The 72,089-nt window shown below is 40.4% G+C and overlaps 1 protein-coding gene and 1 pseudogene across 2 annotated transcripts; both read right to left on the reverse strand.

Moving 5' to 3' along the window:
- Nucleotides 1-2,899: 2,899 nt before the first annotated feature.
- On the reverse strand, nt 2,900-29,680 carry ERICH2 (glutamate rich 2; the record flags this gene model as incomplete). Its single annotated transcript, XM_080689380.1, has 7 exons — nt 2,900-3,006; nt 3,367-3,537; nt 3,613-3,684; nt 8,393-8,450; nt 14,975-15,156; nt 17,956-18,046; nt 29,627-29,680. The coding sequence occupies 7 exons, from the start codon at nt 29,678-29,680 to the stop codon at nt 2,900-2,902; spliced, it is 735 nt and encodes a 244-aa protein (XP_080545506.1).
- LOC308258924 (mitochondrial pyruvate carrier 2-like) lies at nt 12,198-13,561 on the reverse strand (annotated as a pseudogene). The gene is made up of 2 exons: nt 12,872-13,561; nt 12,198-12,568 (listed from the first exon to the last, which is right to left on the reverse strand). The product of its transcript is annotated as a mitochondrial pyruvate carrier 2-like (transcript).
- Nucleotides 29,681-72,089: the final 42,409 nt, after the last annotated feature.

Here is a 72,089-nt window from a genome sequence, read left to right on the forward strand (position 1 = left end):
CTGCCATTATGCAGCCCTTTAATCTTTGCAGCTCTTTCTCTATACTCACTGGTTCATTTCCATTTTACAATCTACACTTACTTTCTGGACTAAGAATGTACCTTTGGGCCTGTGCACTTTGTGTTACCTCTCAGACTGCCTTCCACATCCTCTAGCCTCTGGGAACTAACTCCCACCCGGCCGGCATTCTTAGCGTGGCCTCCCCTCCCTCTGCAAGCTCCAGGTGCGAGCACTGGGCTAGGTGCCCACCCGAGTGCTTCCACAGCCTTGGGCTTCCCCAGTGGCCGTGTAATCAGCCCATTTCCCCACAACAGTGCTGCTTAAGAGCAGAGACTGGATTTCCCCCCTATGATATAACTAGTAGGCCTTCAGTCAATATTTACTGACTAAAAAACGTTCAGTGGGTTCCCGTCAAGTCTATGGAGTGGGCATTCTTACACACTCTCATCTAGATAGATACTTGGGTTCTTCAACATCGCTGGAATATATAAAGGTCACTGACAAAGGAACAGGCTTGAAAATTGTTCGTGTAGCCACAATTTGTTGGTCAACGCATCAGTTTCTAGAGTTAGCTATATGTGAGGCATGAAACACTGATTTCAAAATTCAATAGATCTAGCTGAGCATGGTTGCACATACCTTTGCAATCCTGGTATTTAGGAGGCGGAGACAGGAGGATCCCACATTTGGGGCCAGCCTTAGAAACTTAGTGAGACCTCGTTTCAAAATAAAATATAAAATGAGCTGGGGGTGTGGCTAAGGGGTAGAAAGCCCCTGGGTTCAATCCTCAGTACCAAAAACCAAAATATTCAATACATTTCTCAAACTAGAACTTAACATAGCATCTCTGAGTTTCTATTTCCTCATCTGACTTCCAACACTCTAGCTAACATTTAACTTTATATATCCTCAATCACCCCAAATCCAATTTATGTAATTGACTGGGATAATAGCATACTCTGTAAGATTATTTTCAGAAGCTGATAGGTTAAATAATCTAAAAGTATTCTGTAGATACTTTTATCATCACTACATGAGACACACATGGCTCATGTCAAGCTCTGCCAACACTCCACGTGTCACCGATCAAGGTGTGCACTCGGGATGAAGAACATGGATGGAGATCCCGGGTGAGTAGACCTTGCAGTTCTTAGATTTGATCATGACATGGCTGGTGATGTTATGGCTTTAAATTCAGTTCTTTCCTCTGAACTATGCTACCATTCCCTTACAAAAAATCCCTAAAATCTCACTGCAACTTACTTAGTCTTTAATATAAGTTGTAGAGTATTTAGTGAACTGCTTTTGGGACAGGGGCTGCTCCATAATCAAGTTAGCATCGTCAGATTGACATCCAGTGGTTTTCCTATGGTGGGAAGGAATATTCAGCCTCAATGAAAGGGAACGTAGGTCATTCCCAAGATGTGTGTCTGGTGGGCCTCTGGTACTATTTGGTTATTTATGCACCAGGCCTTGAGAATTTACTGCAAACTAAGAAGGCCGACTAGAGGACTGTGTCTACCTGTCTTCATTCCTTTCAGTCACACCTAGGCATTGATGCAGCAGGATTTCCTCTGGTCATCCTTCTTGAATGTTGAGGAAATGTCTAAAGAATAAGCTACGCCACAAGCATTTTGAATCTGCCGCAGCACTGTGCTAACATAAAAAGTCAAGCCGGGCGCGGTGGCACACGCTTGTAATCTCAGCATTTGAGAGGCTGAGACAGGAGGATCTAGGGTTGCAGACAGCCTCAGCTACTTAGTGAGGCTCTTTGCAACTTAGTGAGACCCTATTTCAAAATAAAGAATAAAAAATAGGGCTAGGGGTGTAGTTCAAAGGTAGAATGCCCTTGAGTTCCATCCCCAGTACCGCAAAAAAATAAAATAAAAGTCAAATCATATTGACGCATTTGTGAACAAATTACCTAAGAATATTTTTCTTATTTTTTACCTGTTACCTTACAACCTAATTTGAAAGTGGCCGGGATTCTTTAAGGAATACAGACTCAGCAAACTCAAATAGACTGATACATAAGAAGCATAAAACCTTGTAAATGTTTCACAAAGGGACATAAACCTTTAACTCTTGCCTCATCGATCCATTTGATGTATGCACAGATGTGTACACACACACATATGCTGTCATTTGCCAGGCATGGGTCCAGTTGCTGGGCGTGCAACACTGAAAAAGACAAAGTCCTGCTTCCAGAAGGCTGCATTCTCTGCCAGGTGGAGGGAGAGGAAAAGGACAAGTAATTACATATCAGAGACTGATGTGTTTTAAAGGACTGGCGACTTCCAAGTGCCTGATGTGGCAGTCATCACAGGGACTGACAGTGTGACTGCTGGAGCAGGTCTGGGCTCTACGTGGCGTGTGAAACGTAGGGCGAACTGCTCACCCTCTCTGTCCTCAGTTTCCTCATCTGAAGGGTAGACTAATAATACCATTCACTCACGGGGTGTTAAGTAAATTAGCCAGGTACAATGGTGTAAACCCTGTATCTCAGTACTTCAGAGGCTGAGACAGGAGGATTGCAGGTTCAAGGCCAGCCTCAGCAACTTAGCGAGACTCTGTTTCAAGACAAACAAACAAACAGGCTGGGAGAGGGGAGCTCAGAGGTAGAGCACCCCTGGGTTTAGTCTCTAGTATAAAAAATGATCAATTGATTTAAATTAACGTGTGTAAAGTAATTTGAACCATACCTGACACGTACAATTTCCTCTCGGAGTAATTTCCAACGAGCTAAGGCCTAAACCTTAGGAAGGTGCTCAAGCTAATGATATGAACAACTTCAAAGGACTCTGCGCCAAGAAGAACAAGTGGATGAGGCTGTGCCCCTTCTTTATAACTGCATCGTATGTAGTAATGAAAATACACAAAGTTGGGCCGCTGGGCAACGTCACGACCCGGCCTCGCACTCCTCGGAGCTATCCTCGCTGCTGTCTCCCTCGCTCTCGCAGCTACTGTCTTCGCTGTCTTCTTCCTCCTCAACATTCTGAGCTTTCTCTGCCACGGACAGGGAGGGAGATGCTTAAAATGTTTCTTTCATATTTGTACGCTTCAAAAAAATCATAATTCTCTTTGCCCCTTCCTCTACCAAGAAGTAGGTATTTTGGGGGACAGAAGGATTAAGCTGACACAGTAGAACAAAGAAGTATGTTCCCTCTGGCATGAAGATTTCATGGGTTTAGAGTGAACTTAAAATGTAGGTCTGTAAAAGTCATTTTTATGACTGTCAATGAAATTCTTAAACAGAATAAGAAGGACTGAGGCTTTTGGTAACTTAGAGGGTGTTGGCCTTCCTTGGAAGTTTGGGATGACCCCTGTAACACATGGGGGTGGTCAGCATGTTCTACTTTTGAGTACCCAATGCCAGGTACCCCGTGAGCCTCCTTTGCTTGGGCAGCTCCCCCCTCCCCATAGAGAGAAGGGGGTTGCCTTTACTACTCACAAAGGACAAGCTGGTTTTACTAAACCACACGAGACAGCCATTTGGCTGTTTCTTAACCATTTCTGAAGATTCATTTTGATGATCTCCTGGGATAACGAGTTTTTAAAGACTGACTGCTCATAATTCTATGAGAAAGAAGAAATTTCAATATATAAAATTACCTATCAGCAACATTTCTTCAATAAGAGTCAAAAACTCCTTGGCCTCAGGATTTTCTGGTTCGTAGATTAAGACTGAAAATGTACAACAGAATATGTGTTATTAATGTTCCAAGTGTTTGGCAAACAGGATTCTTAGAATAAGATTGAAACTGTCAATCAAAGCAGGTGAAAATATGCAAAGCAATCAACGTCATTTATACCACAGATGTATCCAAGTGCAAATGCAGAGAACCCTCCATTTGTATTCGGTGCTCTGCAAGAGAAATGATGCTCAGATTTTCTACCTTCTACCAAAGGTTGCAATCTCCTCCACCTCAACCTGGCTTCTCCTATAGAAGTATTGCATGAATAGGATATTCCAGAGAGGGTACAAATTCTACAAATGTGGAGGCTTTAGTAATGAGGAGGCTGTGTGTCTAGAGGTCTATGAATCCCCCATCTCATCCCTCCAATGTCTACGTGACATCCTTTACTAAAGGTCTCGTCTAGCAGAAAGGAAGGGGGTTTTCTCTGTGTAGCCTCTTCCATGGTAGACACGCCATTTAAAATAACATCTTTCAAAGCCAGGAACCAGCCGGGCGTGGTGGCGCACGCTTGTAATCCCCACGCTTGGGAGGCGGAGACAGGAGGATCGCGCAGGTTTGAAGCCGGCCGTGCTGGCTTAAGAGACCCTGTTTCCAAAAAGAAAATAGGTCTGGGAGTGTAGCCCAGAGATAAAAAAAAAAGCCAGGAACCATGCATGTGGTACATGCTTGTAATCCCAGCAGTGGGGAGGCTGAGATAGGAGGACTGTGGTTCGTGAATAGCCTCAGCTACTTAGTGAGGCCTTCTGCAACTTAGTGAGACCCTGTTTCACAATAAAGAATAAAAAACAGGGCTGGAGGTGTAACTCAAAGGTAGAATGGCCCTAGGTCCCATCCCCAGTACTGCAATAAATAAATAAATAAATAAATAAATAAATAAATAAAAACATCTTTCAAACAGGGAGAACTATGTTGCTTCTTTCTCATCCTCCTGACTTTCCCCTGGCCCACAAGCCAGTTGTCACCTCCTCAGCAGTGTCCTCCCTATTCATCTAGTATCACTTCTTCCTTTGTGCTGAGCCTTTATGTGACTATGTCATCTTTCCTTTGGACCAAGCTGGTACACATTTTTTTTAGGCTTTCTGGTATTCTAACAATTTCCAAAAATTCAGGGTTTCACCTCAGAGCTCTCTAGACTATTTTTCAGATCTCTTGTTACAGTTCCCTCTCTACCTTCTTCCTACCAGCCTTGAGGAGTATACCTAGTTCTTTCTTTTTATCCATTCAGTCAAATTGACTCATGCAATATCTTGGTGGCCCCCAGGGGGCGCCGAAACACCAAGCCTGCTATTCATCTGGCTAAAAGTAAAAGAGCCAAGGGTGGGTCCAGGCACCATTGACTCTGAAGACCCTGCCCATGACTTTCATCCTGACAGGCCAAGCCAGTGGCTTTATTTCCTAGTCCATTAGCATAATTAATGATTTATTGCCAGACTGGATTAGCACGACTGTGTGCCTGCTCAGTAGCTGCTGTTAAGGATCTAGGTATTTTATGCATCATTATGTATACATGCAAGTTTTCTAATAAAACTACCTTTTTATACACTTGAACTAATGCTTATTACTACTATAAATATTACTTGGAGGCTAAGTTTCTTACTAGAGCAAGGTTTCTCCAACTTCTTTAGATACTAGTTTCTTTTTTTTCTTTTTTCTTTTTCTTGAGTGGGTACTTGATATTGAACCCAGGGGCATTCTACCTCTGAGCTACACTCGCAGCCCTATTTTATTTTTTATGTTGAAATTGGGTCTCACTAAGTTGCTGAGGGCCTCCAACCCATGACTCTCCTGTTTGAGCCTCTCAAGCACTGGGATTACAGGCATGCTCCACCATGCTTGGTTTAGACATTAGTTTCTTGATGTATATTTGTGATGCCAGGTTAAAAGAAATCAATTACATAAAGCTTACACTAAGGAACAATCACAGGATTTTACAGAACCATTCATATGTTCAAAACTATTTTTTGACAGTGAAATCATTTGGATGGAACACCTATTAAGAAGCCCTGAATGGCCAGGTGTGGTGGCGCACGCTTGTAATCCCCACGCTTGGGAGACTGAGACAGGAGGATCACACAGGTTCGAAGCCAGCCTCAGCTACTTAGTGAGGCTCTCAGCAACTTAGTGAGACGCTGTTTCTAAATAAAGTATAAAAAAATAGGGCTGGGGGTATAGCCTGGAGGTAGAATGCCTCTGGGTTCCATCCCCAGTACTGCAAAATAAAATAAAATAAAATAAAATAAAAACCATTTTCCCAGTCTGTTCCATTGCCTGGCAGAAAGTGGTATTGAGCAGAGATAGAAGTTCTGCAAGAGGCAGCAGAATAATGGTTGAGGAAGGACTAAGACCCTTTAAAAACTATGTATGGAAAGAGATAAAATTCAAACTTGTGCCAACACATAAAATTTCTTGGGGGAACCCAATACAAAATTTTAGAAGGCCCTCAGTAACTTGGTGAGACACTTTTTCAAAATAAACAGTAAAAGGGGCTGGGCATGTAGCTCAGAGGTAGAATGCCCCTTGGTCTCACCGAGTTACTGAGGGCCTTGCTGAGTTGCTGAGGCTGTCCTCCAACCCGTGATCCTGTCTCAGCCTCTGAGTATTGGGATTGGGATTACAGGTATGCCCTACGACAGTAGACCCGTGGGCTCCTTTCTCTTTGCCTTCCTTCTAAAATTTTGTAGTCCTGCTTGTTTCAGTTCCTTTCTGCAAAAAGAGGACTGGATATTGTCTTCTCTGAGGATTACTTTGGATTGGAAAGTCTGTTTGTGAGCCACACAAAAGTGGTTTTTAATCTAAATATTTTATTTGATGTAATTTAAAAGATCACAAGTGCTTGGGAGGATTAAGAGAGGAAAATTGTTGACCGCATATAAAAAATAGGTAGTGTTGAAGGATTCAAGGAGCCTGTTTAAAAATTAGCCAGTGACTTGAGAAGTACTATGTCCATAGCAGGGACTCTGGGGTAAGTGAGGGTACACAAGACATTTTTGCTTCAAGGACTACAATAGACTTAACTGAGATCCATATGCTAGTTAATATTTTGAATCCTGCTATCAATAAAATAGTAGTTATAATTGTGGACAGTAATTACAGAGCTGCCAATTCATGTTTTAAAATAACTATGACTAGCTGGGCATGGTGGTGCACACCTGTAATTCCAGTACTCGGAAGGTTGACACAGGAGGATCACAGGTTCAAGGGCCAGCCTCAGCAACTTAGCAAGATTCTGTTTCAAAATAAAAATAAAATAGAGCTGGGAGTGTAGTTTGGAGGTAAAATGCGTGTGGATTCAACCAGAAATAAAAAAATAAAGCGACTATGACAAATATACTAAAAGAAAAGATGGGCAAAATTTTTGAAAAGACCGTGGTTATCAATAGCACTATTATGATGTGCCGATAAAAAGATATTTAAAAAAGCTGAACGTGGTAGCACACACTAGTAATCTCAGTATTTGGGAGGCTGAGACAGGAAGACTGCAGTTCACCGCCAGCCTCAGCTACTTAGTGAGGCCCTCCACAACCTAGTGAGACTCTGTTTCAAAATAAAGAATAAAAAATAGGGCTGGGGGTATGGCTTGGAGGTAGAAGTTCCTGGGTTCAAGCCCCAGTTTCACACAAAAAATGTAAAAAATACTCAGGTCAATAGAAAATACACAAACTGAAGTATAGAAATACAAATAAAAAAAAAGAGTTGAGCAAAAGATAAGTGTAGGTACCATGAAAAGAGTGTAATTTATGTGTAATTAGAGGCCCATGAAGAGGAGAGGGAGTGAATAGTGCAAAAGTGGTATTTAAAAAGGTAACAGCCAAGAAAATTTTAAAGCTGATGAAAACACCAATCACAGAGTTAAGAAACTCGGCAAACCTATTTTTGAACCTCAACTATTTTTGAACAAGTCAAATCACCAAAAACCACAGGTAGAAAGATAAGGCAGATCATAATCCTTGTTACTCAAAAGCTTCTAGGGCTTTCTACCTCATTCAGGAAAAGCCAAGGTCCCTGGATGGAGAAGCAGCCCCAGAGCCCCAGCCCTTACCCTCTCTGACTCGCTCCTAGCACACCTCCCTGCCCTTCAGCTGAAACTGGTGGTCTTGTGCTGGCGTCAGGTGCCTCTCACCTCAGCACACCTGCCCAGCCCATGCCTCCTCCATGGGCTACTTTCTGGGCCATTCTGTTGAAAACCCTCTCCTAGGAACTTCTATTCCCTCTGTCCTACTTTATTTTTCCCCAGAGAACCTATCATTCATGACACACTGTTTAACTAATTATCTGTGCAACCCTAGACATTAATGTGGGACCGTCATCTGTCCTGCAGGCTGCTGCATTTTCAGTGTCTAGGACAGTGCTCGGCACGTGCAGGGTCTCAAAGGGGTATGGAATAAATGCAGGTTAAGTTAGGTTTGACTTTCCCACTATCTGACTTCTAACATCATTGACCCTTGTCACGAGGGTGAGGATCCAGACTTATTTTCCATTGTTTATCAGTCTGTTGGTCTACATTAGTTTATTTCACTAAAAGTTACTCTGGAAGTCTTAGTCCTTGAGTTACTCAAGCTAATCTATTATGAAGAAACCACTGAGACATTAGCAGGGAATATAGTGGACTTAGGATAATCAAACCATCTTGCATATGATGGGAATTATTTTTAGACAAAGGGAAGACTGGAAAATGTGAAAGCATTTTTACTTACTCATCTGACATAATTTTTTTGCCAAATGGTAGTCTCGGCCCATTTCTGCTCTCAGGAACTGGAAAACATTAAATTCTTTAGATAAGTGGTTTTGGAGAGAATTTAAATGTCAACGATAAACTTTCTAGAAAATATTTCATTAGTGATTAATTACTTTGCTTTTAACATTATACATGCTTTTGTAGGGGTGAGTATAGAATTAATTAACCAGGATACTTAAGGGCCTCTGATGGCAAGGCAGCTTGGAATAAGCCTCCCTCCCACCTGGGCTCTGCTGCAGCCAAAGTGCATACCAATTACTGAACAGTCTGAAGATAATGTTGGTTGATTCAACTGGCACAGATAGTAATGACATTAATCACTATATTTTAATATTCCCTCGGTTCAGTACAGGTTTCACCTGCAAACGTGGTCTGCAATATATGACAGTACTTAGTTGAAAAAATAATTGTGTACATACAACTATGTACTGTTTTCCATCTAGTTGTGCTTAACACTATTTTTATTGTATTTTTTGCTATAAAGTAATGCATATTTTAATGTAGGAAACTTAAAAGCAAAAGATATTTTGTTCCTAATAAAAAATAGCTATATCTACCATCTAGAGATGTTTAATGTCTTCATGTATATTCATTTACTTTTTTTCTATAAAAGAACACATATCTATTTAGAAAAATAAGTACTATTTAGTTACTTTTAAATACATACATACAGGGGAATAACAGACTTCACAGTGCTTTGGTGTTTCAGTAACAGTAGATTCAAATTTCAGTTTTGTTTGTTAGGTATTTTTTCGAGTGTTAAATGGTCAGTGGGAGGGATCTGTCTTCCAGTAATCATGTGAAAAATGTGTTCTTGAATTACACAACATTTCATAGTTAAGGTTCTCTCTGTGGAACTCAGGCAACAAACACAAAGGAGAAAAGCAGCCTATCTGATTGCTTATAAACTTTTTTCACAAAATCAAATTAAAACCTCTGGCTAATTTGAAAAAAAAATACATACATACATTGCAACCATTTTATCCCATGACATTAAATATTATTATTGTTTGTTCGTTTTTGGTGCTGGGGATTGAGCCCTAGGTCTCATGCATGCTAAGCTTGTGCCTTACCCGTGAGTTACACCCTCAGACCAGCATTACATGTTCTTTTACAATTTTTATTCACTCAGGGTACAGTTTGCTATGCCAATCTTCTGTTATTAGCTATTTAGACTGCTTCCAATGAAAACCTCTGCACTTTGGTGGTTGTTCCTGCTTGTGTGTGGCATATTCTGACAAGGGCATTGAGTTACTTTAGAGGCACATCTCACACATTTCCATATTGTGTTAAGTATCCAGGTGGCATTTGAAGGCGTAGGTCTCTACCACACTTAATCTTAAGTTTCACCTCTGAGGATTTAAAAAATTACTTTATTAGTACATTGCAATTATCCATCATAGTGAGGACCACTGTGATAAAAACATAAATGCACACAACTCCTGGTACCCACCTGCTCCCCTCTCTGCTCTCCACACACGTTAATAAAATTGGTAGTAATACCTTCACATGTTGCCAATGTATTTTTTTTTTTGGTACTGGTGATGGAACCCGGAGCATTCTAACTCCTAGTGACACACCCAGCCCTATTTTTTTTTTTAATTCTTTATTTTGAAACAGGGTCTCACTGAGTTGTAAAGGGCCTCACTAAGTATCTGAGGCTGGCTTCGAACCTGCGCGATCCTCCTGTCTCAGCCTCCTGAATGCTGGGATTACAAGAGTGCGCCACCACGCCCAGCTTTGCCAATGCATTTTTGAACTGTTTCCTTCAGTCCTCCCTCTTGCCCTCCCTAACCCTCCCCACACAAAGCCCTTCCACTACTCTACAGGTCTTTCTCCTCCTCCTCCTCATTATTATTGTTATTATTATTATTATTATTATTATTATTATTTTGTGTGGTGCTTGAGATCAAATCAATAGCTTTGCATATGATAGGTAAATGCTCTACCACTGGGCTACATTCCCAGCCTCTCTCTGCATTATTTAAAGTTCTTTTTTTATATTTTATTATTGTGGTACTGGGGATGGAACCCAGGGGCATTCTACCTCTGAGTGACACCCCCAGCCCTATTTTTTATTCTTTATTTTGAAACCGGGTCTCACTGAGTTGTAGAGGGCCTAAGTAGCTGAGGCTGTCTGCAAACCGCGATCCTCCTGTCTCAGACTCCCAAATACTGGGATTACAAGCGTACACCACCACACCTGGCTTTATTTAAATTTCTTTGTTTCCATTTTTTCTAGCTTCCATATATGCAAGAAAACATACAAGCCTTGTCTTTATGAGACTAACTGATCTCACTTAGCAGAATATTCTCTAGTTCCACCCAATCTCCTGCAAATGACACAATAGCCAACCTGACCAAAGGAGAGAAATGATCCAAATTAATAAGAGATGACAAAGGAGACATCACCACAGACAAGTGGCAATCCAGAAGATCATCAGAACTATTTTGAAAACTTCTATTCTAATGAATCAGAAAATCTAGAAGAAATTTACAAATTTATTGATATATACAACCTAACTAAATTGAACCAAGAGAATATAAAAAACCTGAACAGACCAATAATAAGAAATGAGATTGGAGCAGTAATAAAAAGCCTTCCAACAAAGAGAAGCCCGGGACTTAATGGATTACCAACTGAATCTTACAAAACCTTTAAAGAACTAAGCTCAATGCTCCTAAAATTATTTCATGAGATAGAAAGAGATGGAATACAGCCAGGCGTGGTGGCGCACACTTGTAATCCCAGCATTTGGAAAGGTGTAACAGGAGGATCGTGGTTCACAGACAGCCTCAGCTACTTAGTGAGGTCTTTTGCAACCCAGTGAGACCCTGTTTCAAAATAAAGAATAAAAAAATAGGGCTAGGGGTGTATCTCAGAAGTAAAATGCCCCTGGGTTCCATCCCCAGTACCGCAAAGAGAAAGGGGGGAAGGGTGGGGAGAGAGAGAGAGAGAGAGAGAGAGAGAGAGAGAGAGAGAAGGAGGAGGATATACTCCCAGACTCATTTTATGAAGCCAGTATCACCTTGGTTATAAAACCAAATAAAGATACCTCAAGGGAAGAAAATTACAGATCAATATCCTTGACGAACACAGATGCAAAAAAAATTTAATAAGATAAAAATTTGTATTCAAAACCAAATAATTAAAGTAGTGCACCATGACCAAATTTGTTTCATTCCAGGGATGCAAGGTTGGCTCAACATATGCAAGTCAAAAAATGTAATCCATCACCCAGAGGGAATGGCAAAAACCACATGATCATCTCAGTAGATACAGAAAAAGCATTTGACAAAATCACATACCTATTCATGCTAAAAACATGGAAGAAATTAGGTTTAGAGGGAACTTATTTCAACACTATAAACGCAATATATGATAAACTCAAAGTCAATATCATACTAAGTGGAGAAAAAGTATTTCTTCAAAAATCAGGAACAAGACAAGGATACCCACTGTTACCACTCCTACTCAATATAGTACTTGAAGTTCTAGCCAAAGCAATAAGGTAAGGAAATTAAAGAGATACAAAGAGGGAAAGAAGAACTGAAATGATCTCTCTTTTTAAGTGACTTGATCTGTGTGTTTGTGTAGCACTAGGCAATGAACCCAGGGGTGTTCTGCTGCTGACCTATACCCCAGTCCTTGTAATTTATATTTTGAGACAGGATATAAGTTGCCCAAGCCAGCCTCAAACTTGCCATCCTCCTGGTGGCTGGGATTACAGGCATGCATGCGCCATGGCACCCGATTTTTTGGTGTTGTTGCTGTAAAAGTTTGCTTTTATTTTTTTCCCTGTGGAATCAAGATAGCTTGACAGGATATAGTAATTTGATTTTTTATTTTAATTATTATTTCTTCAGTTCTTTTTCTTTTATTTATGTCTATTATTTTTCTAGTTTCTAGCATTGTGAAACCTAGCTTCCACTTTGAGTTATTATTTTTTTATTATTTTTTGTGCCTTCTAAATTTTAGCACAGTTAGCATTTCTTTGACAATAACCAAATTACAGGTTAGGTCCCAGCAGTGATGTTCAGGTGATCCAGAACTTCTTTACTTGATTGCTTTAGCTTTTAATTCTTGTTTATATTTCCAAATACAAAAGAGCTGAGAAGCCGGGCATGGTGGCGCACGCTTGTAATCCCTGCGCTTGGGAGGCGGAGACAGGAGGATCACACAGGTTTGAAGCCAGCCTTGCTGGCTTAAGAGACCCTGTTTCAAAAAAAAAAAAAGAGAGAGTGAGAGTGAGAGTGAGAGTGAGAGCGAGAGCGAAAGAGAGAGAGAGAGAGAGAGAGAGAGAGAGAGAGAGAGAGAGAGAGAGAGAGAGCGCGAAAGAGAGCGAGAGAGAGAGAGAGCGAGAGAGAGAGAGAGAGAGAGAGCGAGAGAGAGCGAGAGAGAGAGAGAGAGAGAGCGAGAGAGAGCTGCTCCCCCCACAAAGAAATTTACAGCAAACAGATGCCAGTATTTTAGTATAATTACAAGTGAGTATCTTGACCAAATAAACCCTGTAGCCAGCAAAACAGCACATTGAGCTGTGCTGAGTTTTTCTGCGGATCTAGACATGTCAGCCAATCCAGCACTGACCAATCCCCATTTCATAAATGGAACCCAAGACAAAAGCTGTTCTAGGGCCTTCTGGGTTGTTGTATAGCAGCCTTAATTTTTGGGGCAGCATCAGCTCCATTTTATCAAGGAGAGAATTGTAGGTGGTCCACAGGCCTCGGGCTGACATCTTGGCCCATGGGGATTGTGCAGAGCTGGGTGGGAGGGTCATGGGTCCTGGTCTCTGGCTGGCAACCAAGGGCAGCTCGTCACTTTCCCCTGCCACAGAACCTCACTTGCACCTCTGCCCTACCCTTCCTGTGGCTCTTGAACCTGATTTTTAATTTTTATTTATTTTTAATTTTTTATTGGTGCATCCGGTCATACATCTTAATGGCATACAAAATGGAGACATACATGTACATGCACCTGATTAAAAATTTTTTTTATGTTAATAGGACTCTTCTAGAAATTTTTCTATAAGTCAATTTCATAAGAATTCTCATTTATTTTACATATTACTGTTATGTCAGCTCATGGAGAATTCTTACATTTTAAAGTCTATTCTTGTTTAAGGTGAAGACATTTTATTCTTCATTCCTATTTGTGGTTTTCTTCCATTTTAGTTTTGATATCCATTGGTTTTTCTGTGAATTCTTTTTCAACTATGTAGCTGTGAATATAGTGATTTGGTTTTTAATTATTTCTTCAGTTCTTTTTTATTTATGTCTATTATTTTTCTAGTTTCTAGCATTAGTACTTAGTTCACTAGTCATTCTTCTTTGAGTCATCCTCTTCTTCCTCCTCATCAGAACGTTTAAAACTCTCCCAAGTTCTTGTTAGAGTTTAAAGTTTAGGGTAGTGGTTATCACTCTTTCTTTTTTGTGGTGGTACTGGGGTTTGAACAAGGAGCATTCTACCTCATTCTACCCCTAGCCCTACTTTATTTTTATTTTGAAACAGAATCTCATGAAGTTACTACAGGCTGATGGACTCACACCTGTGATCCCCTTGTCTCAGCCTTCCAAGTGCTGGGATTACATGTACCACCATGCTTAGCTAGAATAATAACTTTTAGTTTTAGGTAATTTTAATTATGTTTGCTATTAATGCCTAGTTTTATTGATCATGATCAGAGAATATAATATATAGCCATTGTTTATATTTTAAAATTCTTGTTTACCAGTTGAATTCTTACACTCCTCTCTTCAAGTTTCTGAGATTCCACTCCTGTCTCTTTCTCTAGAAATCTTCCTCTTATCCCTTGTTTCCCCTACTTCTTTTCTCAATTAGTCTCTTAAATCTCTCAAGAGAACTTCATTAATATGTTTACTAGCACAATTTTCACTTTGTTTTAATTATTTCTATGTGTACCTGTTCTCAAGGATGGGACATGTCTATTTCATTTCTATATCCTCAGAAACTAGTATGGTGCCCATTATTAGAATACATTTCTTCAAGCAGTCCTTGAAGGATTTTATACTAAAACTTCTCTTACTCCTGCCTCTGCTTCACTAGAATCTTCCAGAATCTTCTTTTACCTCTAATATGGTGATAGTGAAGAGTTAAGTAACCAGGTAAATATTTGTGCAAGGATTTTTTTTTTTTTTACTAAGTTTTAAATCTGAGTGTATGTGTGTGTGTGTGTTTCACCTCTAATATGGTGACAGTGAAGAGATAAGTAGCCAGGTAAATCCTGGGGCATTCTACCTACCAGCTATACCCTCATCCATTTTTATTTTTTGTTTTGAAACAGAGTTTTACTAGGTTCCTGAGAGTCTTGTGAGATTGCTAAGGCTGTCCTTGAACCTGCAATCCTCCCATCTCAGCCTCCAATGTACTGGAATTACAGATGTGTGCCATCACACCCAGCTTAAATCTTAAATTAGTAAATAAATACTATTTATTAAATCTACTTAACAATAAGGCTATATACTATTTAGTTATTTCAGTATTTTGAAGTTTCTTGAACTATAATACACAAGTAAAACGTACTTCTGCCATTAACTCTAACGGAGCTCGCGTCTCCTTTCTAGGATTACTGTCCTCATCTTCATCATTGGTGCTGTCTTCGCCACCATCATCTGTTGATTCTGACAACTTGTCATCAATATCCTGGAGACAGTATTCATTGTTTTTCTCCTGCTTTGCAGTAACTGCATCTTTGCTCCCGCCACCTAAAACAAAATATGTATAATTTAAACAATAAATAATGAAAAGTCTAGAAGCTAAATGTTGCCAGATTCTGTACTACAGATACTAACTCATTCGTGTGTGTGTGTGTGTGTGTGTGTGTGTGTGTGTGTGTGACTACGGATTGAACTCGGGGATATTCTACCTCTGAGCTACACCACACAGAGCCCTATTTTTATTTTAATTTTGAACAGGATCCTTTTAAGTTGCTAAAAGCCCCACTAAGTTGCTGTCCTTGGACCTGCAATTCTGCTGACTCATCCTCCTAAGTACTGGGATTACGGCATATGCCACCATGCTAGCCTCTCAAATTGTTTTAATGTCTTAGAGAGATGGTACTATTTTTATTCCTACTTATGGATAAAGATCTTGAGTCTTTCACAGTTTCAGACTAAACTTGAATTACACCCACCCCTTTCATGTAGCCATGAGTTATTCTAAATAATGTGTAAACATTTATGTTAGAAGAAAATGAAGAAATCCAGGAGAGCTCCAGGGAAGACAAAGTTAAGAAAGCACAGACGAAATTAAATAAACTCCTGATCCTAAGCCAAATATGCTCCCCTAGAAAGGGACATGAAGCTCGTCCAAGAGTATGACTGCCAGTCAGCCACACCACCTTACCTGTCTCTGCCTCATGTCCAGTCTCCATAGGCTTGTGACCACCCTGATCTTCCATTGTGTACCAGTCTGCACACTGACTCACCACACTGATGTCTTCAGGGGAAGGTCATAATAAGGAATTAAGGACATCCTATGATGTCACAGGAATGTCTCATTCAGCCCACAATCAGCATCATGGAGAGAAGTTTCCTGATCCCTAGGATCTAAAGTAGTTCTCTTCCCCCAGGGTAATTTATTCAGTGTTAGCACCCCTTACAAGCTGAAAATTATTTTACATGTTTGGGTTATTAGTTTTAAATTTTTATTTTAAATCTATACATAAAATTGCACATATTTATGGGGTACCATGTGATGTTTCTATACATGTATATGTTGTATAATGTTTAAATCAGGTTAAATATATCTCTTCAAACATTTCATTTTTCCTCATTTATTTGTTTGTTTACTTATTTATTTATTGGTACTGGGGATTGAACCCAGAGACTTTCTACCTCTGAGCGATATCTCCAGCACCTTTTATTTTTATTTTGAAACAGGGTCTTACTAAGTTGCTGAGGCTGGCTTTGAAACCTGTGATCCTCATGTCTTAGCCTCCCAAGTACTGGGATTACAGGAGTGTACCACCATGCCTGGTTCAAACATCATTTCTTTATGGTGAAAACATTTAAACTCCTTTCTTCTAGCTTTTTGAAATCTGTAGTGCATTATTACAATCTATAGTCATTCTACTGTACTTAGAGCTCCAGTTCCATTTATGTTGTCGCAAATAACAGGCTTTCATTTATTTTTATGACTTAATAGTATTCACTTGTGTATATGTGCAACATTGGATTGCTATCTGGCCATAAAAATCCATTCATCAGTTGATGGACACTTACTGCCACTAGAAAGTGAACTTCATAACTGGGTATTGTGCTGCATGCCTATAATCCCAGTACTTGAAAAGCTGAGACAGGAGGATTGCAGGTTCCAGGACAGCCTCAGCATGTAGTGAGACTCTCATCAACCTAGGGAGACCCTGTTTCAAACAAAACAAAACAAAACAAAAAGGGCATATAGCTCAAAGTGTACCAGTATTGGGAATGGCTTAGGAAGATTTGAGAAAGCTCTGATTATTAATAGATATATTTCAGAAATAATTGTGTCAAAATGGCAGACCTGGAGAAAGGCTTGGTTTTGGTCAGGAAGCAAACAGCTATTGAAACTTAGATTGACTTAGCTAAAAGTAATTAGCAAGTCAATAGGACAGGAGAGCTAGGGCTTACTCTGTCTAAAGACAGATCTACATGATTAGATAAGCTAGCTAGGATGGGAGGAGGGGTTGACCTTTGTGAAAGGAGACACCTTGCCACACCTTGCTGGGGGAGGAACCTTACAGGGATGTTCACTATATCAGAATTACGCAAACAAGATGGAGGTCATGGGTATAAAAAGTCTGGTTCATGTGCTGTATCTTTGGGGGCGGTGAATTGGCTCAGACCATCCACCCCCCGCCATTCTGGCATGGGGCTGTAACTAACTTCTGTATTTCTATCTTTTTAATAAACTTCTATAAATCTTCAGCAAGTGTCTGAGCTATGTATACTTATCCTTAGCTCAGGACAAGAACTGATGGTTTTTCTGTTTTTCTGTTTTTTTGGCTTTGTTGTGGTTTGAGGGAATTGTGTCTGGGACCCTAACAGGGGTCCCTGGGAACAGTTTCCCCAAAACCATAATATTCCCACACTAAAACATTGCCCACCACAACACAAAGGTAAAATACCCCTGGGTTCAATCCCCAGTACAACATGTACACATAAAAAAAGAAAGTGAGCTTCATAAGAATAAGGATTTTGCCTTTTATATACTTTATTTTTGGACAACTATTGTATCTATAACTTCTAAACTAGTGCCTGGCACTCTAGCTTGCCACCATTGTTAAGTGAATGGAACTTGTTAACAATCTAGGATTTAATGCCCTTTAATTATCATCTTATATAATGTTTACCTATGGATCCCATTTTGGCTGCATATCATAATTTAACAGTACATGAATTTGAAAAACTACTGTGTCCCATGCTCTGTCTTAGACCTATAGTACTGTCAACTCCCAAAGGCCATAAAAAGAGGGCTAAATTAAAAGCCACCATTACTCAATCCACTAAGACAAATGCTATTACCTGTGATTTCTTTTAAGAAGGAAGATGACCACAGGTCAGACTGTAGATTTGTTGAAATATCATTATTTTTAATGCTCTTTGAAGATGCTTTCTTTTTGATATTTTTAAAAGAGACTTTAGTATCAATCTTTTTTGAAGAGACTTCCTTCCTAAGTATTCAAGTAGATAGTAAAAATAGTTTTCTGTAGGTCACAATTTGCTTTGTTATTTGCACTCATAAACACAAAAACACTGCATTTAATATAAAGAGACAACATAAGCTACCAATATACTTAAATAGTTAAAAGGTAGTTTCTTCTTGTGGAGAAACATAATTTTTTATTGATGATTAAAATTCTAAATTCTATTTCTACCTGGCACTAGCTATTGTGTAACAATTCTTAGAATACTTTCAAAGTTCTTTAACATAAAGCATATAGGGATCAGTTATATAAATGTCTTTGGTACATCATTGTGACATGGTGGCATAAAATTAAGAAAATTAGTTCTGATTACTCTTTTAAATATTTATAAAAACATTTGCCAGAGTTAAATATTATATTTATGAAGAGTCCAAGACTAATATAAGATAGTATTTTTCACTATAGAGTTGAATTAAAAATGGATTCTCTTTTAGTTATTTCTTTTAGTTTTTAAGCCTAAAGCCTCATGCCAATAAAGAATGTATTCAGATAAGAGATTCTTATGTGCTATATGCTACTCACAAAGACTGATCCATGCTAGTGAAAAAAAATGTTCTCTTTTGAGGTCTTAAGAATCTTCTAATACCTTTCTAAATTAAAAAAAAATCAACTTCTAGTTTGCATAGAAAGACATGAAAAGATGTAAAATACTTTTTTTTACCCAAAGTTTTGGTGGCTCTGTTTTTTCCCTGTTGGAATGTGAGCAGAACATGAGCAGTTAAGTGAGTGATCTTGGGCTGATTTAGCAAGTAGGTTGACCAGCTTGTTACAGTCCTTACCATGAAAGGGAGTGGAACCTTTACTTTCTCAGTATACTCTAAATCAAAACCCTTCTCTGAAAATGAAAATGCACTGCAAAGACAGTTTATATGTGCTTTGCCTTTTCCCCCTTGATTTTCTAGTTATGTAAGAAAGCATCCAAGAAGAAACTCTACATACAAAAGTTGAAAACTCACTGAAACATTCCAGTTGCACCATGGTGAAGTTTTTCTTTCTTTCTTTCTTTCTTTCTTTCTTTCTTTCTTTCTTTCTTTCTTTTTTTTTTTTTTTTTGGTACTGGGGGTGGAACTCAGAGGCTTTCTACCTCCTCCGGGCTATACTCCCAGACCTTTTTAAAAAATATTTTATTTGGCAACAGGGTCTCACTAAGTTGCTGAGAGCCTCACTAAGTAGCTGAGGCTGGCTTTGAACCTGCACGATCCTCCTGTCTCAGCCTCCCAAGTGTGGGGATTACAAGCACGCCCAGCTCATGGTGAAGTTTCTATCATGCCAAAGGTGAGTACTAGAATTTGTGTAATAAGGGCTTTGATATCATTTTTATTCCCTGAATGACAGCGTCATTTAGTCTAAGATACTATCTCTATAAGATATATTATTGTTTTATGCACTACTTAAAAAGAAAAAATAGCACTGAATGTAATGTAAGAAGCTATCGATTATAAAAGATGTCAAAACATGAAAACAGTCTCCCTAAGAATCTATAAAATATGGTAATTATATATTCATTGCATTATATTCCTAACTAGGGGGATTTAACTGGTATAGTCCTGGGTATTTGAATAATTAGAAATGCCTTTAATAATTTTAATGAAACACACATGGAGGTAATATTTCATGACCTGAAGGTAAATGGAATATTACTATTAGGAAGCAGTGATCCTGCCAAAAACAACAGAAACAAACAAACAAACAACATACACACACACATACACACACATATATACACACACACACCCTACATGAGAATTGACTGAGTCATGATTTTGACAGTAAAGTACAGATTCCTTTTCTGCTTCCTATAGTGTTTCTCATACACACTGTCAAAGAATCAGAGGCTGGAAGTTCAACCTTCTCTTCAACTAAAATCTACTGACTTTGACTTGAGAAAGTGGTGACATTCACAGTAATAAGGGCCCTAATTATTTAAGAAAATAGCTAATTAGTATAGTTTAAAAAGATTAGTTTTTGCTGTGCGTGGTGATGCACGCTTGTCATCCCAGTGCTTGGGAAGCTGAGACAGGAGGATCACAGATTCGCTGCCAGTCTCAGCTACTTAGTGAGGCCTTACACAACTTAGTGAGACCCTATTTCAAAATAGACAATAACTGGGAGGTAGACTGCCTCTGGGTTAAATCCCCTTTACTGCAAAAACAAAAAAATTAATGAAAAAAAAAAGATTAGTTTTCATTAGCTTAAATAATGCTACCACCTAGGAAAGATGGAAATATTTTCCTTTATGCAATAATATCCTTCAGAAATGGAAGATATATAATTTAGTACTTATTTAAGTTACATACAGAGTTAGATTAGATATTCAACTGGAATATACTTATATTGGAAGATAGATATCCTAGGTTTTAAGATTTTTCCTTACTATATAAAGAGTGTGGGGCATATTTAGAAAATTTCTCCATGTATCTATTGGAATCAATACTTTTTTCAGAAGACTTTTAGGCTTTGTCTTAAAATGACCAGTAGTGGTCACACATAAACCCAAAAAAGAAATTAACTAACACTTACTTTTCTGAGCTTGTCTTAGCTACACTTAGAGAGACTTGTGTTGAAGTATAAAGTTTGCTGGCCAGTCTTGGTTTGCGTTCAAAGAGGCATTTACTTAAAGTGCAGAAATGAGGATAAAAATGGTTGGTTACTCATTTCAGAAAAGATGAGAAAATACATGACTGTGTAACAAAACCCTACCAATAGCAAGTTCTTCAGCTTTAAAGAGGCCCATGCTGTGGATTTGTTTTAGCCATTTTCCCTATGGCTGTAACTGCAGTGAAGAATGTGAAGATTAAGGCAAAGATCTGGTGGAAAAATAAACTTCTAGTGTTTCCTAACTCCACCTAGACAGGACAGTTTTGCAAATCCTACTTGCCATTCAGAGGACAGAGCCAGCGGTGGGTAGACAGTGGAAGAGAGCCAGGCATGGTGGTGCACGCTTGTAATCCCCGCGCTTGGGAGGCCGCGGCAGGAGGATCACACAGGTTCGAAGCCAGCCTCAGCTACTTAGTGAGGCTCTCAGCAACTTAGTGAGACCCTGTTTCCAAATAAAAATATAAAATAGGTCTGGGAGTATAGCCCGGAGGAGAAAACCTCTGGATTCCACCCCTAGTACCACCAAAAAAAAAAAAAAAAAAAAAAAGAAGAGAAGCTACACTGAAAAAATTCATCAATTTTACAGATCAGTCACGGCCTTCTCCAAGCAAAGCCTCACTCCCAATTGATTATTTACTACTTGATCCATTTTTTCAGAGACTAGCCCCTTCAACTCTGAGTAAAGTACCCCAGTGTCAAAGCTGCACACCCACAGAACTTACTGGCAACCTTGACCACCCTTGCTTTCCTCTGAGAATGAACTCAAGGGAACATGATCATTTGTCCTTGCATAAAGTAGTTTGATGGTCAAATGCAATTATTAGTGAGATCAAGAAGACACGTGGTTACTCTGCTTTTTTGTTGCATATGATTGGTCCCTGGGTTTCATAGCCTCAGGGTGTGGCTGACCCCACCCTCTCCATTCCACTGCTGGTCACAGTCTATGATTATCAGGGCTCATGGATGAAGTTGAAATTTACTTTCACCAATGATCTATTAATTTCTAGTTTTATGGCTAAAAATTATTTCTCATATTTCCTGCAAAGACAACTACATATTTTTTATTTTAAAATTTAGATATGTTTTAATATGTAATAGGATATATTTTCTCTATATATTTTATGTAAAATATAATTTTCGAATTATATTTTCATATGTAATAGAATATAATATTTACATGTAGAGTAATTTTTTTGTGTGGTACTGGGGATGGAACCCTGGGCCACTGTACCTTCGAGCTACACCCCTAGCCCTATTTTTTAGTCTTTTTATTTTTGAAACAGGGTCTCACTGAGTTGCAAAGGGCCTCGCTAAGTAGCTGAGGCCGTTGAGTAATGTATTTAACAGGGCTTTTTTTTCTGACTGTGACTCTGAATTAAAATAAATATAATTCTTCTGTCATTGATCTGCTATAAATTACTTTCTCTTTAATATAAAAAGTATTAGGCTGGGCGTGGTGGCGTACGCTTGTAATCCTAGCATTTGGGAGGTGGAGCATGGAGGATCACGGTTCGAGGACAGCCTCAGCTACTTAGTGAGGCCCTCTGCAACTCAGTGAGACCCTATTTCAAATAATAAAAATAAAAAGACTAAAAAATAGGGCTGGGGGTGTAGCTCAGAGGTAGAATGGCCCTATGTTTTGTCCGTGGTACTGCAAAAAAAAAAAGTTTTATATGTGTTTAATACATAAAATTTACAACAAAAGCCAGAGTAATTTTTAGCTCTGACAGTATGAAAACTAAAATATATGTTGCACAAAATAAAAATTTCCCAGTCAAAATTATCTTCAATTTTTGCAGTGCTGAAGTTCTAACAAAGAGCAGGCTTACTCTACCACTGAGCTACATCCCAAGTCCCCAAGAGCTATACACCCAGCCCCAATAACATGAATTTGGATAGAAAATGGCATAATGGCACCTACCAATTTATCAATAATCTCTATGAATATGTTTTATGATCAATCTTCAAACTTTAATTTTTCAGAATAGGTTTTTGTTTGAAGGTTGGGAGATGACAATATCAAGAAGGATTTTAATAAATTATTAGAACCAGTTCTCTGAATTGAGCTGGCACTAATATTAGTTATTAAATTGATACTGTACTGTGGTTTTTAATACTAGTTCCTTCAACTCATTGAGGTGATTTATTTTTTATTTTTTATTTTTTTTTGGTGGTGCTAGGGATTGAACCCAGGGACATTCTACCTCAAAGCTACACCCCCCCCCACCCCTATGTTTATTCTTTATTTTGAAACAGGGTCTCACTAAGTTGCAGAGAGCCTCATTAAGTAGCGGAGGCTGGCTGTGAGTCCTGCTCCTCTTGTCTCAGCCTTCCAAGTAATGGGATTACAAGCGTGCGCCACCATGCCCGGCAAGGTGATTATTTAGTAGTAATGATTCATGTATAGTAGATAAAGAATCTGTTTCATTTGAATGTAAATATTTACTTAAAGAGGTATCCTGAAAGCAATAAGAAAGTATATAGAAAAATGGGAATGAGCAATGGAAATTATACAAGCAAAATACAGAAATACATAATGTTTAAAGATTAAAAAGTACAAGTGAATGCTATCTATACCTCTACATTTTTTTTATCAAAATCCATATTTCATTTTAAATATTCTTATATTTAAGTAAGGATTTCTTTGACTGGTGCCAAAGCCAAAGTACTAATCCAAGCATTTCTGGCTTTTCACACTTAATTAGGTGACAAATGGTTGGCTTATCTAGTTCTCATTGCTTAAAAGGCCTGTGATGGTTCAGCTGTATAACCAAAGGCATCTTCTTACTCTGACACTGCTTCTTTTGGCTCAATGTTCACTTTTTCTGAAAGAGAAGAAAACACTCTTCGAATTTTTTTCAGTAGTGATGTCCGTAATATAAATTTTGAATGGGAAATATTTAGGATTTTTTGAACCATAGACAATAAAAGATTTAAGTGCTAAATCATATAATCATAATAAAATCCTTCCAATATTCTTAATTAATATTCAGGACAGAATTGTGATCAAACACATTCTAAGTAGTAAATCATTTACCCTTTGGACCAAATGCCAGCAATCTCCCATTCTGTTTGTTTCTTGGTTCCTAAAATAACAGCAGGGATAAAAGCTAGCATTATAATTATTGTTTTACTTTAAGGAATTTGAAACAATTAAGAACATCTTTACAAGTATTTCTATTATGTAGGCTAAAATTTAAGTTTATGTTAAAGTCAATTATTTAAAAACTATAAGTTGATGGTAAAAATAGATCCAAAGTATGCCAAATCTAGTTTATATACTCTTACCCTGGCAGCATCTGTCTTGTTTAGATAATTCCTGCAAAAATAAAATATTTGCTTCATAAATCTCTAAATACTTGCATAAATTTAAAATATGAGACAAAACACAGAATGCAGTCTGTCAGTAGAATATTAAGTGTGCATTTCATTTTTTATTTATTACCATTATTTCCATCCTAACTGTAAAACCTCATTCTTCTGAATTATAGTATGGTATTAAAAAATTAGAGACATTAGCCTTTCTCTTTCTTCCCCATCTCACTTTGGAGTTCATGTAAAAAGAGCTATAAGAATAATTTTGCATGAAAGAATGGTATGCTATTAAATAAGGCTCTAATTCTGTTGCTTTTTTGGTTTTTCATAATTTGAACTCTAGATCTAAATCCAAGTACAACTGACAGCAGGCTGGGGACCCTCTTTCCTGCCGAGCTCTGAAAGCCACAAATTCATCTTGGTTCCTATTTACACCACTACCATGCTCCCCTCCTTCAACAAAAGAAAACATGTACATGTGTTACATTCCAGTTTATCGGTGCTGTGAAAACACTTTTTAGAGTGTATGTGAGCCAGAGCAAGGTGAAATTTTTCTATGATATTTCCAGATTTGGAATTTAATAATGTATTATTTAAACAAATACATACACAAATTGACCATGTATTTTATACAGTGATATATTTTATTTATTTATTTTTATTTTTATTTTTTTGGTGGTACTGGGGTTCCTGGAAGCCCTTCTACCTCCGGGCTACACTCCCAGACCTATTTTTACATTTTTATTTGGAAACAGGGTCTCCTAAGCTAGCGCGCGCGGCTGGCTTCGAACCTGCGCGGTCCTCCTGTCTCTGCCTCCCAAGCGCGGGATTACAAGTGTGCGCCACCACACCCGGCCTACAATTTTATATTTTAAAACATAATTTTGGTTTCATAAATTCCTTGATGTGTTTATTAATACAAGTTACAGTGTTTTCTCTCTGAATTTTTGTCTAAGTCATCCAATTACAGGAATGGTTTTCCTATAATTTATTCCTTTATATATCTGGGTAAGTATCATTCTAATTGTAAAAAAAATCTTAAGGCTTTTTTAAATATATGGAAGAGGTGACACATTTTTAATATGTAACAATCCAGTTTTTGTCCCATCTAACACTTGGCCCCACATCCCAAGCCAGACTTTAAAATTGTTACCATTACCTACCTAGGCTTTTCTGGAATACAAAATTCAGGGCCAAGACTGTGGACGATAAAAGCAAAGCTTCATTATTTTGTATTTTCTATTTTGTACAGTCTGTCTTGTTCACACCAACTTAAGCTCCTGAATAAAGTAGTGGTATAGAAACTTTTGCCTCTGGCTCTGCTTCCTGGGAACCCTGACCAAGCCAGACATTATAAGTTATTAACTCAATTCTCCCTCTGAGAAGCCCACTAAGAGCTAAAGGCTATCAGAAAAGCAAGGTGATTTTTGGGGGAAACAGTCATGGAAAACTAAACTCTATGATGAAAGATTTTACACTGGTTCTCTAGGGTAAAACAGTGCAAGAATGGATGAGCAGTCTTAGTTCATTATTGACTTTCTGAGGCGTCTTAGAGATCTAAGAGGTGCTTTGACTCAGATTCCCACACTCCTAAGCGACCTGTAGGGCAGGTAGAAGAACATCACTGTTCATTTAGAGCCCTCGCTTGCTGTCTAACTCTAGGATCTTCATGGATCGCAACACTCCCCACCTTACCTGCATGCAACATCAGTGCATATAACTATCTCATTTTCCCTAGATGGGCAGATCCCAGCCCTTAATGGAGACCAGACTCTCTAAGTTCAACTTTGTCACTGTCTGGAAAGTGTCCACTCCATCTCCCTTCTTAAAACTGGGTTTTTGAGCCAGGCGTGGTGGCACACGCTTGTAATCCCAGCATTTGGGATGCTGAAACAGGAGGATCGCGGTTCTAGGACAGCCTCAGCTACTACTTAGTGAAGCCCTTTGCAATTCAGCGAGACCCTGTTTCAAAATAATGAATAAAAAATAGGGCTGGGGTGTAACTTGGAGGTAGAATGCCCCTGGGTTCCATCTCCAGAACTGCAAGAAAAAAAAAAAAATAATAAGACTGGGTTTCTGGGAGGCAGTCTGGAGTAAATCCCAAGAGCCTAGGCTCTCAGTGAAAGAGTTGATTCACATGGCAGTTTTGCTACTTCCTGGGTGAGTTTCAGAAAGAAGCAACTTATAAAAGTAACTTTAAGCTTCAGTTCTTCCATCTGAAAAATGGGGATCACAGTGGAGCTGATTTCACTGAATTAGTGTCAGGATTAAATGAGTAATCTGGAAAAACTGGTTAGCACAGAGCCCACCACAGAGGAGGGATGCTACACAAACAACGTGAGGTTGTAGCTAAGGGAAAAGTTGGGACGCTGTCTCTGGGACTGATTAGGATTGCTTAGGGATGGAAAAATGAGGCTGTACTCTGAGAGAAGCAACCTAGCTCTGAGGGATTTTAATTAATTCATTAAAAAACCAAATAAGCCTGAAAGTACTGATACTTATTTACAAAGATCATTAGCTCCAAGGAGAAATCATTCATTTAGAGTAAAAGTTTAAGTAGCAACCTATAAGCTGAGTAGATGGATTATTATAAAAATAATGTTTTTTTTCTGTGCTAGGATCAAATCCAGTACTGGGTGGGGGGAGGCAGGGAACCATGCTAGAGGTATCACAATTCCTGATTTCAAATTATATAGTAATAAAACAACATTGTTTTGGCATAAAACAAACACACAGAAATGGAAAAGAATAGAAGATTCAAAGACAAATCCTTGAACTTATAGCCAGCATCACACAGTGGGATCTCGGAAAAGAAACTCAGAGAGGGTAAATCTGAGAGAGGGCATAGGCAGGGGACTGGGTAAGAGGCTCCTGCCACAGTCCAGAGCTGGGGGGTGGTAAACTGCAGCCCATAGGCCAAGCATGACTACTGTCTACTTTTGTAAATAAAATTTTATTGGAATACAGACAGATTTAATCATTTATTTGTAGTTTCCAAGTATAAGGGCAAAGTTTAGTATTTTCAACCAAGACTGTATGGCTCATGAAGTCTATAATATTTAGTATCTGGTTCTTTATAGAAAAAAATTCCTAGTTCTCAGAAAAGATGATGGTATACAATGCTAGGAAGGTGCACTTGGAAGGAAAAGAGAAGTGGAACTGAGATTCCTGGACACTGAAATGAAAAAGAAAGAGAATTTGATGGTTCTAGCCTGGATGACTAGGATGAGGGTACTAGATTGTGGGATAATGTTTGATTTTGGAAATTCTGAGCTGAAGATGCCTATAATCATCTGAATGCAAGTATTCTATTCCAGTGAAAAGGGATTATAGAACTCAAGGGAAGGGATAATGGATGGAATAGCTTTAAGGAAAAAAATAGTTGGCATCCTCCATAAGAAACAATACAAGGCCAAAGATAGAAAAGACACCTAAGAAGCAAGTGGAGGAAACTGGGCATGGTGATGCACACCTATAATCCCAGTACTGGGAGGCTGAGACAGGGGACTTTCAGGTTTGAGGCCAACCTCAGGAATTTAGTGAGACTCTCAGCAACCTAGTGACATCCTGTTTCAAAATATAGAATAAAAAGGGACAGGGGTGTAGCTAGGGGGTGGATTGCTTCTGGGCTCAATATTTAGTATAAAATAGAAAAAGAAGTAGAGGAAAATGTTCAGTCAATGAAATATACACCATCAGCATGTAGACATGTACAGTGATGGAATGACCACACCCATGGTGGAAGCTTCTTGGGAGAGAAATTGATTCTTAATCATGAGTGTGGGGATGATTCTGAGAAGAGTTGAGGGAAGGTACAGATATTTATTTTTACAAAGAACAAGTAATATTAGCCGGGCGTGGTGGCGCACGCTTGTAATCCCAGCATTCAGGAGGCTGAGACCTGGAGGGTCGCGGTTCGCGGACAGCCTCAGCTACTTAGTGAGGTCCTTTGCAACTCAGTGAGACCAGGTTTCAAAATAAAGAATAAAAAATAGGGCTGGGGGTGCAGCTCGGAGGTAGAATGCCCCTGGATTCCATTCCGAGACCCGCCAAAAAAAATATTGCCATAAATAAAGTATTAATCAGGAGATAAATGTATCTAATTCAATAAGCACATAAGGTGCATAAGGCAAGATTTGTAAAGGCATAATCATGATTATATATTTTTAAATATGTTCTCTGAGCCAGGTGTAGTTGCACACACCTGTAATCCCAGTACTTGGGAGACAGGAGGATTGCAAGTTTTGCGGCCAGCTTGGGCAACTTAGTGAGGCTCTCAGCAAGGTAGTGAGACCCTGTTTCCAGATTAAAATAAAATAAAATAAGGCAGAGAGTGAAACCTGGAGGTAGAAAGCCCATGGGTTTCATCCCTAGTACCACCAAAAAAAAGTTCTATGCATTATATAAATAAAAATGTACTTTAGGGATCTTGTACATAACAACCTGGTGGAGGTCACCAGGGATTTATTTTTAAGAAAAAGGGTTTGGTTCTTGGCTGTTGAGTTGATTAATCTGACTCTTAATTATAAGTCACAGAAGCCAGGCATGGTACACATGCTTACCTCCATGTTTAAATGTGACTAAATATACATTTTGTTTATTTCTTCTTTTATAGCACAATATAGTGCTAGAGCCCAGACTCTGGAGTCAGACTGCTTATGTTTTAACCCCAGCAGACTATGCAATGTTGAACCAGTTTCTTAACTATTTATGGCTCAATTCCTCAACTATACATTGAGGATAAAAAATACTACCTACCTCATAGAGTTTTTGGCAGGGTAACAGAAGAGCTAATAATATGTAACACTAGTAGCACTTATTTCTCACTAGGATTGCAATTACTACAATTCCTTCCACCTATTAATATTACCTACAGCCTAGGAAGGACAATCCTGAGGGTGTACTGGATAAATGAAAAATGATTCTAAGTGCACAGATGAGACTGTACGGGACAACGAAAGGGAAGAAACCACTGTGGCTGTCGCTTAATTAGAAGGAATGAGTAGGAAGCTTTGGAATTCTGCAGTGGAATCCCTACAGAGGCGTTGGAACTCAGCTCTGTTAAACTCTTTTAACACCTAAAAAGTATTACTGCTGTTAATGTTTTCTGGAGATTAAGCAAACAACTTTAATTAGGTAAAAATTAATACAATGGATTTTGGTATCATTGCATTTGATTTTTAGGAGTATGAAATAAAAAGGCATCTTCAGGATTTATTTTATTTATTTGAAAAGGGGTCCAGGACCTGTTGCCCTTGCAGGTCTTGAACTCGTGGACTCAAGCAATCCTCCTGCCTCGGCCTCCTGAGTAGCTGGGACCATAGGTGTGCACTCTTTTAGAAAAGCTACTTCCAAGAGTGGGGGGTCAGAACAGCTTCAGCAATTCACTTATGCCAAATGGTAAATCGTTCATTATGCCTTGGGTTACTTTAAATGTCGTGGAGGTGTAGTGTAGACTAGTTCGAGTTGTAAAACAAAAACAAAAACAAAACAAAACAACAAACCCCTACAATATCTTGACTTTGGAAGGCTCAAGTGATCTAGGTTGGACCTTAGAAAGGATTGGTTGTCGGAACCTTCACTTTACAGAAGATGCAAGCCAGGCCCAGAAGGTCCAATTCCACCGACATTTTTATGGCCAAGCAGGTTATATCCAGCAAGTACTGACGTCTTAACTAGTCACTGGGTGCTCGCCCCTATAATACATTAGGCTTATCTAAGCATAAAACAAGTAAAAGAATTGGGGGCCAGGGAGAAGACTGAGGAGGGAGCGGGAAGCCCGGGGTAGAACACGGCTATTTTCTTCTGGGGAGGGAGGAAAGTTGATACGGTACAGTCCGCAGGTGTAGCCTCGCTCGTCCAACCTGCCCAGTTACCAAGTACACCCGTGCGGACACAGCATCCCTCCTCCGGGCCCGACCGAAGCCCGCGAGGCAACCTGCAGCCGCGCGGATCCTACCTCCTAGGGCGGCGCCTCGGCGGCGGTGGGGCCCCAGAGCCCGAACATGGAGGGGCAGAGAAGTTTGAGGGTTCAGGAGTAGGACGTGGGGGCGTCCAAGATGAAGAATGGGTCCAGTTGCACGCGGGGACGCGGAGAGGGCGACCCGCAGTCGCCGCGCGCTTCCTGCCAGCCTGCGGCCCTCGCAAACCCAACATCTGAAGGGCGGACTTGGAGCCCAGCTCGCCTTGGAAGCCCAGTTCCAGGCCGAGAGCCGGGACGCCGCGTCGCCATGGAGACAGCACCGAATGCAGCGGGAGCCCAGGGAGGAGTGTAAACGCAAGGGGGCGTGGCGTGGAGGGCGTGACGGGATTGGCTGGGGGCTCGGAGTGGGGCAGGGGCGGGGCAAGCCCTGGAGCACCGGGAGGCAGGGGTGAGCTGCACTGAGGTCCTGCCGCGTGGCAAACTGGGTGGACACACCCTCCGACCAATGGCTTGTGCAGGTGCCCTGGTTAGTTTGAGAAGGGCCGAAGAAAGGGGGCCTGGAATGTCGGAGTCGTACCTAGTCCTGATTCTAGGGATAAAAGGAAAAGAGCGGGCTGGCCTGCTTGTGTTTAAAACTTGTTAAAACTTGTAGATGTCTTGAGTTGGGAGCGATGGGTACCCCTGGACATGGATGAGCAAATGTCTCATGCAAGACTTGGTTGCCCAATCTGTGGTCGTTCCCCAAAAGATTATGGATTTCCTGGGGGACCTCTGGACACCAGTTCTCCCTCCCCACCAGTCTGGGCCGAGTCTGATTTCTGGTGAGTGCCGGGGTTGCTACTCTGGCTTCCACCTCAGCCAAAGACACTATTGGTGCTTAAATAACTGCTTTGGTTGCCAAAATGAGTAGGAGAGCTTTTCTATTAGAAAATTCTAATTGTCCCCCCCCCCCACAACGCTTCTCTTCTAGGAAAGAATTGGTGGGTTTTCTCCAGTTAGGATATGGAAGTCACTGTACTAGTACTAGTTGCTAGGCGACGTGTTTTGGAGGAAACTTCTTGTCATCAAATTTGAGTTTGAGTTTCACATAGTGTCCACACGATATGAGTTATAATCGCTATTTAATCTCTGGGATTAGATGTTGTCTGGGGACATATACTTTGGAAGATGGTTACAAACTTGAAATGATAAAAACATTTATGACAAAAATGGTTTTGCCATTATAGAGGATGCCTAATTGTGGCTATTATTGCTATTATTATTATTATCATTAAAATAGAACTAGACAGACTATTCAGGAACTAGGAATATACAGAGATTCAGTTATTTCAAAAATCTCTTAATCATTTGACCACATGCACTCACTAAATCATGTGTGTGCCATGAATGATAGGAAAGAGCCAGGGGTGGGGGCAGAATGGAAGTTTTAAAACTCAGCGGAAGAGCGGTGCGTAGCAGTGCACACTTATAATTCCAGTACTTGGGAGGCTGAGACAGGAGGACCGCAGGTTGGAAGCCAGCCTGGACAATTTAGCAAGGCCCACCACAACTTAGTGAGACCCTATTTCTAAATAAGAAGTAAAATAGGGCTGGGGGTTTCACTCAGAAATAAAATGCCCCTGGGTTCAATCCCCGGTGCCATAAATAAACAAATACATAAATACTCAGAGAAGTCATCCCTTGTTTAATAAGTACATAGTGAGCCACTACCTTCTCTTTTATAGGCACACGTTTACATAGCTGATGTCTGAAGTTTGATGGAAGTCTTTTCACTCAAATAAAGCAAAAGAAAATTCATTCTATTTCTTTTTTTAGAGGTGGGTTACTGGAGACTGAACCCAGGGGCAGTCTACCTCTGAGATATACTCCAAACCTTTTTATTTTTTTATTTTGAAAAATAGGGCCTCATTAAATTGCTGAGGGTCTCACTAAGTTGGTGAGGCTGAGGCTGGCTTCAGACTTGCAATTCTCCTGTGTCAGCCTCTCAAGTACTGGAATTAAATGTGTGAACTACCATGCCCAACTCATTCCATTTCTTGATTGACACCTTTGAATCATTAGTTTTATTGAATTTGCTCAATATTTATACACAGATAACAGCCGATTGGCTAGTCCCTTTGTCCCATTCCAAGGAAGTATAAGAAAACCTCAAATTGAATTGATTAAACTTTCTTTTTTTTTTAGTCCCCCCCCCCCCAACAGAAGAGTTTAAGTCCATTTATAGAATGCAGGATTTTCAGTGTTTCAAGTTTCCGAAAGGGCAAAAATGGATTAAAGACCTTGGAGAATGAAAGTATTCTGTTAGGGGGAGTGGCAAGACACACCTGGCTTCTACTTCAGGATTCTTAAGTACAAAGCGGAGCTGTATGTAGAACTCACTCCTGTGGCTCAGAACAGGGAAGGGAAGACAGTAAGTAACATGGTGTCTGATTGTTACAGAGCAACCACCAGAGAAGACCGCTCAGACATAGTTTAAGGCAAATCAAAAGTCTTAGCCAGCCAGCAACTACACTGCAGGGTATTTAGTCTGAGTGCAGCCTCGATTCTTTCCTCAGGGCTCCTTTTATATGTCAAAATGACAAGCTCAGAAGTAAAGACTTTAGGCGCTCACAGATATGGGCAATTCCCAACAGTTTCTCTCAGTGGGTGTGGAAGTCAAGCGGAAAGTACAGAAACCAGGAACAGCACTGTGCAGGAGCTCAACAACCCATGTCGGTCCCTTCTACTGTCTACCTTTGGATTGTTTTAAGGATAGAGAGTTCCTAGAGGCCTTTGTTTCCCTGCAGGTACAAGGTAAACAGGAGCAACAGAAGCCAAACCGGCAGTTAGGCGTGACTAGCTAGGTACCTGGTGACAAACATTTGTTCTCATGTTGGCGAACATTAGTTTCCTGGGGTCACGTCATGGTGTTCCTGAAGGGAAGGCTCACTTCATCACATGAGCAATAACTTGCAGGTGTTATTACTTCTATATTATCTATAGGAATAAAAGTAGTTACTTTCAGAGTAACTGTAAGAATTAAAGATCATTTAGGTAAAGTTCCTGGCCCACTGCTTATTCAAACCCACAGTAGTTATTTAATTAAAATAATCTCTTTAATTAAAAAAATACTCTATTTTATCTTTATGTGTACAACTTCAGAAATAATTCACTCTGTAACTTTTGTGCAGCAGGGTTTTTTTTAAGGTATAATACTCAAAGCACAGTTTACCTCTGGCATGTGTATTGAGACCACTGAATAAAATACCTGAAGTATCTGTCCAGTGAGGGCTTGTTTTAACAAAGTGGAGGGAAAGAGCCAAAGGCTGCTATGTAAATATTGAATCACCCCACGACTGCCTTTAACTAAACTCCATAGTTTTTATTACAGATTGGAATGTGAGCAGTGCATGATATAAAATGTTTGAATAATACGTAGTGTTTTCTGGTTATAAAATTAATTCAGAGACTGGGGGTGTACTTCAGTGGTAAAGCAGTTGCCTAGCATGCGCATGGCTTTGGGTTCAATCCCAGCACCACAAAACAATAACAACACACCCCCACCAGTCCTGTCTGAACCCAAAAAACTAACACATGCTTATGATAGATAATTTGCAACATACAGTAGAACACAATGAATAAAAAAATAAATAAAACCCACTCTACAACCCATTCTACAACCCAGTGATAACCCCACTCACTAATTCTATTTTTCCTTCTAACTCTTTTTTTCTGTATATATATACACATATTTACTTAATAACACACATTGCTAGCTAGCATGCTTTTTTGCTTAACATTCTCCCCTGAACATTTTCCCCAATGTCTTTGAAAAGGGGAACATATATATCAAGTTGTTATATGAATATCAATTTATATATATGTAATTGTTTCAACCAGTTCCAAATTTGGAAATTTCCAACTTTTCTCCTGTAATACATGTTTAAAAATACATGTTTCAGGCTGGGAGTGGTGGTGCACGCTTGTAATCCCCGCTCTTGGGAGGCTGAGACAGGAGGATTGTGCAGGTTTGAAGCCAGCCTCAGCTACTTAGTGAGGCTTTCAGCAACTTAGTGAGACCCTGTTTCCAAATAAAAATATAAAATAGGGCTGGAAGTATAGCCCGGAGGTAGAAAGCCTCTGGGTTCCACCCCCAGTACCACACACACACACACACACACACACACACACACACACATACATGTTTCATGCTTACTATTCAGTAGGTGCTGTGCTAGGCTAGGCTGGTGAAGAGTAACTATAAAAATTAAGGTTTTGATGAACATCTTTGTAAATAAATCTTTGATGGCGTCATTCATTCTTAGACTGAATTCTTAGGATTATGAAAACATCACCTCAAAAGGCATTCTTTGAGCTTCAAAGGCAAACTTAAGAAACTAAAATTCTGAACTGTGAAACATTAACTCTTTAAGAGAAAAGTACCAACAAGAGAATTAATATTTATTTTGTGCAAAGTGTGAACTTACCCAGAAGATGCTTTCTTGTTAGTTGCTGTGAAACACCAAGGGTATTTGAAGTGTATTGACTTTGGCTTTTACCGCTAATTCTTTCCAGGATTTGCTGGTTTTCTCAATAGCATGAGATTGTTTGAAGTCTATGCAAATTGCCCTACTTCCTTTTCTCACGGTTAAAATGTTAACTACAGTATTTTATTTCCAGCTTTCCTCTTGTAAATATATGCTTTTTCTACATTTCTTTCATTTTTCCTTTTATGTGAAACATTTTCTGTCTTCATACTTATTAACCTGTAGGCAGATTTCTTTTTCTCAAGTTATTATACATATATTCCTATAAAGCACTGGATTTAACATATCATGTAGTTAGTTTTGGTTAAGAAATATATATATTAACAAGTATGTTTAGGACATTTCATAATAGAGATGATGTATTAAAAGCAATAATCACCTCCAACACACACACACACACACACACACACACACACACACGCACACTCACATAGAATACACACCTACCCCCTGCTATTCACTGACAAGTTTTTATACATTAGGTTAAATTATATGAAATTGCCATTTATGGATAAGAAATGGTCAAATAATCACTTCATATGGATCTATACTTCATGAATTAATATATAGTTAATTAATATATATTTTCACCTTTTTCCAAATATGGAACTTCCTGATTATCATACTAAGGATATCCTTTATTATTGCACAAGATTGTGTTTGCTTTGGGTTTCATAAATATTTGAGTCTAGTCTGGAGGGTGGTATAAAATGTTTGTTTATTATTTTGGAGACAGTAGAGGGAGCCTGGAGCCAAAACATAGTTATTGTAGACACAGAAATGATTGTCTTCTGATTCCTGATGTGTGGATAAATTAAAATACTAATACATATGTGAGACAGCAATATGTTTTTATAAAAAGGTTGCTTGTGAGCTGGGCATGGTGACACACGCTTATAATCCCAGTACTTGAGAGGCTGAGACAGGAGGATCACAGGTTTGCGGACAGCCTCAGCTACTTAGTGAGACCCTCTGCAACTCAGTGAGACCCTATTTCAAAGTAAAGGGTAAAAAATAGGACTGGGGTTTTAGCTCAGAGGTAGAATGCCCCTGGGTTCAATCTCCAGGACTGAAAAAAAAAGTTGGTTGTACTTAAACAATCACTTTAATAAGAAGATTGGCTGCCAGTGTAGGCTAGACTTCATTAGGGTTTGCAATAAGATGAACCAGAAGCCTACTATCCTCGGCTCTCCCCTGAGTAATACCAGAGACAGCGCATTGCCACACCAATACATTTGTGCTCTACAGTTTCCACAATTCCAACCCATGTAGATCACCCTTCCACTCCCATGGGCTTTGTGTCATGATTCGTTTTTTCATCAGAACTTCAAAATAGGTTACCTTTTCTAATTTCATGTCTTCATTCACTGGCATGGATTTAGTGGGTTGCTTCCTCCAGCCATGTATGGAGGCACCTTGATCTTGCTTCAGCTCACACCTGTCGGAGGTAGGAAAGAAGAAATAAAAGAAATAGAAAGGAGACATAAAGAAAGAAGAAGGAAAATAAGATTTCAATTCAGAAGTTCCACATATTTTTTCCAGACTTGTCATCTCCTAAACCATTCTTGGTCTTAGGCCTGTCACTCCCAATTTCCTGGAAAATCTGTCAATGTTAAAGTTAACCCAAAACTCACTCACCTATGATAATTACCTTGGGAACTACTAATTAACCCTCCCAATAAATAGTTTAAGAGAGAGATGGTGTCTTGAGAAACCCGTCACAGAGGACATTCCAGGAGTATCTGTTGATCAGACAATGGCCAGCCACCACTGTACTGTCTTGTACTCACCGGATGGATATCATCCTCACATATCTACCCATATTCACCCCTCAACAAGTTTCTGTTAGAATAAGAGCTACTCACCGGGAGTGGTGGTGCACGCTTGTAATCCCAGCACTTGGGAGGCTGTGACAGGAGGCTCGCACATTTTCGAAGCCAGTCTCAGCTGCTTAGTGAGGCTTTTAGCAACTTAGTAAGACCCTGTTTACAAATAAAATATAAAATAGGTCTGGGAGTGTAGCCCGGAGGTAGAAAGCCCCTGGGTTCCATTTCAGTAACACACACACATGCACACACACACATGCACACACAAAGAATAAGAGCTACTCTTATTCTAAACAGCATCTCTTCTCCTTCTCCTTCTCCTTCTCCTTCTTCTCCTTCTCCTTCTCCTTCTTCTCCTTCTCCTTCTCCTTCCTCTCTCTCTCTCTCTCCTTCCCTCCCTCTCTCTTTTTGTGTGGTACTTGGGATAAAATCCAGGGGCATTCTACCTCTGAGCTACATCCCCAGCCCTGTTTTTTGATTCTTTATTTTGAAACAGGGTCTCACTGAGTTGTGAATAATAGAAAAGAATAGAGAAAAGTAAAGGAAATCATAAAAACAAATTTCCAAAGATTGAAAGAAATCAGAAATATTTAGATTTAGATGGCTCAAAATGTGCCTAGCACTGGGCGTGGTGGCTCACACTTGTAATCCCAGCATTTGGGAGGCTGAGACAGGAGTATGGTGGTTCACAGACAGCCTCAGCTATTTAGTGAAGCTCTTTGCAACTCAGTGAGACCCTGTCTCAAAATAAAGAATCAAAAATAGGGCTGGGGGTTTAGCTTGGAGGTAGAATGCCCCTGGGTTCCATCCCCAATACCATACACACACACACACACACACACACACACACACACACACACACACAGTGCCTAGCATGTGAATTTAAAACAAAACAAAGCAAACACACACAAAATACAAAACCACAAACATTCCACTAATGCCCATGGCCGACTGTCACCTCTCAGCCTCATAACCAACCTTCGGCCTGCTTTGGACCACTGGAGGTGGGTTCTGTAGTCCATCTCCTTTCTAGCTGTACTAAGGTTATCATAAGGTCCTGGGAGGACAATGCCAGAGGAAGCAGCTTTCCTTTATGGTTCTGATCATCAGTTTTCTTGCTTTTTTGATATACCTGCAAGTGACTCTCTTCACAGTGGTTAACAAGAAATCTAGTGGTGCCCACCTCCCAGAAAATTATGCCAGCGCCCCAAAAGGTAGCCTCCTACTAGTACCCTAGCAGGTGGCTTCCTGCTTGCCTGCTGGATCCTGTGGCGTTTCAGCAAATCTCTCTGCCATACCTTGGGCCATCCTACACCTGGTGGAAAGCACTCCTCCAGGCCCATTCCTTCCTTAGCACTCTCTTCAGCTCTAGAGGTAGCGGCACTCCTTACAGAGGGTATTGCTGCATTCTTTATCCCTCTGCAATGATCCCCTTTTACTACCTAATAATTCTTCATATTAAATTTTTCCTGTTCAGGCTGGGTGTGGTGATGCACACCTGTAATGGAAGGCTGAGACAGGAGGATCACAGGTTTGAGACCAGCCTCAGCAACTTTGGCCTTCCACAGTTTAGTGGGACTCTGTTTCAAAATAAAAAATAAAGCCGGGCGTGGTGGTGCCCGCTTATAATCCCCGTGCTTGGGAGGCTGAGACAGGAGGATCGCACAGGTTCGAAGCCAGCCTCAGCTTCTTAGTGAGGCTCTCAGCAACTTAGTGAGACCCTGTTTCCAAATAAAATATAAAAATGGTCTGGGAGTATAGCCCGGAGGTAGAAAGCCTGTGGGTTCCACCCCCAGTACCACAAAAATAAATAAATAAATAAATAAATAAATAATAATAATAAATAAAAAATAAAATAGAAATGGGGAGTATATCTCAGAGAATGTCCCTGGGTTCAATCCCCAGTAACACACACACACACACACACACACACACACACACACACACACACACACACTGTTCATATTTTTTTTTGTCTCCTAATGGGTCCTGGCTTATACAACATGATTGTGAAATTTCAAACTTCAGAAAGCAAGAAATTAAAGAAATTAAGTGTCAAGGACTCTTCTATCAAGTTACATCATTATATCCCAGGCCTTTTTATTTTTATTTCTATCTATTTACTATCATTATTTTTGCAGTACTGGGGATGGAACCCAGGGGCATTGTACCTCCAAGCTACACCCCAAGCCCTATTTTTTATTCTTTTTAAAATTTATTTTATTTTATTTTGGTAGTACTGGGGTTCCTAGAAGCCCTTCTACCTCCGGGTTACACTCCCAGATCTATTTTTTTATTTTTTGGAAACAGGGTCTCTTAAGCCAGCATGGCAGCTGGCTTCAAACCTACGCGATCCTCCTGTCTCCACCTCCCAAGTGCGGAAATTACAAGCGTGCGCCACCACGCCCGGCTATTTTTTTTATTTTTAAAACAGGGTTTCATTGAGTTGCGAACGGCCTCACTAAGTAGCTGAGGCTGTCTGTGGACCACAATCCTCTGGTCTTTGCCTCCCAAATGCTGGGATTACAAGCATGTGCCACCACACCCAGCTTATTTTTATTTTTATTTTGAGACAAAATCAAAAGTTGTCAAGGTAGGCCTGGAACTTGCAATCCTTCTGACTTAGTCTCTCTAATAACTGGGATTGTAGGCATGTATCACCACACCCAGCTTCCAGTTTTTTAGTTTTTTAGTTTTTATGTGTGTGTGTGGGGGGTGTGTGTGTGTGTCTGGGGATGGAACCCAGGAACATTCAACCTCCGAGCTACACCCTTTGCCCTATTTTTTATTCTTTATTTTGAAACGGGGTCTCACTAGTTGTGGAGGTCCTCAGTAAGTGGCTGAGGCTGTCCTCGACTGCGATCCTCCTGGATGCTGGGATTACAAGTGTGCACCACCATGCCCAGCTTAGTTGTTTTTTTTTAAGTCACATAAAAATAATTAGAGTTAAACTGATAACAGACTTCTCTTCAGCAATTCTTAATTCTAGAAGCAGTAAAGAACTTTTTCAAAGACCTGAGAATTCTTTACAAAGTCAAATTAAGCAAGATACCAGGATGAATACCAAATGTGTACACATTTGGATATGCAGGACATATGTCCATGTAATTCTCAACACGACAGGCAGGAATATCGAGAAAAAGAGGACTGAGAAGATCCTTGAGAACTCAAAAAGTGATAAAGTCAGACAGTGAAACAAAAGTGAGCACAAGAAAGAAAGGAAATGTAATCACAGCACAAATACTTGCTGTAATCACAGTGCAAATGTTTACATAGATTTTAGCCTCAGGATTACTAGTACTTTTGACACATCTTATCAGTGTTCTTGAAAATTTCAGTATCCATGGAGATAATCTTTCCAGTTCCCCATATTCTCAGTCCCCCCCCCCCCTTTTGGTGCTGGGGATGGAACCCAGGGACATTCTACATCCGAGCTACACCCTAAGCCCTATTTTATTTATTTATTATTTTTAATATTTATTTATTTATTATTTTAAGAAAGGCAGACTGCCACGTGCAGCGCCTCATTTGGATGTGTCTGGAGTCTTGGAAGCTTGACTACCCTAAGTTCTCCTACAAATGGACCTTGAGAACTTGTTTGGAGGTTCTAGCAGGGGAGCGCAGCTACTCGTATACCCTTGACCAAAGACCGGTCGTCCTCTATTTGGGGAAGGTTGTCCTCCTCGACCAAGCGCGCAGCTTTGGGAGGGACACACATGGAGCAGTGAGGGAGGAAGGGGACACCCGCCTAACCAGCCAGATCAGCTGAATCAACCCTGGCGATCAATGGGGTGACAGATGTCGCAGCTAGATCGCCCTCACATCCCCCTATTTTATTTTTTATTTGGAAACAGGATCTCTCTAAGTTGCTTAGAGCCCTGCTAAGTGTCTGAGGCTGGCTTCAATCCTGTGATCCTCCTGTCTCAGCCTTTCAAGTACCGGGATTACAGAGTGTATCACCACACTGAGCTCAGCTCCTTGATTTCTCTTATGATAAAAGGGACCTTCACCCATCTCTACTCTTCATTCCCTTGGTAAAACCCCTACCCCTGAGTCATCCAGTACTGTAGCCATGACCCATGTGTAGTTGTGAAGCACGTGAACTGTGGCTACGTCAAATTGAGATGAAGTCAAAAGTAAATACATGCTGTATTTTGTTTGTTTATTTATTTATTTATTTATTTATTTATTTATTTATTTATTTTTGTGGGTCTGGGAATGGAACCCAGGGGCATTCGACCTCCGAGCGACACCCCGTGTCCTATTTTTTTTCTTTATTTTGAAACCGGGTCTTACTGAGTTGCAGAGGGCCTCACTAAGTAGCTGAGGCTGTCTGCGAACCATGATCCTCCGGGTCTCAGCCTCCTGAATGCTGGAATTACACGCGTGTGCCACAACGTCCGGCTACATGCTGTATTTTGAAGAGGTACCATATGGTACATTATATGCACACATATACACACAGAGCTTCTATATTAAATATTTATATGTCAATAAATACAATTAATTTTTATATTGATTACATGTTATAATGATAATACTTTGTATATATAGGTTAAGTAAAATGTTATTAAAATGAATTGTACTTGTTCACTTGTTTCATTTTACTTTTTAAAATGTGGTTTGTAGAATAGTTAAAAATCACATATGTGAGCCGGGTATGGTGGCACACACTTGTAATCCCAGCATTTGGAAGGTTGAGATAGGAGGATCACAGTTCACAGCCAGCCTCAGCTACTTAGTGAGGCCCTTTGCAACTTAGTGAGACCCTGTTTCAAAATAAAGAATTAAAAATAGGGCTGGGGGTGTAGTTTGGAGGTAGAATGCCTCTGGATTCCATTCCCAGTACCGCCAAAAAAAAAAAAAATCACAAATGTGACTTACATTGTATTTTTTATACTTTTACGGGTGCATTGTAGTGTTACATCCTAGGGAGAGTCGAAGTGATAGCAATACACTTGGTGTATTCACTCTGTATTTTTATTTACATTGTCTTCTTATTACAAATAACAAAACTCTCCTGCAGTCTTCATGTTAACCATCCTGTCCCCTGAACACCATGTTATCAGCTCACTCCTAGGTGACCTGGCCTACTTTTCCACTGAGCCTCCTCCCCGCCCCCCAGGTCCTCAAGCCCCTTCTCACTGAGCGCCATGCTCAGTGGTCTTAGTCACTTGCTGGGGCACACCTTCAGCTCCCTTACCCCTCTACGTTTGATGGAACTTATTCAGAATTCTGACATGCCAGTCCTAGAGAGTATGATGGGTCAGGAACTAATTTTATGTATATATGAAAATATAGAAAATTTTATGTATATATGAAAAATTTTATGTATATATGATAATTATGTATCATGGCAGAAGCTAGAGTGTACTGTGGTTACACCCCCATAGTTCATGGTCAGCCTATATCACATCTTTAAATTCTCAAAACCACTTGCCCGGTTAAAACTGCAACCTGGTCAAATGCTAATGGACCTCTAATTCTATGCTCATGGTGGCTCACTCTGGGGGCCTGAGGCTGGGGGGCTGCAGGTCCCCTCAGACCACAGGTGCTCCGTCCCCCTGCTCCTGCTCTTCCCTGCACCAGTGATCTCCAAACGGTGGCACTTTTCAAGAAGAAAATAGTTCATGGGAATCGGCACCATGTTCTCAACATCTGTGTGGATTTTCCCCCAGTTTTTCCACCTGAGAGTGTGCCTGCATCCACTGGGCAGAGTTCTCTCCCTCTACATGAGAAAGGCAGCCTCTCCATCACCTCCAGCCTCAAGGCCTCCGGGGTGTGAGCCCGGCCTGGGCCACACCACAGGTAACCAGTGAAGACAGCGGGTGAAGGCAGGAGCAGCGTCAGACTTCTGGCCCTTCCTCTCTCTACTCAGCCTGTCTTGACTCACGTTGAAATGCGTTCTGTTCTTATTCTTCATGAAATGGAATGGTGGAACTCGTTTACATTTTTGCCGAAAGAAAGATCTTGTCTCCTCCATCCCCAGGTTTTTGTCAAGAACACAGCATTCTTTAGAGAGAGAGTCCAGAAGAACAAATGGGATTGGTGAGAAATAGTGTGAGAAAATGAACTGGTGAGTTATTGAATACTGATGAGGAAAATGGCTTTTCAAAAGTATCTAAATATTAACAAATTCCTCGTTAGCATCATGTCATTAGATAAAGCTAGAAAAATCCATTAGGTTAAGAACACCGCTTCTTTCAGGGTACTTGGAACAATTTCTGGGTCTGTCTCCAGAGGAGGTCCAAGGAGTTCCCAGAAAAGAGACTTCAACTCCAGATGAGTGAGTTTCTTGACAGATGTTACATAAATGAGTTCAAGGGGGTGTCAGAGGCACAGAGATTTCTTTTTTGGAAAGTAAGGAATACATATTCAAGGAAGGATGTGGGGCATCTCAAGAGTAAGACATGCTTTGGGTTCTCAGGCTCCTTTAAAGGGAACTTGGTGAGGCGTGAGAATGATCAGTCTGCTCATCACAAGACAGTGGATGGCAGTATGGAATTCTCAAGACACTCAGACTGACATGGTCTCCAGTATCCGATCAGTAAATAATGTTGGAAAGTACCTTAGAGTATAGGTTTCTTAAAATATTGTATCTTTAGCTGGGCGTGGTGGCGCACACTTGTAATCCCAGCATTCGGGAGGCTGAGACCGGAGGATCGCGGTTCCCGGACAGCATCAGCTACCTAGTGAGGCCCTCTGCAACTCAGTGAGACCCTGTTTCAAAATAAAGAATAAAAAATTGGGCAGGGGGTGTAGCTCGGAGGTTGAATGCCTCTGGGTTCCATCCCCAGACCTGCAAAAAAAAAAAAAAAAGAAAAAAAATTGTATCTTTGTTTGCTTTATTTATTGCATAGACTAATTAACAGTCCACAAGGCAATTTTTACAAATGAGTAAATTTCCAGTAATTTTAACAGTTACAGATTCCTCAGATAGGCCTGAGAAGGACATGGACTTTGGGAGTGAAGGTATGAGAAACTTGAGCCAAAGACTTTTAGATTTAACTTATATTTTCTTGTCTTTCCTCTTGTCCCCTTTTAACCTTTTTATTTCTTTTATCTTGTGTCTCAGTCAACATCCTCACTGCTGCAATCCAAAATAATTGACCACACAACTTAGAGGAAGGATTTTTTTGCTCACGGTTTTTTTTAGAGATTTCAGGATTAGTCCATGTGAGCTCAGGGTATGGCGGCAGGAAGGAGAGAGCAACGCTCTGCTCTCCCACCGTGGAATCTGGAAGCAGAGAGCAAGCAAAGCAAGGGGATTCAAACACAAGAGCAGAGTCCCTAAGGCCACGCCCACCTGCTCCAGGCGCCTCCCACCCGCCTAGGTTACCATCTAGTAAAGCCATCATAATCGATTTACACACTGATGAGATGACAACCTTCATGACTCAACTATGAACATTAAGCCTGAGTTCTATAGGGGACACTCTATATCTGACCATAAACATCCTGCATCAGCACAACAGATTTTTTTTTTTTTGTGGTACTAGGAATTGAACTCAGGGTCATTCTACCTCTACCCCTAGTCCTATTAATTCTTCTTTTTTTTTTTTTTGAAAGAAGTTCTTGCTAAAATGCTAAGGGTCTCACTAAGTTGCTGAGGTTGATCTTGAACCTGCAAGCCTTCTGTCTCAGCCTCCCAAGTATTGGGATTACGGGTGTACATCACCATGCCTGGCTTCAACGCAGCAGTTTTTTTTATTTTTCAGTACTGGGGATGGAAGGAACCCAGGGGCATTGTACCTCTGAGCTACAACCCCATACCTATTTTTTGGTCTTTTTATTTTCTGAAACAGGGTCTCTCAGTGAGTTGCAAAGGGCCTCACTAAATAGCTGAGGCTGTCCGCGAAACCGTGATCCTCCAGTCTCTGCCTCCCGAATGCTGGGATTACAAGTGTGTGCTGCCATACCTGGCCAGAACAGCAGTTTTTAAAGGATACATTAAATATAAACCACAGAAAAACTTGCATGTGATTTCTTTCAGATTAAGTAAATATATGTGTGTGTGTGTGTGTGTGTGTGTATGTATAAAACCCAGTACCTTTTTATTAAATCTTATCATGAAATATGTATCCCAATTATAGTCAGTTCTCATCTTAGAAAATTCTAAATATTGTCTGCCTCCTTTTAAAAAATTGGTTGGGCATAATGGCACATGCCTGTAATCCCAGTACTTAGGAAGCTAGGACAGGAGGATCCTGGGTTCCAGGCCAGCATATGGTAACTTTGTGATACTCTGTTTTAAAATAAAAAACAAAATGGGCTAGGGGGTCTCGCTCATAGTTAGAATTTGTCTGGGTTCAATTCCTGGTACCACACACACGTGCACACATGCGCGCATGCACAAACTGATTGCTAGCTTCATAATTAATATTTTTTTACCTGGCTAGACATTTCTACTTCATAAAACAAACAAAAAATTAATAGAACTAGTTCTGGTTTTTAATTTAAATGTTTATTGGATTATTTTAAAAGCAGAATACCAGCCGGGCGTGGTAGTACACACTTGTAATCCAGCATTTGGGAGGCTGAAACAGGAGGATCACTGTTTGAGGAGAGCCTCAGTTACTTAGTGAGGCCCTTTTCAACTCAGTGAGACTCTGTAGAATGCCCTTGGGTTCCATCCCCAGTACTGCAAAAAAAAAAAAAAAAAAAAAAAAAAGCAGAATACCTGAGATCATATATGCACACATACATATACTTCTGTAAATGATTTAAATTATCACAAAATAACACTATATAGGCTAATAGTCTCTAATAATTTATATTAATAAACAATGATAGTGTTAGTTTATGCAATTAGAAGTAACCAATAATAGAAATAATTAATATATGTAAGAAAGATACATTTTAGTAATTTTCTTCTTACCCTTTGATACAAAATTTATCTTATCTCTTTTTTTGTGTATTTTATAGGTCCTGAGCCAGGCGTGGTGATGCATGCTTGCAGTCCCAGTACTTGAGAGGATGAGACAGGAGGATCACAAGTTTGAAGCCAGCTTTGACAACTTAGTGACAACTTAGCCAGCCCTGCACAACCTAGTGAGACCCTACTTCCAAGTAAGAAAAAAAAAAAAATCGGGCCGGGTGTTCAGCTCAGAGGTAGAATGCCTCTGGTTTCAATCCCCAGTGCCACACACACACAAAAATTTATAGGTCCTAGCCAGGCACAATGGCACATGCCTGTAATTCCAGTAATTGGGAGGTTGACACAGGAGGATTATATCTTTGAGGCCAGGCTTAGCAATTTAGTGAGACCCTCAGCAACTTAATGAGACCCTATATAAAAATTTAAAAAAATTAAAAAGGCCTGGGGTTATAGCTCAGTGGTAGACTGCCCCTGGGTTCAATCCCTAGTACCACAGAAAATATAGGTCCCATTATTGTGTATTCTTAAGCTATGTAAACATAAATTATGTATTTTAAAAGAAGAATATTAATAGTTTTATTTAATAAAAAATAATTAACATATTTCCTCCTGTCCTATGACATAGTAGGTTATTTTTACTGTTTCCTTTTCCAATAAAACTTATCTGAACTACCTGCAGCCTTTGAAACATCTGTCTTTTCTTTTATGTGGTGGTAAAACTGAACACAATCAAGTGTATTCACTTTGACTTGGAGCCCTGCTATTATCAAGTTTACATTACAGAATTTTGTAGACTGAATGGAATTTTCTAAGATATACATTTGTATTCTGCCAAGCGTGCAGATATATGAGTAAAATCTAGTTTTTATTTGAATAAAGTATCAACGATGTTTTATGTTCTCTGCAGTTTTGTTAAAATCTTCATGGAAATCAAAATTATTTGCAGTCCCATTTTTCAAATGTATGTACCTAACAGCAGAAGAACATTATTGTGTTGCTGTAACTCAATGAATCATTTGCCCTATTGTAGGAAGCATCATAAGCAAGATCTAAGAGAATAAGATTTGCACTCCAATGGCCTTTACAAGGGTAAATAGTGCCTCCCCACTCATGCTCATCTGGTCCCTGTGAATGTGGCCTTATTTGGAAATAGGGTCACTGCAGATGTAATCAACTGAGATCATGTTGGATTCGAGTGGGTCCTAAATTCAATATAATTGGTGTCCTTCTAAGAAGAGGGAAATTTGGACAAAGATGCACATACCCATGCAGGGAAGATGACCACATGAAGATGAAGGGAGAGACTGGAGTGAGGTGTCTGCAGGCTGACCACCAGGGACCAGGGGCTGGGAGAGAGGCAGGGAGCAGATTTTCCACTCAGAGGGACAGCGGCCCCGCTGACCCCTTTCTTGCAGACTTCTGCCTCAGAACTCAGGCGGGCACAGCTCTACTAAGCCACCTCCTCCCGGGGCTGTGTTATGCCAACCTAACGTGGGAGCCAGCACACCGGTTATCAAATTTCTCCCTTCTGTTTGCACAGGACATTTGAGTTCCAACCTGTGAATCAGGAAATGTGACTTTGTTCAGTTCCACAGAGCCATCATAGCAGTGAAAAAATAATATGTATTTATTCCACCACCGAGGCACACGTTTATAATCCCAGCTATTCAGGAGGCTGAGACAGGAGGATTGAAAGTTCCAGATGGCCTAGGCAACTTTATAAGACCCTTGTCTTAAATTAAGAAACAAAAATTGATAGGGATATAGCTCGGCGGCAGAGTCCCTGGATTCAACCCCCCAGTACTGCAAATGTGTGTGTGTGTGTGTGTGTGTGTGTGTGTGTGTGTGTGTGTGTTGTATGCCCAACTAATTCACTGATCACTATTTTCAACTGAGAATTTTTTTTTTTTGTAGTACCAGGGATCTTCTACCTCTAATTTACGTCCTCAGCCCTATTTTTTTAATCTTATTTATTTATTTATTTGTTTATTTATTTATTGCAGTACTAAGGATGGAACCCAGGGGCTTTCTATCTCCGGACTACACTCCCAGACCTATTTTATTTGGAAACGGAATCTCACTAAGTAGCTGAGGCTGGCTTCGAAACTGTGCGATCCTCCTGTCTCAGCCTCCCAATTACTGGGAATACAAGTGTGTGCCACCACTCCCGGCTATCCTTTATTTTGAACAGGGTCTCACTAAGTTGTGGAGGGCCTCACTAAGTAGCCAAGGCTGGCTGCAAACCTGTGATCCTCCTGTCTTAGCCTCCCAAGTTCTGGGATTACAAGGGTGTGCCACCACACCCTGCTAAGCATTGCTATCTTTGGGAGACAAAACAAAGTTGATTGAATTAGAAGTACTTCCCTTTCAGAAGGGACATATGTTTTCTCTATTATGTTCAAGCTAGGGAGTAGTGGTAATACCAGAGGGATCCCAGATGATGGAGGGGAAATCTCAGCAAAGCTTGAACGGAAGGATAGGAGAGGAAGAAAGCTGAGGTTGTTCAATGGAGGAGCTACATCCGGATATGTGTAATAGTATAAATACAACATGATTAACCTGGACACTCTCTATTGGGGGAGGGAAAGAGAGGGGGAAGGGCATGAAGCACAATGTAAATGTACACCACTCTCAATAAAAAATAAAAATTAAATAATAAAAAGTACTTCCCTTTCTAATCCCATTCTATCTCCTCTACCATGCCCAACCCAAATCCATTTGCTGCAAATGGTGCAGGATACTGCTTTGCTCTTTCTTTTTTTTGCGTGTCTGGGGATGGAACCCAGGGGCATTTGACCTCCGAGCTACACCCCCCGCCCTATTTTTTTATTCTTTTGTTTTGAAACAGGGTCTCACTAAGTTGTGGAGGGCCTAAGTAGCTGAGGCTGTCCGCAAACCACGATCCTCCAGTCTCAGCCTCCCAAATGCTGGGATTACAGCGTGCACCACCACGCCTGGTTTTCTTTGCTCTTTACCTCCCCAATCTGCTTGTGTGTGTGTCTCTCCATTTTCTTTTAAAGAACACAGGAAATCAGCCTACTTCCCCACTGCCATTGGGGTCAGGCTGGTGATCCTCTGATTGTTCTCCTTTTTGTGATCTGAACTTGGAGAAAACACCGTGATGCTATTCACAATGTTGAAAATTAAAATTTCTTGACATTTGACTTCTGACAGCTGCAAGCCTCATCCCTCTCCCTCTTTGGCCCCACATTTGTGTGAGCTAATGGGAAAGCCTGAGTGTGCTTTTTCCTGGCATAAGATTCACACCACCAGAGTGCCTTCCCACACGTGGCAACCCTTACCCCAACCACGCCCATCAGCACCATAAAAAACGCAAGCTGGTCTCCATCCCCAGCCCCCCCCCAGGCTGTTGCAAAGCTGCTGAGCAGTCTGCCCTGTTCTCCCCAGAGACCTTGGCCGCTTAAGTGATAAACCTTTTCTCTTGCTTGGTGTATGTATGGTGTCATTGGTTTTGACATCTGAACACATTCTGGGTGACCACAATAATCTTGGTACAAAGCATAGCAGTGAACCCATAGGCCAAATTAAACATGGACTCTTAACGATGGTCCACAATTGCAACTCAAGTTGCATACTTAAGTCATATCTCTTAAAATGATGCCACACAGTGGATCCATTATTGTAAATGCAAGACAAGCCAGGCGTGGTGGCACATGCTTATAATCCTAGTACTTGAGAGGTTGTGACAGGAGGATCGCCTGGCCAGCCTCAGCTACTATGAGGCCCTCTGCAATTTAGTGAGACCCTGTTTCAAAATTGAGTCAGGCGTGGTGGCACATGCTTGTAATCCCAGAGCTTGGGAGGCTGAGACAGGAGGATCGCACAGGTTCAAAGCCAGCCTCAGCTACTTAGGCTCTCAGCAACTTAGTTAGACCCTGTTTCCAAATAAGGTATAAAATAGGTCTGGGAGTATAGCCTGGAAGTAGAAAGCCCCTGGGTTCCACCCCCAGTACCACCAAAAATAAGTAAGTAAGTAAATAAATAAATAAATAAATAAAAATAAAGGAAGCCGGGCATGGTGGCTCACACTTGTAATTCCAGTATTTGGGAGGCTGAGACAGGAGGATCCGGGTTTGCAGCAACCCTCAGCTACTTAGTGAGGCCCTTTTCAACTCAATGAGACCCTATTTCAAAATAGGGCTGGGGGTGTAGATCGGAGGTAGAGTGTCCCTGGCTTCAATCCTCAGTACTGAAACAAACAAACAAACAAACAAAAACAAAAAAACAAAAAACAAGCCACAGCTGCCAATATCAGCGGTAAGGGGAAATCTGGCAATAGTCACTACCACAGGCAGATAGTCTGTGCTGTACCCATCTGACACTAAAAATGCCGCTGCTTTCCGTCCCTATATTTTAGGGGTGGCTATATGGGTTTTCTCCCTTAAGTTCTGCACTATCACCAAAACCTAGAACTTTTTGCATCTTTGGGAAGAATTTCTCAGGGCGTAGGACTTTGGGTGTTAAAACAGGGGTAGTTTCAGTGTGTCTTTAAGCAAGAATGACTTAGCTGAATCCTATCCTAATTCCTGACTGACAGAAATCATGTGTGATAATAATTAGACCTAGTTTTAACATTAAGTTGATTATGTAGTAATAGATAACTAAGACAGTGACTCCAGCTGGCTGGAGTTGATGGTCTTTTCCCTCAAACCTCTTCTTCCCACAGTCTTTTCTACCTCTTTAGAGGATAACTCCATTCTTCCAATTGTTGAGGTAAAAAAAAAAATGTAGATTGTGTAAGGCCCTGGATTCAATCCCCAGCAATACCAACCAATCAACAAAACTCACAAACAAACAAACAAACAAAACCCTACAAAACCAAACCAGCCAACCAAACAAAACCTCCAAAGACTGAACACCATATCCAACCATTCACCCATCAGGTTGGTTCTGCTTTCAACATATATCTGGATTACTCAGAAATCTAGTGATATCCTGTTTCCAAATCTCCAAACAAAAAATAAAAAGAGCTAGAGGACGTATGTTGTAGGGCTGGATATATATAAATATATATATGCAGATTACCTTCTTGGTGAAGCCTTCCCCACCCAGCCTACTTGAATTCCAGCCCTTGGCCTGATTCTCGCTATTTTCAATCCTTGCTCTATTCTCTTCTTGGTACTTCCTGTTATCCAACATTGTATTTTACATCTTTATTCTGCTTGTTGTTTGTTTCCCTTCAGGGATGAAGGCTGTCGTAGGGAAGGAGCTATTTGTCTTGTTCTATCTCTAGAGTCTAGAGAACAGTGCCCCAAACACAGCAAACTCTTAGTAAATGTCGGCTGTTTAGTGGATGGTCATCGGAGTATAGATCCTGCATATCGATTTTCAAATTTAGAAACAATACTCAGGAAAATAATAATAATTATGGCTGAGGTAGGATAGGAAAAATAAAAATAGATAAAAAGGTGACTGAAGCGGTGTGTCCCTTTTAGGCAGAAGCCTTAGGTAAGCGCATCCCATAACTAAACCTGGATACGTAAAGGAATTTTAACTGCTATAATCTGCTTCTGTACTCTGCTTCACTGCTGCATGGTATGAGGATGCTGTCTTGGTCACAAGATAGATTCTGAGTAAGATCTGATGTGGGTCCTGAATGAACACCTGGCATCTCTCAGGTGATGTAATGATTTTTTAACCATGAAAACCTGACTTTTCTATCCCCCCAACTCTGTAACCAAGGCTGTTAAGACTGATGTTCAGGGCGGCAGCATTTTCACAATTGCTCCCCCGGCCAGCTGGTATAAAAGGTGGCGGTATAGTGGGTACTGCTTCCTCCGGATTGCCAGTAAATAAAGTGACCTCTTTGGCACTTTGGAGTCTGGCATGTCTCTGTACTCACCTTGTAACATAACAAACTGGAAAGAAAGAAAAAAAATAGAGTTTTCAAATCTAGAAACCTAGAGCCGGGCGTGGTGGAGCATGTTTGTAATCCCAGCGTTTGGGAGTCTGAGACAGGATGATCGCACAGGTTCAAAGCCAGCCTCAGCTACTTAGTGAGGCTCTCAGCAACCTAGTAAGACCCTGTTCCCAAATAAAGTATAAAATAGGTCTGGGAGTATAGCCCAGAGGTAGAAAAGCCCCTGGGTTCCACTCCCAGTGCACACATATACACACACACACAAATCTAGAAACCTCATAATTCTTGTCCTCACCCTACAGGGTCTGCTTCTTAGGCAAAACTCCTCAATAGGCCCACACTTTCAGTCATAAAGGCCCCTCCCCCCCTAAAATTCCTGAGGTGCTTGGTAAATAAAGGATCCCTACCTAGCACCTGCTAATAAAATGGCGGTTTAAAAAAGGGACCAGACACCTTATCCCTGCCCCTACCGACCCTCTCATGTGGGTCTCCTATAAAAAAGATCTGTAAATTTATGTGAGACTATAGTGCACCAATAAAAGCACATTAAAAAAAAGACCTGTAAAGACCCCAAAGTCACTCTCTCCCTCTTGAGATAGCCCACGTTCTCTCTTGAATGTGTGTCCCCACATACAGGCTGGCACGTGCTAAAATTCTTTTCTGCCACAGAAGCCAAGAACCCCATGGATCCTGAACTCCTGAGGTGAGGAATGAGCCCTTCACCCCCAGCATGATCACAGGGCAGAATATAAGTTCGGGCAACCTTGTGATGACGGAGGTTTTAAGTGAAAGGGAGACAAAAGGTTTTAAGTGAAAGGACAAAAGGGGGGCGGCACCAGCTTCTTCATCCTGCAAAACATCAGCCCAGGGATGGTTATGGTTGCCAGCATAACCAATAGAACTAACGCAAGGAGTTAACTAGAGGAACATGGGAGTAAGACAGGAGTGACAACGTTAAGTCGGAGCTATAAGTCCATAAAGAACAGTGGAGAGGTCTGACTTTGCCTAGTTTCTCAAGAACAGAGTGCAGGCGCGACTGGAGTGCTAAGCTTTGTTAGGAGGTGAGAGCCTGGCTCCCGCGGGGAGAGGAGGGGCAGGAAGCACCGCAGTCACGCAAATACAAGGTGATGTGTTGCAGCTCTGGCTGTGCCTCAGAGGGAGCCTGGAATGAGCAGCGTGGTTCCTCAGCAGGGATCTGTGGCCCTCTGTGACAGGCAGTGTGGAAGTTCTGTGCTGGAACACTCAGCATGCTGCACAGATTACACATTTGTTTATTGTTTGTATCTCTGCTGAGACAAAGCTCTGTGAGGGCCAGGGTTTCTGTCCCTTCCTCCTCCATCAGAGGGAGGAAGGAAGAGAAACATGTCTGCAAGCTCCACCTGCCTCCCATTGTCCAGTGGCCCAAATGTGCCACCCGGGAGTCAGTGTCCTCACACAGCCAGCGGACTCACCTGGCCCCTTTGGCAGCCTCCGGGGAAGCCAGATATGGGCCTGTGGCCTGATGGCTCTGCAGTGGGACCAGGTACTCCAACTCAGTACCACTGGGGTGGGCAGGGCCAGCTGAGAGGTGGGGACATGTGTGGGCCTGAGGAAATCTAAGCAGGCACATAAGATGTGTCCACTATAATGTCCGTATTGTCCAAACTTGATAAACCAAGGAACAGAGATAAGCACATGTAAACACAAGATAGGAAGGAAATCATTTGTAGAATGAAAACACAAAAGTTTTTGGTTGCCTCTGAGGATGGGGACTAGGTTGGAGAAGAGAATGCTATTTATTATTCTTAGGTTTTCTGTTTACAACTTTTAAATGCATGAATTATATTGAAAAAATTACCTTTGAAAACTCACCAACTAGGTTTTAATACCCCCCCTCAAATTCTTCAGTAATGTTCATGGCTTTTAGGAGAGTTAAAACATATTGAACAACTACTAGTACCAGTAGGAAGAACAGCTCACAGACACTGGGAATTAGTATTGTTGCTATCTATTTAGAATAAATCTGTTCTATTAAAAATTTACTACTTAGATGCCAGCGAAATACTAGTGATTTTTGTAGGAAACTGCTTTGAATACACTATATATGGGGAAAAATCCAATTGCCCATTTTGAATTTTTTATTTATTTATTTTTAGTTGTCACATAGTAATTATACATGTTTATGGGGGTACAGGTGACATTTCAGCATAAGTATTCAATGTGTGATGATCAGATCAGGGTCACTGGCATATCCACAACTGCACACATTTGTCGTTTCTTTGTATTGGGAACATTCAAAGTCCTCTCTACCAGCTATTTTGAACTATTCAAGCATTGTCAACAAAAGTTATCCTACTAGACTATGACATTAGATGTTATTCCTGCTATCCAACTATACCCCTGTGTCCATTTTTATTTGGGGGATTCAGTTCAGAACTAAAGTTCTTAAATATTAGGGCCCTGCTGGCCTCTTGTGACAAGCTCAGAATTACTCTCTTTGCTCAAGTCATACTGGCCCCCTATTTCTTAGACCCCTGAGTCTTTCTTCCATCTCAGAGCTTTTGCTCCAGGCACCTACTGCCCAAGGCTCCTCCTCCAACACCCAGTCCAGTTTTACTAAGCCTCAGGTATCCATGTATTACCGCATGAGGTTTGCTTTATTGTGTGATGCCTACCCTATTATTTTACTTACCATCTCTATCTAAATTGACAGTTTTGGCAAAGAAATTCATCTACAAGAGAGATTTATATGCTAGCAAAAAAGGAAAACCATGTTATCTGGATAAGTTGCATAGGATTATAAAATAAATATGAGAATGGTAGTAATAATTATGTACTACAAGTGGTTCATTTGTAATATATTTTGCAACACCCTGGTTTAGTTACTCAACTTATACTCTGAATTATCAGTTGATTGCCACTCTTTTTAATGGAAGTCTTCTCTCATTCCCTGGACTAGACTGTGTTCCTGTGTTTCACAGTCCTGGGCCACTGCTGCAGAACACTTGTGAAAGCTATAGCACTTGTAGGTATATATTTGTGGTGTGTGTGTGTGTGTGTGTGTGTGTGTGTGTGTGTGTGTGTGCATTACTAGGGATTGAACCCAGGGGAATTTTTTCTTTTATCTACAACTCAGCAACCTAGCAAGACCATGTTTTGAAATTTAAAAATAAATAAAAAGGGCTGAAGGTATACCTCAGAGGTAGAACGCCCAGTACTCAGCCACCCCCAAATCAGCCTCATCAAGTCCTGTTTCATTACTGTACAGATATGCCTACCATGCCACGCAGACTCCTGTGAACTGGAACAGCTGCAATTTTTCTGCCAGGGATGGATTCCTCACTAAAGGTCCACTCTCTGCAGAGATAGAGCCCTGGCTTTGGGTATATCTTTAAGATAAATCTCTATGAGGCCCATCTGAAGAGCCAGTTCTCACATTACTAGACTGCCCAACTTGTTTCTTCCTTTTCTCAGTCTCCTCTGGTCTCTCTTCCTCCTTCTTTGTGGCTGATTCCACTAGACTATTTAATTTTTTCTTTCTCAACACTATTTTGGAATATTGTTTTGACCAATGGGTCTGAGAGATAGGAGTTATGCTTGTAGTTCATGGGGTACAGACTCAAGATGTGAAAGGGTCATCTAGCTGGCTGGTGCTTTTCAGAGGAGATCAGGACATGAAACTTACAGAAGTGGAACACCGTCCATAGGGGACTCCGGAGGCGTCACATCAGTCACCAGGTGCCCTAGTGAATTACATATGGAAACGCCTCAATCTCTCCCATTTACAGATGGAGAAAATGATCTCAAAAATATGGAATAATTTTTCTAGGTCTTCTCCATGATCTTTTTGCCTCAATGGATCTCAGAACCCAAATCCTTGGGTCAAGATGAGTCATTGAATTTTTCCATTTCAAGGTCTTATCCGTGCCAACTGAATTTTAAACCCACTGATATTCAAAGAGTGTATTCTCAAGTCATAAGTTCAGACTATGTAGATATCAGCAATATATTGTAGAGTTGAAAGCACACATAAAGGATGCTTTTCAAGTATCTAACAGTATGGATTTTGTCTCAAGAGTGGGTTGTAGGATAGATTTGAAAGGGGAGAAATCTGAGAACATAGTCTGCCTGGGCAGGGAAGGTGTCAGGGACTGTTTGTGCTCAAGCATACCTGAGATTTTGACAACTAGTCCTTCTCCCCTGGGGAGCTGAAGTACAATGGAACCATTAATTTTAAGCCTAGCAATACTGTTGGTCGGGTTCTATGTTGCTGTTTTTGTCTGTGTGTTCTAGAAAGCATTCACATTTTGATGCAGAGAATGATTTAACTGGAGTGAAGAGACTAGAGCCCAGAGGTAAAATCATCTCGTTCAGTTCAAGGATTAGATCATCTAAATCATAGTTCTGAACTCCCTTTGGATTATGAATTCTTTGAGAATTCAACTGAATTTTAGATCTACTTTCCAGAAAAATTTATAGGTTAAAGAATTTACACACATCCTAGTCGGTTTGAATTGCTGTAGCAGAATACAAGGGACTGCGATGTGGCTCATAAACAACAGGTGTTGATTTCTCACCACCCCAGAGTAGAAGTCAACAGTCTGTAACAGCATGGTGGGGGGCCGGTGAGGGCCTATTTCTAGGTTTCAGATTACCAATCACTAATTATATCCTTGCCTGGCAGGAAGAGGGCAAGAGAGAGCTTTCTGGGGTCTTCTGTCAGGGCACTATCCCATTTATGAGGGCGGCACTCTCATGCTCTAACTAGCCCCCAAAGTCCACTTCCTATCACCATCACATTGGGCATTAGGATGTGTGTGTGTGTGTGTGTGTGTGTGTGTGTGTGTGTGTGTGTATTTCTAGGGATTGGATCCAGGGGCAGTCTACCTCTGAGCTACACCCCCAGTCCTATTTTATTTCTTATTTTGAAACAGTGTCTCACTAAGTTGCAGAGGGCCTCACTGAATTACTGAGGCTGTTCGTAGAGGACTTTATTAAGTTGCTGAGGCTGTCCTCAAACCTCTGATCCTTCGGTCTCAGCCTTCCGTACTGGGATTACAGACATGACTACCATGCCCAACTGGCATTAGAATTTTTTTTGTGTGTGGTACTGGGGAAGTAACCCAGGGTCATTCGACCTCTGAGCTACACCCCCCGGCCTTATTTTTGAAACAGGGTCTCACTGAGTTGCAAAGGGCCTCACTAAGTAGTAGCTGAGGCTGTCTGCGAACTCGGATCCTTTGTCTCAGCCTCCCAAATGCTGGGATTACAAGCATGCACCGCCACGCTTGGCTTGGCACTAGGATTTTGATATATGAATTTTGGAGGAAAACATTTCGGTCCATAACAGCATACAATGCCAATTCATAGACCCTATGTCTGTGAATCTCTGAGCTAAATATAGGATAAATTCAAATAATAGAGAAAGCAGGGAAAGTGGTGAATTTTGTCTCTGTTTTGAAATAGAAATAAAGCAACATTACTGAGAAGATTCAAGAATCAGATTGTGCCATATTGGCAGCATAGTACTATTTATAGAAAAGCAAATATTTACCTTATACATAGTATGTAATAGTAGCAGATTTTTTATTGAGTATTTGCAATGTGCCAGATACTTTTCCAAGTTATTTAACCTGTATTATCTGATTGAATCTCCATAACAATCCTATAAGTTAGTTACTATTATTATACCCATTTTGCAAATGAGGCAAGATACAAACTGAGGAGTGTATTCTCTCTCTCTCTCTCTCTCTCTCAAATAGAACCATATACACATTGTTCTCAGGATCTGGATAGGGCTGGATACACTACAGAAAAAATTTAAAAATGTGTTGGTTGAATGAATGAACCAAATGTTAACAATAGTTATTTATGAGGGGTGAAGTAAAGCAGCCCTTTGATTGTATTGTGTACTTTGTGTGGTTTTTATTTGAAAAGTGATGAAAGCATTGGCGGCTCACTTTTAGGGTTCAACAGATATCCATGTGCTTCTATACTCTCCATCCCCTCTGCTTTTAGGTGTGCTTATGGGAATAATTCTCATCAAAGAAACATGGGTGGAAGTAATGTGGCTCTTTTGTTTAGAGAAGGTTAACAGACAAGGATTACTGGAAGCCTTCTCTGAAGGCTTAAGGTATACAGTGTGATTGAGACTCAGTTTGCCTGCATGGTCTTCTAGGACATATGAAGATGAGTCATAGGGTTTTTGGGTGGTGGGAGTGTGATGTTGCATGGATTGAACCCAGGGCCTCATGCAACTAAGCACTCACTCTGCCACTGAACTAGACTCCTGCCCCTGCTGTTTGTTTTTTATTTCCCTGAAATGATCTTGCTTGTCGAGTCTTTCCTGCCCTAGAATATCAGCTTCCTTCAAGTATTAAGCTAATGTCTGTCCTAATCATTGCTCTTTTTCTGGCACCTAGAACAGTGACTGCTACACGAGAAAAGCCCCATAAATAGTGGACTAAATGAAGAACTGAATGAAGTTCCCTGAGTTCCCAAGAATGGGCAGAGGTGGGAAGCAGGGAGGTCTCTGCAGCAGCATCCAAGAGGGCACAGCTCGGGGTGGGAGCTCATCCTAGGACACTAGCAGGCAGCCTAGGAGGGGCTGAGAGGGGGTGCCCCATATTATCACAGAGGCTTGCTTTCTCAGTCACTGTTTGAGGGGGATGTCATTCATAGCTGCCCCAGGAAGCCGCTGCAGGAACACTGCTGGCAACTGCCTTAGAAGCCTGGTGTGAACTCTCAGTTAGGATAGTAAGTTACTATCCTAAGTTATTATCCTATGTTACTATATAAGACACCAAATAACAGTGGCTTCAACAAGGTGGTCTACTTGTCTCTCATAGGAAAGTCCAGCTGATAGGCACCCAGGGGTATCTGAGCATCTGTTTTATTGCTCTGCCATCTTCCTGGCTATTGTCATTCTCATGGTTGAGTTGGATGCCCACCATCATGTCTGCATTCCTGTCTCAGCAAGGAAGGAACTTTCTTTTCCTTTTCCTTTTTTTTGAAGTGCTGGAGATCCAGCTCAGGGTTTGCACATGCCAAGCAAGCATTCTACCACTGAGCTGCAACCCCAGTCCATAACTTTCTTTTGAGGTTGCCCAGGAGTGACATTCAATATATTATGTAGGCACACATCCCATTTGTGAAAATTTGTTATATGGCCATACCTAACCAGGGAGACTGGGGTATATAGCTGTGAGCTTCTCTGGATTTGGGGATTATTACTATTTAGAGGAAGAGAGGAAAGACAGGTGCTGGGGGAAAACTGCCAGTCTCTTGCCAGTGAGAGATGCATCATGGTTGATGTTGAGAAACTTTGCCCAAGTCTTGATGGCCTATTTGACTCATTATTTTTGACAACCAGTGTCTCGGGCTATGGTCAGCAGCCTCTAAAATGGTCCTCAGGCACTCCTGCCTTTTGGTGGTCTAGCCCTTCCTCGTACAATCCTCTTTTCTTGGGTAACTTCCTTCAAATGAACAGAAGGTTTCTGGGCTGTGACATTTGTGATATGATTAGTTAAGATGTTTTCCCATCTTGCTAGCTGACTCTCTCGCCTTGCTAGCTTGCATGCTTTGACGAATCAGCCATGATGGAGGGCCCATATTATCAAGAAACTGAAGTTAGTCTCTAGGCAACAGCTGGCAAAGACCCAAGACCTTTAGTCCAGTGGCCCACAAGGAACTAAATTCTACCAAATGGTGTGGAAATGGATGAGAGCCAAGCCTTCGGGTCAGCCTTTGTCTCTGGTCAACACACTGACCATGGTCTGATGAGCAGCTCTAGAGCAGAGGCTGTGACTGAGCTGTGGCCGCTACTCCACAGAACCTGTGAGGTATATAGGTTGTTGTTTAAAGCCTATGAGTTTGTGGTAATTTGTTATATGTAGGGGTCTTTGTCAAGACTGGCTACATGCTCTGAGTGTAGCCTTTTTAGGAGAACTTGCCCTGTCCTCCTGAGGAATGGTTCTCCGTATCCCCGGGGTTCTCAGTCTTCCACACAGGACCTCCCACATCGCCATCGCTTCCCAACCTGAGATGCTCACCTCAGCACCACATTTTTTTCTTTTTTGCCTTTAAGTGATCATTTTACAAATCTTCTAAATAAATTTTCATTGTAATAACAGTAGCTAGGAATGAGGTAGTAGGGGACATCTTTAAAAGCAAGAGTAATATAGTTTGGAAAATGCAAAGATATAACTAGTCATTGGGAAGTAGAGACTGCATCAGAAAAGCCATCAAACCCAGGATATTGGAGAGGGCAGAGGAAGGTAATTAGTAGCTTCCTAGAACCACCACAGTACCTTGACCCAAACAGCTAGAGGCAGAGAAGAACTGTGGTCTTCAGGCCCAAGACAGTTCCTATGCATGCTGATAAGAAGGGATAATACCAGTGAAACGTATGGAATCCTTATTGTACCGACCTTACTCATCATACTATCTTACATTTGCAACAAAGGTATTTTCTGAGTATATACTATGTGCAAGGTGCTAGACCAGGCTCTGGTAAGCAGGAGTGAGGTTAATAAACACTTGTGGAATAAATGAACCCCAAAGTAAATGAGATCACTAGGAGGTAAGATGTGAAGTAAGGGAGTTAAGAACTATAGCATGGTGGTATCACTAGAATGCAAATTCTATGAGGGTTGGAATTTTGTCTTGCTCGCTACTATATCTCCAATATTCCCAAACAGTATTTGCACATAGCAGGTGCTTATTTATAACAAAGCAAGTAACTTTCAAAGAGTGGGCATCTTAATGCTTATATTATTTATGAACATTTATTATATACAAATGTGTGATATACTTGTATTTAAGAGTACTCTGCTGTTATTAAAATAAACAAAACCCTTAAATATTTGATTACTATTCATTCTCCATAGATATTATAGTACAAAATGTTCTAATCTTGTAAACAAGGCAACCTAGTAGTAAACCATCGTGGGCAGTGAGACCAGAGGGAGTCCAGCGGCAGGAGATAAGACTGGGAATCTTGGGCTGCAGACTGCCTGGCTTGTTTTTCTTTTGCTTATGAGTACTGGCTGCTTTATCTCTACAATGAAGAGGTTTGATTTGGTGAATTGAGGTAATTTTGGTTGTAACCTCGATGACCCCGATTTGAATTGTCACAGAAAGATATAAGCCCAGATGAGACATTTAGAATATACCTACGTAATTCAATTTTTCTGTCTTCAGTTTAGAATTTAACCGATCCTAGTTGACAATTTAGCAAATCCAAGTGACCATGTAGTATATTCTTAATATTGTGTGTGGTACTGGAGATTGAATCCAGGGACATTCTACCTCTGAGCTATAACTCCAGTCTTATTTTATATTTTTTATTATTATTTTTAAAACAGGGTCTTGCCAAGTTGTAAAAGGCCTTGCTAAGTTTCTGAGGCTGGCCACAAACTTGTGATCCTCCTGTCTCTGTCTCCTAAGTACTAGGATTACAGGCATGCACCACCACGCCTGTCTCAGGCCAAGCTTCTCTTGATGTTGCTTTCCTGAGTCTTCTCCATCATCTCCATCATCCCCTTCTGGGCTGCTGGTTTCTCTCCAGTGTGCTTGCTCTTAATGTGCCATGGATAGTGATTGCTTCATTAGATCCAGCATGCCCTCAGTTTTTTCCTCCGTTAAAGAGAGGGTAGGCTGCATGATTTTTAAGGTTTCCAACTCCAACATGTTTAGTCTTCCCATCCAAAATTTATAGAGCCTTAGAGAACTGATAGAACTTATCAAGACCTAGAGAGCTCTCTCTTGCTCTCTCAGCATTTTGGGAAAGTTCTGCGGGAATATACAGAAAACATCGACCTTTCTCCTTGTTGCTCATCAAGGGATCCTGGTAAAGGACCCCAAGTGATGATTTGAGAGTTGAGACTTGGGGGACAAAGAGACAGTCAGCCTCTCTCTCTCTCTCTCTCTCTCTCTCTCTCTCTCTCTCTCTCTCTCTCTCTCTCTCTCTCTCTCACACACACACACACACACACACACACATCTTGAAGTTATTTGTTACAAGTTTCCCTACTACGAAGAATTCCCAACAACTTTCTGTAATTCCCACTCTTATATAAAACAGAATAAGCTGTTTTCCCAAGCTTATTTTATTCAAATCATGTTCTGGTCTGAAAAACAGCCCCAAGATGCGTCTTGAACATGAATATTTCATGGAGAAGAGTGGTGGGTGGACGAGTGAGGACTGGGATGAAACCAGAGGAAGAGTCTGGAATTAGCTAAGTGTCTACAAGTTCTATGTTTTTCATCAGAGTCAAGGAGAAGCCTCGGGCTTCTGCAGCTCCCTTGGGTAGTTTTAAAAGCTATTGAGCAAAATAGAGGCTGGCTGTGACTAAGTTCATCTTTCAGAAAGGGCCACCACAGCATTATGCAGCACAGGGTGTACGTGTGTTTTTCAGTCTTAGTGGTTGAGTTCTATGTGCCCTACGATACTGAGTTATTAATCACCCAGTGACACCCTGTTAACTGAGTTAGCCAAGTATTCCTTTCAAGAAAACAGATGTTGCTAAAAGTCACTGTTCTACTTTATGAGAAAAATTCTAATAGTGTGTAAAATATGGGGTTTATTTTAAAATGAAGGGAAAAAATGAAGAAAATAACAAGACATGTGACTTATAATTAAAATGTAAATCTATTAGTAGTAAATGTTATAAAAGGAAAACGGATTTCATAATATTGTATAACATGTATGTAAGAATCACTTTTTAAGGGCTGGGAGTGTGACTCAGTGGTAGGGGTTGCATAGCATGAATGAGGCACTTGGTCCAACCCCAGCACCATTGGAAAAAAAAAATCACTCTTTAGTTGAGACTATTGCTATCTTCTTATTGGGCATTAGGTCTCAATGTTCTCAGTTGGAGGGTATGTCAGACAAATGGCTTCTTCAGTTTCCATTTCCCCAAAGTAACTTGTAAGAAATGTTTTAGGCTAGCATTTGCTTGTTTTCCATCTTAAACACTGCTAAAATAAGCAATTTCTTAAACCAATGACTCTCACGCTTCAGTGTGTATTGGAATACCTGAAAGACTTGTGACTTCCAGCCCTCTGAGTTTCTGACTAAAGTAGGTCTAGAAGCTGAACCCACCAATCTACATTGCTAATAAGTGGTCCCAGTGCTCCTGGTCTCCTGAACACACTTTCTTGAATATCATCTCTGTGTAAAAATCAAATTGGATTCTGAATTTTGCAGATGCATTTTGCCGATTGTTTTTGAAAGCAGAATATCCATTTATGGAAATAAAAAGCGTATCAGTCCTATCTGAAGCAATATCACTTCTCTTTGCATTTTTATAGAAATTTTGTTGGTTACCTTTAGCAGGCATTAAGCCTTGTATTATATTTACTCGTGGATGCGTTTTTTTCTCTTTTGAGATTGTAATCTTTTTGAAGGATGTGTTCATCTTTGAATCATCATTGTATCTTATATCTTGTAGACAACAAATAATTGTTTGCTAAATTGAATTTAGCTGTGTATATATGTTTTGAATTTGTTTCGTGCCTAGATTTGTACATTTAAAAATTTAGATAACAAGTACTGAATTAAATTAAATATATAGCTCACATATTACTTATTGAACATATTAGCTTGGCTAACTGTGAAAGTGTGGATAAACAAGAGTCTGCTTAAACTAGACCCAGAGCATATAAATCTAATTATACGTACTTATTTTAAAATTGAGACATAATATTTGTACACCATTTTAGGGCATATTATAATTTGATGCATGTATATGATGTATAATAAGCATTCCTATCTCTTCCAACATTAATCATTTTTGTGTTGGGAATTTTGTACTCTTCTAGCCATTTTGAAATACACATAGATCATTTAACCAATAGTTGCCCTACTGTGCTATAGAAACCTGGGACTAAATCCTCCTGTGATTTGCTGCCCCTCATTGAACTTCGTTCAATTCTCCCAGCCACCTGCCCTTCCCACTCTCCAATGACTGCTATTCTGTTTCTTATTCTATAACATTGATTTATTACTTTGCACAAATGAATGAGAATATGTGGTATTTGTCTTTCGGTGTCTGGCTTATTTCACTAATGACTTCCAGTTCCAGCCATATTGCTGCAAGTGACGTTTCATTTTTATATGTCTGAATGATATTCCACTGTGTATATATGTACCAAAATTTCTTTATTCATCTACTGAATGACATCTAGTTTGATTCTATATTTTAGCTGTTATAAATGTGTTGGAAAAAATGATGGTGCAAGTATCATTTTGGCTTAACGATCTCGTGTGTGTGTGTGTGTGTGTGTGTGTGTGTGTGTGTATGTGTGTGTGTGTGTGTGTTGCTAAAGATAGGACTGGGGTCCTTAAGCATAATAGGCAAGTGCTCTACCACTGAGCTACACTCTTAGCCCATTAGTATAGTAATTTCTTTTTCTTTGAATATATACATAGTGGCAGAATTGCTGCAGAATGGCAGTAGAATTAATTCTATTTTTAGTTTTTTGGGGAATTTACACACTATTTTGACAATGCCTATACTAATTTATATTCCCACCAAAGTGTGAGTTTCTCTTACTCTATGTCCTCACCAGCATTTATTTTTAAAATTTTTGATGATAGCTATTCTAACAGAAATAAGATGATATCTCATTGTTGTTTTGATTTGCATTTGCCCGATAATTAATGAGATTAGTCTTTTTTTTCATACACCTAGCCATTTGTATGTCTTATTTTGAGAAGTATCTATCTGCAATCCATTTTTGAGTTGGGTTATTTTGGGGGTGTTTTTGAGTCCTTATATATTCTGTATATTAATCCCTTGTTGGATGGATAGTTCACAAACACTTTCTTCCATTTTGTAGGTTGTCTCTTTATTCTATTCATTATTTCCTTCGCAGTATAGTAGCTTCTTAGTTTTATATATTCCTATTTGTCTGTTTATAGACGTTGTTTGTGCCTTTGGGGTGTTATTTTTAAAATATCAATGCCTGCACCAATGTCTTGAGTTTTCCCCTATGTTTTCTGTAGTAATTTCATAGTTTCACATTTTACATTTAGATATTTGATCCATTTCAAGTTTGATTTTTGTGTACAGTGAAGATGGGTCTAGTTTCTTCTTGCTGCACCATTTATCAAGGAGACTTTTTTCAACTGTATTCTTGAAACCTTTGTCAAAAACAGTTGGCTGTATGACTGTGGATTACTTTCTGGGTCTGAATTTTGTTCCACTGGTTTACGTGTCTGTTTTTATGTCGGTACTGTACTGTTCGGATACTATAGCTTTGTAGTATGTTGTAAAGCCACATATTGTGATGCCCCAGCTTTGTGGGTTTTTTTTTTTTTTGGTGGTACTGGGGTTCCTGGAAGCCCTTCTACCTCTGGGCTACACTCCCAGACCTATTTTTACATTTTTATTTGGAAACAGGGTCTCTTACGTCAGCACGGCTGGCTTCGAACCTGCGCTATCCTCCTGTCTCTGCCTCCCAAGCACTTTGTGTGTTTTTTGTTGCTATATTTTATTCAGAATCACTTGGCTATTCTGGCTCTTTTGTTGTTCCATATAAATTTTAGGACTTTTTTTCTATTTCTGTGAAGAAAGCTATTGATATTTTGATGGGAATTACACTGAATTAATAGATTGATTATCTCTGGCTATACCACTCTGAATGCATCCGATATTATCTGAATTTAGATTGCTTTGAGTTTTATAGTCATTGTAATGATATTAACAAATTAACACATTAGCAATATTCTAATCCATGAACATAAAATATCTTTCCTTGTTTGGGTCTTCTATAATTTTTCATCAGTGTTATATAATGTTCATTGTATAGAACTTTCACCTCCTTGATTAAATTTCTTTCTAAATATGTTTTGTAACCATTGTGAATGAGATTGTTTTCTTAATTTCTTTTTCAGCAAGTTCATTGATTTATAAAAATGCTACTGTGGGACTGTGGGCTGGGCGTGGTGGCGCACGCTTGTAATTCCAGCATTTGGGAGGCAGAGAACGGAGGATCATGGTTCGCGGACAGCCTCTGCTACTTAGTGAGGTCTCTCAGTGAGACCCTGTTTCAAAAATAAAAGGACTTAAAAAATAGGACTGGGGGTGTAGCTCAGAGGTACAATGCCCCTGCGTTCCATCTCTGGTACCGCAAAAAAAAAAAAAAAAAAAAAAAGCTGCTGTGTTCTATATCCTGGTTTTTTACTCTGCAAGTTTACTAAATTTGTCCATAAGTACTAACTCCTTTTTGATGGAGTATTTGTTTTTCTAAGTATAAAATGTTACCTGCAACCATAGATAATTTAACTTCTTTTTAAAATTTTTTATTTGTGGTACTGGGGATGGAACCCAGCAGTCTACCTCTAAGCTATACCCCCAGTCCTATTTTTTATTCTTTATTTTGAAACAGGGTCTCACTGAGTTGCAAAGGGCCTAAGTAGCTGAGACTGACTATGGACCCGGATCCTCCTCTCTCAGCCTCCGGGATTGCTAGCGTATGCCACCACGCCTGGCTTTTTTTTCAATTTCAATGCTCTTTATTTCTTTCTCTTGACAAGTTGGTCTGGCTAAGACTTTCAGTGCTATATTAAATAAGAGAGCAGATATACTTATTTTGTTCCTGATTCAGAGAAAAGATATTTCAATTTTTTTCCTGTTCAGCATGATACTGGCTGAGGGTTTTTTATATATAGCCTTTATTATTTTGAGGTTTGCTCCTTCTATACCTAATTTGTTGAACATTTTTTTTTTTTTTACCATGAAGGGATATTGAATTTTACTGAATGCTTCTCCCATTGAAATGATCATATGGTTTTGTCCTTCATTGTACTGATTTGTTATATCATGTTTATTATTATGCATGTATAAAACCATTGTTGTATACCTGGGATGAATCTCTCTTGACGATGGTGTGTAACCTTTTTAGTGTGTTGTTGAACTATATTTGATAGTACTACCACTACTACTACTACTACTACTACTACTACTACTACTACTATTGCCCCTCCCCCCCTCCTCCTCTCCTTCTGTGGTGCTGGAGACTGAAACCCAGGGCCTCCTGCACGCTACACAGGTGCTTTACTATATAACTGTTGATAGTAGTTACTTATGATCCTTTGTATTTCTGTAGTCTCAGTTGTAATACCTCCTTTTTTTATTTCTGATGTTATTTATTTGGTCTTTTTTTCTTGATTAGTCTAGCTAAAAGTTTGTCGATTTTGTTTATTCTTTTAAAAAAACTTTTGTTTCATTAATTTTTTGAGCAAGTGTTTTGAAAGTAAAGTTTCAGTTATATTAATTTTGATTCCAATCTTTAGTGTTTTATTTCTTCTACTAATTTTTGGTTTGGTTTGTCTTGCTTTTCAAAAATCCTTCAGGTATATTGTTAAATTGTTGAAGATCTTTTTATTTTTATGTATACATTTAGTGCTATAATTTTTTTTCTCAGTATTGTATTTCTATAGCCCATAGTTTTTTTTTATTTTTTATAGCCCATAGATTTTTTTTTTTTTTGGTGTGGTACTGAGGGTGGAACCCAGGGGCTTTTTACCTCCAGGCTATACTCCCAGACCTATTTTTTAAAAAATATTTTATTGGAAACAGGGTCTCACTAGGTTGCTAAGCACCTCACTAAGTAGCTGAGGCTGGTTTTGAACCGGTGCGAGCCTCCTGTCTCAGCCTCCCAAGCACGGGGATTACAAGCGTGCGCCACCACGTCTGGCTTAGCCCATAGATTTTGACATACTGTATTTCTATTTTTGTTTCTAGATTTTTTTACTTCCTTTTTTTTTTTTGGTGGTACTGGGAATGAAACCCTTCTACCTCTGGGATACACTTCCAGACCTATTTTATATTTTATTTGAAAACAGGGTCTCTTAAACCAACAAGGCTGGCTTTGAACCTGTGTGATCCTCCTGTCTCTGCCTCCCAAGCTCAAGAATTACAAGTATGTGCCACCACGGCCGGCTTTTTTTTTTTTAAACTTCCTTTTTAATTTAATTAACCATTGGTGATTTAGCAGCATGTTATTCAATTTCCATGTATTTGTGTACCTATCCTTATTTTTGTTGACTAATCATTTCTGCTATGATCTGAGAAGATACATGATTTCAATTTTTTAAAAATTTACTAAGACTTGATTTATGGACCAACATGTGAACCATCCTGGAGAATGTTCCATGTGCTGATGAGAAGAATGTGTAATTTGCTTTTGGGAAAAAAATGTTTAGTAAATGTCTATTAGGACTACTTACCTTATAGTAGGGTTCAGCTCAGATATTTGTTGATTTTCTCTTTGGGTGATTTGTCCATTAGGAAAGCAGGGCATAGAGGTCCTTAGCTGTTGTATTAGTATCTTTTCCTTTAGATCCAATAATTACTTTATATATTTGTATAACTCCATGTTGGGTGCATATCTATTTACAATTGTTATATATTTGTGCTGAATTAACCCGTTTATCAATAAAGAATGAACTTGTCTCTTTTTTAATTCTTTAAATTTAGTTTTATTTATCTGAGTACTGCTTATTTTGGCTATATTTTCATGCTGCCCTTTTTCCAACTTTCACTTTTAGTCTTTCTACCAATGGATTTTAGAGCTGGGTCTAATTTTTTGAGCCAGTCAGTGAGTCTATTGGTGAATTAATTAATTTATTTGCGGGTCTGGGGATGGAACCCAGGAGTATTCGACCTCCGAGCTACACCCGCTGACCTATGTTTTATTCTTTATTTTGAAACAGGGTCTAAGTTGCAGAGGGCCTAAGTAGCTGAGGCTGTCTGTGAACCAGGATCCTCCAGTCTCAGCCTCCTAAATGCTGGGATTACAAGCATGTGCCACCATACCTGGCTCTTCTAATGCTTTTAGCAGATTTGATAGAACTGTGTGACCCACATGATAACCAAGTGGGGCCAGTGCTTTTGGTACCCGCCACTGTGGTCCCAAGTCCACGGGCTGTGTAGGAAACCCATGTAAATCCCTCAGCCCATGTGCAGGCAACATTTTGGCTCATGGGGTTGGTATGCATTCCCCTGGGGGTGAAGAACATGAAGACCTTCCATAGGTCCTCTGGGGGTGAGCACAGTGGCACTGGGATGTGTAGCTTTGGTGTCTGTGGTTCTGAAACTGCAGAATGTAAATGGAAATGTTGCCCTAGGTGATAGGGATAAGCTCTGGTGGGAAAAACACTTGGGCAATGATAGCCATAGTCCTGCAGCTGCAGAACATAAATGGAACCTTTCCCTGGTGCCTAGCAACAAGCTTGGATGATGCCAGAGGGCTCTTTGCACCAGTTGTTACAGTCTCAAGGCTGTGGGCTGGGGAGGAGACCTTTAGTTCCTACAGGGCAAGTACCAGCCATGGCAGTGATTGGGGCCACTGATAACCACATTCCTAGAGCTGTGGGACTTTTCTGAGATCTTTCCCAGCTCCTGATGGACAGGTGTGGGTGAAGCTGGGACTTGGCAGTCATGGCTGCAGTCACAAGGTTGTGGACTGGGAATAAAGCCTTCCCTAGTTCCCACTAGGCAAACACCAGAATACCTTGGGCTTATGACCATGGTGGCCACTGGTTCTGAAGCTGCAGGATGCTAAGGGTGGGGTGTCTTCCACCCAGCAAGTCATGCACCAGTCTAAGGCTTCTGGCAGCCTCAGGGGGCTGTGTATTGACCCCCTAGGGCAAGATAGTGTTTAGCAGTGGCTGTCGCAGTTGCTTAGGTTCAAGGAGTTGGGAGAGACACAAAGTGATTTCAACTTTTGGAGAAAGACTGGAATTCTCCCGCAGTTAACAGTCTGCTCCTCTTACCAATGTTTGTACTTTTCTGCTTACCTTTTTCTGGCAACGGGGGCTGGGGGTAGGAGTCCCCACTTCCAGCCAGGGAGCTGGGATCAAAGTTGCAATGTGCTTTGCTCTTTTCTCTAGGTTGTAAAACCAACTAAGGCCTGGACATACCTGGCTGTCAATTCCTTAAATAGCAAAGTTCTTATGTTGTTTTTCAGGAAAAGCCTGCCAATCTTCTGCTAATGATTCTTAGTTTTGAAAGAGCTTTCCAAGAATGGGAGCAGAAGCTACCAGCTTGTATGGTCAATGGCACCACAACCCCCTCCCCCAACAGAAGAGAACAGAGGTCCCTCTAAAAGGACACATGAGACCTGTGAAGAGGTTTGCCAATCGAATCAACAAACACCTCCTCTCTCCCTTCCTATAACCCCCCCACCCCCACCACCAAACTGGTCTGGGAGGCAGATTTTAGTTTATAGCTCCTAGCCTTGCCAGTTGGCTGTGTAACAAAGTCTTTTCTCTTTGCAAAACCCAGGCGCCATAGAATTGGCTTCTATGTGCTTTGGACAGTAAGCCCTTTGCTCTGCAACAGCTTCTGACAATTCAGGTGGGACTCTTCCCTGAGGCCCTCTGCAGGAAGCGGTGCCAGCTGTGGCCCTTATGTGGCCACCTGACTCCTCGTAGACTGCAAGGCTGGCCTTCGGTGTCAACTTCATTTTGCAAAAAGAAACTGCTTCTAGAACAAAATGTCTCTCGGGAAATAAGCCTTTTAAGGGCAACTATGCCTTGAACTGCTGCTCAGGTTTTGGGGGTGAAATATTTCCTTCAGGGCTCCTGGTTTATCCTTGGTCTCTAGAATCTGGGTTTAGAAGCAAAATAATGCTACACTCATGTGCTGCTCATCCACCATGCGATCTGGTTTGGGAGTGCATTCTTGTTTATTCTAATTGTACTTTATATGTCCTTTGGCCTATTACTCTCTTTTGTTTATTAGTTTATGATAATTGGCTTGGTAGAAGGTAAGGCATTTGGTGGCTACAGCAATAGTCCCATTAGAAATACATCTTCATAGCTGGGTGTGATGGTGCATGCCTGTAATCCCAGTGTTTGGGAGGTTGAGACAGGAGGATTGTAGGTTCAAGGACAACCTCAACAAGTAGTGAGACTCTCATCAACCTAGTAAGATTCTATTAAAAATAAAATTAAAATAGAGCTGGAGGTGTAGCTCAGAGGTAGAATGCTTCCTGGGTTTAATCCCTAGTACTATAAATATATAATCTTTATGAAGGTCTTTTGAACTCCAAGAGACAAATGCTCTCTCCAGCTCTCTCTGGGCTCCCACAGATGTCTAGAGTCTTGACAGAGGGTCAGGGTACCTTACCTTTGATGTGAAGTGACCTTCCTGAGGATCAGTTCAGAAGGATGCCCTGCTCCTGGGTTGGAAGGAACTCTGGCAAGTCCTCCAGGAGCTGCACATAGGGGATGGTCACCCTGTACCTTGAGCTGCCCCACACCCTTTGGTTGTTTGAGGGTTTGCAAGACAGACAAAAGGTAGCATCTGGCCCATTCATGACTGTCTGGGAAGGAATCTCCATCAGCAGCACATTATTGACTCCAAACCTTTCCTGTGCACCAGCTCTGCTCTGGCACTAGCTAAACAAGTCACAATCACAAAATGGGCCTTAGAGACAGCACCAGGCAGAATTAACTCAAACAAGCAAGGCGAGCTGTCCCTAGGATCCCTAGTAGTTTTGGCTTGGGTTCCCAAGGCTGTACCCTTCTTTTGGATAGAGGTTTCTTCTGCACATTTTTGCAGTACTGGGGATTGAACCCAGGGGCATTCTACCTCTGAGTTACACCTCCAAACCTGTTTCATTCTTTATTTTTGAAACAGGGTCTCATTACATAGCCGAGGATGGCTGCCAATCTACAATATTCCCATCTCAGCTTCCCAAGTATTGAGATTACATGCCTGCCGCCTTCTGTACTTTTTTTCTTTTTCTGTGGCGCTGGGGCTGGAACCCAGAGGCATTTGACCTCTGAGCTACAACCCCTGCCCAATTTTTTATCCTGTATTTTGAAACTGGGTCTCACTGAGTTGCAGAGGGCCTCACTAAGTAGCTGAGGCTGCCTGCAAAATGCCATCCTCTGGTCTCAGCCTCCTGAATGCTGGGATGTACTTCTTAACATAATTGAGCTCCTGAGTAAATCTCTCATTTTTCTGGTAAATTCACTTGGGTTCTACACTCCAAGTTTAATATTTTGTTTGACAGGCATGCCTAATCTAAGACTTTCAGGCAAACACCTTGAAGGTTATTTTTAAACTGTAGTTAAGGCTTTCAGCTCTCTGGTTTCTTTATTTCAGCCAGTCCTTGTTAAAATGTGATTATCTAAGAGTTAACCCTTAGACTCATTTGAGATTGAGAAGAGGAAAGTAAAACAAAACAAAGTTCTGTGAGAATTACTTTACCTGGAAATTTTGGTCCAAGGCTTACTTAAGTCTTGTAAAGGAAAATCTTAAAGTTTAGCCATGCCAGGTGTTGTGGTACACACCTGTAATCCCAGTACTTGGGAGGCTGAGATAGTCAGATATTAAATTTTTGAGGCTGGCCTCAGCAACTTAGCAAGACCCTGTTTCAAAAATAAAAAAGGCAAAAGGGCTTGCAGGTAGACTGCCCCTGGGTTGAATCTTCAGTACAAAAAAAAAAGTTCAGACATAAGAACAGGGGTCTTGCTTCATTTTGTTGTGACTATAATTTGGATGCAGCCTTTTTCTGGTGAATTTATATTACTAATTTGTCTCATGACTATGGGGAAATCTATAAAATCTTCACCTGTATATATGTTTCTGTATATTATCTTTGAGGACATGTTAGTATCAATGACAAAATCTCCCAAGGAATTGCATTCACATTGGCTTACAGAGAGATGTGCACTCATCTAAAATTATTAAATTAACCCAAATGCCCTTCAGGCCAAAATTGTTATCATACATTTTTACCTGGGCTTGATAGCAGGCAAGGTTATATTTATCTCCATTAGATATTAATAAATATAAAACATCTGAATCATTTTTAAATAAGCTTAGGTTTTGAAAGATGAATTGCTAAACAAAAGTATTCTTAGCTACTTAAATTTTATAAAACAGGACAATATATGTGGGACTATAAATAATTTGGCTGTGTGGTACAAGTGACTGAACCCAAGGGCATTCTAACTCCGAGCTACACCTCCAGCCTCTTTATTTTATTTATTTATTTGTTTA

Source organism: Muscardinus avellanarius (genome assembly GCF_963383645.1).
Source record: "Muscardinus avellanarius genome assembly, chromosome: 2".
Classification (NCBI taxonomy): Eukaryota; Metazoa; Chordata; class Mammalia; order Rodentia; family Gliridae; genus Muscardinus; species Muscardinus avellanarius.